The sequence below is a fragment of the Vombatus ursinus genome, unplaced genomic scaffold, assembly GCF_900497805.2.
Source record: "Vombatus ursinus unplaced genomic scaffold, bare-nosed wombat genome assembly UNPS02007284.1, whole genome shotgun sequence".
In the NCBI taxonomy this organism is placed as follows: Eukaryota; Metazoa; Chordata; class Mammalia; order Diprotodontia; family Vombatidae; genus Vombatus; species Vombatus ursinus.
The window spans coordinates 6716577-6788665 of NW_020947062.1; the positions used below are offsets into that span (position 1 = coordinate 6716577).

The 72089-nt window shown below is 42.0% G+C and overlaps 1 protein-coding gene and 1 pseudogene across 5 annotated transcripts; one reads left to right on the top strand and one right to left on the bottom strand.

The window, feature by feature from the left end:
* Positions 1–971: 971 nt before the first annotated feature.
* Positions 972–1597, top strand: LOC114033667 (annotated as a pseudogene).
* Positions 1598–12129: 10532 nt separating this feature from the next.
* On the bottom strand, positions 12130–34259 carry SLC25A29 (solute carrier family 25 member 29). 5 transcript variants are annotated; one of them, XM_027849155.1, is made up of 6 exons: positions 33447–33493; positions 20202–20245; positions 17309–17343; positions 15587–15732; positions 14811–14894; positions 12130–14387 (listed from the first exon to the last, which is right to left on the bottom strand). In XM_027849155.1, the coding sequence occupies exons 4-6, from the start codon at positions 15677–15679 to the stop codon at positions 13650–13652; spliced, it is 915 nt and encodes a 304-aa protein (XP_027704956.1). In that variant the 5' UTR covers positions 15680–15732; positions 17309–17343; positions 20202–20245; positions 33447–33493; the 3' UTR covers positions 12130–13649. The 5 variants fall into 5 exon arrangements, with proteins under 5 accessions (XP_027704956.1, XP_027704958.1, XP_027704955.1 ...); XM_027849157.1 differs by lacking the exons at positions 17309–17343; positions 33447–33493 and adding an exon at positions 34169–34259; XM_027849154.1 differs by lacking the exon at positions 33447–33493 and adding an exon at positions 34169–34259 and having other exon boundaries at positions 15587–17343.
* Between the last annotated feature and the right edge of the window lie 37830 nt (positions 34260–72089).

Genomic DNA, 72089 nt, shown 5'->3' on the forward strand with positions numbered 1-72089 from the left:
CTCCTTTGCTGATCATCATCCATGTCATATCCTCTAACTACAGCTGTACCCCAAGTCTCTATCCTATTCTCTCTTCTGCTCTCTCTCTCCTCATCAGTTTCTGTAGGTCTGATTTTGATCTCTATGGGAAACTCCCAAAATAAATAACCTCTTCCTCCAGAGTTCCAGTTTCATATCACCAACTGCCTATTGGGTATTTCAAATTGAATGTTTCATAGACATCTCAAACTCAACAAGTCCAAAACATTAACTTTCCACACAAATTCAATCCCCATCCAAACTTCTCTTTTTCTATCAAGGGCAGCAACATCCTTCCGGTAACACAAGTTCACAATCTCAATATTGTCTTTGATTTCTCTGACTTCCTCACCCCATATATCTCATCAGTTGACCAATCTTGTCATTTCTACCACCACAAGATCTCATACATCCCCTCTTCTACTTACATAGCCCCCATCCTGATTTAGCCCCTTATAACTTCTCACCTGAACTACCTAATTAGGATCACTGCCTCAAGTCTCTTCTGCCTCCAATCCATGCTCCACACTAACAGTAACCATGTCATCCCTCTATTCAATAAACTCCAGTGGCTCCCATTACAAACTCCAGCATCAGATATAAAATGCCTTCAAACAAGCTTGCTTAGTGGAGGACATTCTTGATTATATTCTTCTTTGCATATTGAAATTTTCATGTTGGTGTTTGTCAAGTTCAGAAAAACAAAAAAAATTATTAAAATTAAAGTTAGGCATATATTACATATAAACATATTTCTATTGTAACAAATGTGTACAAATATACCCATATGTATATGGGTATTTGGCATTTAAAACTCTTCAAGCCTATCCCCATGCTACCTTTCCAACATCACTCCCACTCTATGATCCAGCCAAAATGAACGTCTCCTCTGGTCTCTGTACTTTTAAAAAAATTATTATTAATTTATTTTGATTTATCAACAATCACTTCCATAAACTTTTGAGTTTTAAATTTTTCTACTGGTCGAGCAGTACTGGAACCGGGAGCATATAGAGCAGAATGCAGACCACGGGGGCTCTCCTCATTTTTCCAGCCCTGCTGTACCAGGGGTCTGGTCAGGCCTGTATCTGCATCTGTCCTAAATAGGTCAGAGATCCATTTTGAACAGCCCACTTCTAGCAGTACCCTGCTCCAGCTGGCCCATCGGGAGTTCCAGACCAGTGCTATTTCCCAGGATATCGACACAGCTGCCAAGTTCATTGGGGCTGGGGCCGCCATGGTTGGTGTGGCTGGCTCGGGGGCAGGTATCGGGACAGTGTTTGGCAGTTTAATCATCAGCTATGCCAGGAACCTGTCTCTCAAGCAGTCGCTCTTCTCCTATGCCATCCTGGGCTTTGCCCTGTCTGAAGCTATGGGGCTCTTCTGTTTGATGGTAGCCTTCCTCATCCTCTTTGCCATGTGAGGCCTCTGGAGGGTCTCCTGCCTCCATCCCGCTGCTTTGACTCCAGCCCCAAGCCCCTTGCTAGAGCGTGCCGAGCTTTAACATTAAACACCATGTTTCTCTTAAAAAAAAAAAAATTTTCTCCCCCTCCCTCCCCAAGACAGCATACAATCTGATGTAGGCTATACATATATATTCCTATTAAACATATTTTCACAGTGATGTTGTAAGGAAGAATTAGAACCAATAGGAGGAACCACCAAAAAGAGGAAATAAAACAAAACAGAAGAAAAAAATAGCAAATAGTATACTTCGATCTGCATTCATACTCCATAGTTCTTTCTTTGGATATGGATAGCATTTTCCATCAAGAGTCCTTCGGGGATGTCTTAGATCCTTGCATTGCTGAGAAGAGCTAAGTCTATCAATGTTAATCATCACACAACATGGCTGTTACTGTATACAATGTTCTCCTGGTTCTGCTCACTTCACTCTGCATCCGTCCATACAAGTCTTTCCAGGTTTTTCTGAAATCTGCCTGCTCATCATTTCTTATAGCACAATAGTATTCCATGACATTCATATACCACAACTTGTTCAGCCATTGCCCAATTGATAGGCATTCCCTCAATTTCCAATTCTTTGCTACCACAAAAAGAGCTTCTATAAATGTTTCTGTACACATGGGTCTTTTCCCATTTGTATGATCTCTTATAGAAACTGTAATGGTCTCTGCACTTTTAGAGTGTTTCCCCATACCTGTAATGCACTTTCCCCTCACTTTCAACTCTCGGTTTCTAAGACCCAGTTCAAATGCCTCCTTCTGTATAAGATTTTTCCAGGTCCTTCCTGGCTATTATTTTATATCTGTATCTGGTTTGTTTTTTTGTTGGTTTTTTGTTTTGTTTTGTTTTTTTTGGTGAGGCAATTGGGATTAAGTGACTTGCCCAGAGTCACACAGCTAGTGAATGTTATGTGTCTGAGGCCAGATTTGAACTCCGGTCCTCTTGACTCCAGGGCTCATCTCTATCCACTGTGCCACCTAGCTGCCTCTCTGTATCTTTTTTTTACATGCCTATATGTATGCAAGATGTCTCCCCTGTTAGAATGTAAGCTCCTTGAAGGCAGGAACTGTTTCACTTTTGTTTTTGTATGTACAATGCCTTGTACAGTGCCTGGCACCTAGTAGGCACTTAATAAATCCTTGTTAATTAAGAGTGTTGTTATGAATATGTTGTTATATTGTGGATCTTTGTGCCTTTCTTTAATTTCCTTGGAATATGTTTTCAGTAGTATGTGGTCCACTGTTGCAAAGGGCACTGTTCTGTCCATGATACCATACTTCTGTGAGAAATGTGGTAGGGTAGGAAAAAAAACCACTGGATGGAGTCAGGTGTCTAATTTTAGCTCAGAAACTATCTTGCTGTGTGACCTGGGGCAATTCAGTTCCACTTTCTTATTGTTGTTCAGTATTGTCAGATTCTTCATGCCTTCATTTTTCAGTTTTCTTGGCAAAGATACTAGAATGGGCAGCCATTTCCTTCTCTAGCTCATTTTACAGATGAGGAAACTAAGGCAAACAGGGTGAAGTGACTTGCCCAGGGTCACACAGCTAGTCTAAGACCAGATTTGAATTCAGAGTTTCCTTAATCTCAACAGTTCTCTATCCATTATACCACTTAGCTGCCACTTTCTAAGCCTCAATTAATTCTTTTATCAGAAGAGTTCTGGTCTATAACAGTGTTTTTCAATTAACTATGAATTTTCCAATCTGGAAAGCTCATTTTAAAAATGTTTTATTGATATCTTTTGCTTTTATACCATTATCATTTCCCCCTTATTTCCCTACCCCTATCACATTGTACTCTGTGTTGTAATAAAAGTATTGGACTAACAGACGTAGCAACTTGATTCTATGGTGTATACCACATTTCACATCCATAATCTACCACATCATTACTGAAAGGAGATCATGAATATCATCATGAACTGGTTTGGCCTTTTTTTCTGGTCTTTGTATCCCCTGGTGCCTAGCACAATGCTTGTTGATTGATCATCAGTTTTCCAGGGCTGAGATGGGTCATTCTATTTAATCAGAGTTCCACTGCCGTTTACTGTTGTTATTATTTGAATTGTTAGAGGCATTTTATCTATTGTTATGATTCTGCCTGCTTGATTCTGCATCAGTTCTTTCCATGTTTCTCTAAATTCCTCATATTTATCCCTTCTTACAATGCAATATTATTCCATTGGGTTCACTTAGCACAATTTGTGCAGCCCTTCCTCAGTTGATAAGCACCCATTTTGTTTCCAGGTTTTTGCTACCACAAAAGGTGCCACTATGAATCTATGAAGGAAGGAAGAGAAGGGAATAAACATTTCTATAGTACTGTACCTACTGTGTGTCAGCCACTAGGCTAAGGGCTTTACCAATGGTATCTCATTTGGTCCTCATAACAACCTTGAAAGGTAGGGACTTTTATAATTCCCATTTTACAGTTCAGAAAACTGAGGCAAATAGAAGTTAAGTGACTTGTCCAGGGTCTCATAGCTAGTAAGGGTCTATGGGCAGATTTGAACACAGGCCTTCCTGACTCCAGGCCTAGCTCCCTCTACCCATTATACCACCTAGGTTCCCCTAACTATGAATATTTTAGTGTTTATGGGATCTCTTTTTTTCTTTGACCCCCTTGGGATATATCCCCCTGTCAAAGTCCATTGCTAGGACAGAAGTGCCTTTACGTAAGAATTAAGTGACTCCTGCTAGTGGGTGCTAAAAGAAATAGGCCTGTTTATGTGGCTTGTTTAAAGGAAGGCCAAAAGGGAAGAAGATATATCTTAATTGGAGACACTCAAAGGAAGCAAGAGGGAGAGACAAAAACAAAGAAAGGGCACTGGGGCAGACTAATGATCTCTGCTAAGGCCAAACCAATAAATACCTTCAATCTAGGACTACCCTACAGCCTTCTCAAAATGGAAATAAATCCTACAAACTAGGAAAGCCCCCTAACCTTCCTGTCACTGAGACAAGGACCAGTGCCTCCAAAGCAGATCTGGGAAAGAAGGGATATAATCAGGGAGCCCTACAAATGATGGTCTTCAAGCCATGTTGGGCAGATCGAGTTCACAATAAGCCAGGTCTTCACTCCATACTTCAAGGCAACTCAGGTGTCATGGTAGCTCCATGGATCATGAAGGCTTGGAGTAAAGACAGAATCAGGATTGCTTTAAGTAGATACCTAGTGATTGGTATACTTTTAATAAACTGTAGTTAAATTAGAAAGCACATGTCCATGTCTCCCCCATTCTGAAAAAAACCTTCATTTGATCCTTCCATGCCCACTAACTATTGTCCTATATCTCTTCTGCCCTTTATAGGTAAACTCAAAAAATGGTTTCTGACATCCCAATGAAACTACTCTCTCCAAAGTTACCAATGATCTCTTAGTTGGCAAACCCAATGTCCTTTTCTCTATCCTCATTCTCCTTGACCTCTCTGCAGCCTTTGACACTGTTGATCACTCTCTCTTCCTTGCTACTCTTTTCACACTAGGTTTTCAGGACACCATTTTCTCCAGGTTCTCAGTCTACCTCTATGACCACTTCTTCTTTGTCTGATTTTCTGAAATCTCCTCCAGCTCTCACCCTCTAACCATAGGAGTCTTTCAGGGTTTTGTCCTAGTCCTCCTCTCCCTCTATACCACTTCACTTGGAGATCTCATCAGCTCCCAAGATTTTAATTGTCATCTCTATGCTGATGATCCCCATATCTACTTATCCTGGCCCAATCTCTCTGACCTCTAATCTCATATCTCCAACTGCCTTTCAGACATCTTGAGTTAGATATCCAGCAGACATCTTAAACTCAATATGTCCAAAACAGAACTCATTATCTTTCACCCTAAACCCAGAGGGCTAACTACACCATCATCCCAGTTCCCCAGACTTGAATCCTAGAAATCATCCTAGATTCCTTACTATCTCTCACACATCACGCCCCCGCCATATCTAAGCTGTTGCCAAGGCCTGTCAATTTCACCTTTGCAACATCTCTCAATTATGTCCCCTTCTCTCCACTTCTACTGCCACCACTCGTGCAGGCCCTCATCACTTCAGACTTGTTTTATTGCAATAGCCTGCTGGTGGATCTGCCTGCCTCAAGGCTCTCCCCATTCCAATCCATCCTCCATTCAGCCATTAAAGTCATTTTCCTAAAGCACAGATCTGAACATATCTCCCCCAAACCCTGCCCCCCCCACACACACTCAAAAAACTCCTGTTGCCTCCAGGATCAAATATAAAATGCTCTGTTTGGTATTCAAGGCCCTTCATAATCTGTGTTCCCCCCCTTAAACCCTGCCCCCAACTTTTTACACTTTACTCCCCCACACTCACCTCTTGGCTATTCCTTGAACCAGTCACTCCAGTTCTTGGCTCCAGGCATTTTCTCTGGCCTGGAATCTCTGTTCTATTTTGAAGGCTGACCTCTTTAGCTTCCTTTAAGTCCTAACTAAAATCCCATCTTATACTGGAAACCTTCTCCAACCTTTCTTTATCCCAGTACCTTCCCTCTGTTAGTTATTTCTTGCTTATCCTGTATAGAACTTGATTTGTATGTATTTCTTTGCATATTATCTACCTTATTAGATTGTAAGCTCCCTAGAACTGTCTTTTGTGTCCCTAGAGCTTAGCACTGTGTCTGGCACACCTTACTCAAGCTTAATAAATGTTTATTGATTGATTATCTCTCCAAAGCTTCTACCAATTGAACTCTCTGGGGCCAGTCTTAACAAATCTTCCTTAGAAGCAGCTGGGTGGTGCGGTGGTTAGAGTGTTGGGCCTGGAATCAAGAAAACCTGAGTTCAAATCCAGCCTCACACACTTACTAGCTGTATGTCCTTTGGTAAGTTAACCTCTGCCTGCCTCAGTTTCCTCAACTGTAAAATGGGGTTATTGATAGCACTTACCTCCCAGGGATGTTGTGAGGATCAAGCAAAATTTAGCACACAGTGTTTAGCCTAGCATACAGTAGGAGCTTAATACGTGCTTACTTCTTTCCTTCCTATCAGGAAATTTACAATCTGATTGGAGAATATTACATTCTCCATGTTTAAAGGAATGATATTAAAAAAAAATGACACAAGGTAGAAAGTGATAAAGGCGAAGAAAGTAAGGCTCAGAAAGAGAAAGTGATTTGTCGAAGTTCATTCAGGTGATAACCATGTACTTTCTACTATACCACATAGCTCTACCATGCAAAAAAAAACCGAGGCGGGGGTTGAGTTGGGGTGGGGTTAAAGACTTAAGCTGAACGTCTCTAGCTTTCCCCTTTATAAACCTGTTACAGAGACAATGTCCACAGAAGAAACGTGAGCTATTAATACTCAGCCCCTAGTTCCTGATTTCTCTGGCTCATTTTTTTTCTGGTTGAGATTCTGATCTACAAAAGGACAGGCAGAGATTTACTCACTTTATGCACTCAGAAATGTTTCTTATTAACTTCTGGGGGAATAGTGAAGAGGTAATCGCCCAGCAGGAGCAGAGAGTTTTGGTAGGAAGCAATAAGAGACAAATTTGACAGATAAGATTAGATGTGTTTTACTTGGTCCCAGAGGGCAAAACTAGAACCAAGGGGAAGGAGTTACAACGTGACATATTTTGACTCATTATATTGCACACCATCTTAACAATTACTTGTCAGTGGTCCCATGACCAGGAAGGGCAGAGCCATGATTAAAACCTAAGTTTCTGTACTTCTAGAGAAGATAGTGAGCTTCCTGGAGCCCTTTGAACATTTAAACAGAGGTTGGATGACTGTTTCTTTTTTTTTAATTTTATTTTATTTTTCAATTAACAGCCATTTGTTTTCTCTCCTTCAATCTAAAAAGAAGATAAAAACCTTGCAATAAATATGTATAGTCAGGCAATATTAATTCCCACATTTTCCATGTCTAAAAATATGTCATACTAAATCCATCGCATTAGGAGGTGGACAGCCTAGGTTATCATTAGTCCTCTGGTTTAATAGTTGATCATTATATTGATTTGATCAGAGAGCTGAAGTTCTTCAAAGGTGTTTACCTTTATAATGTTGTTACTCCTGGTTCTACTCACTTCATGCTGCATCAATAAGAGTTTTTACAGGTTTTTCCAAACCCATAGCTTTTATTTCTTGTAGCTAAATAGCATTCCATTCTATTTATGTATCATAACTTGTTCAATCATTCATTACTTAGTTGATGGACACCCCCTTAGCTTCTGGTTCTTTGCTACTAGAAAAGGAACTGCTATAAATATTTTAGTACATATGGGTCCTCTTCCTCTTTCTTTGAGATATAGCCTTAGAATCATTGCTGGGTCAAAACATGCACAGAACAGCAACAACTAATGGGTTTTAGGTAGAACCTTAGCATTGCTCTATTATGCATTTCTCAATCATTAGTGACTTGGAGCTTTTTTCATATGCTTTTTGATAGCTTGTATGGTCTACCTTTGAGAACTGTCTAGTTAAATCTTTGACCATTTATCAATTGGGAAATATCTTATTCCTATAAATTTGAGTCAATTCCTTATATCAGATGATCATTTCTCAGGGATATTGTATAGAATTCTGTTGTTATTCAGCCATTTCCAACTCTTTGTGACCTCATTTGGGGTTTTCTTGGCCGAGAAACTAGAATGGTTTGCTATTTTCTTCTCCAGCTCATTTTACAGATGAGAAAAGTGAGGTAAAGAGAGGAGTTAAGTGACTTGCCCAGGGTCACATGGCTAGTAAGGATCTGAGGCCAGATTTGAACTCAGGAGGATGAGTCTTTCTGACTTAAGTTCGGACAGTGGTCTATCCACTACACCACCTAGCTGCCCTTATTATACTTTAGAACTAGATAACCTGAGCAAATCTTCACAGATAAAATCCACCCGAAACCCTTCAGTTACTGTCCTTTGCTTTAAAACCAAAAGATACCTTAGAGGTCATCTAGCTCAAACCCTTCCTTAGCAGGGGAAAAGGAAATCCAGAGACACTTTCCTAAGGTCATGCAGGTAAGAAGTGCCATAGTCAGGGCTCCATCCCAGCTTGTCTGCACTAGCTATGCTCTGTATTTGGAATATTCTCTTTCCTTATGGCCACATCTTGGAATCTGATTTTCTGAAAGTCTCTGTTCAAGCACCACCCTATGCCAGTCTTTCCTCATCCCTTTAGCAGCTAATGCCTTCTTCCTGTAAGGTCCACATTAAATCTACTTTGTACCTCTGCATCGGTGTTTGTGCTACCTTCCCCATTCGACTATGAGCCCCTTGAGGGCAGGGGCTGTTTCATTTCTGTTTCCCCAGCACTTAGTTCATAGTAGGTATTTACTACTTATAGTCTGGCACATACTAAGCATTTAATAAATGCTTGTGATTGATTATTCAATGTGCCTGAAAATCCAGTGCTTTTTAACCCACCTAATTACTGATATAAGAGATTTGGCCAGGCTTCTTAGCATGGTTATAGATCTCTTTTAGGAAGCAGATCTGCAATGGAAAGCCATAAATCTGTCAGTCTTCTTCCTTGGCTGACCAGTATTTTCCAGTTCTTTTTGTAGCAGTAGCTAGGATTTATGTAGCACTTTTAAGATTTGTAAAGTAAGTTCCAAACATCTCATTTGATCAGGAGGGAGGTGCTATTATCTCCATTTTTTATTGTTGTTCAGTCATTTCAGTCACGCCCGACTCTTTCTGACCCCTTTTGGGGTTTTCTTGGCAAAGATACTGGAGTGGTATGCTATTTCCTTCTCCACTTCATTTTACAGAGAAGGAAACTGAGGCAAACAGAGTTAAGTGACTTGTCCAGGGTCACACCTCGAGTGTCTGAGGCCAGTTTTGAACTCAGGTCTTCTTGACTCTAGAGCTGGAGCTCTATCCACCATGCCGCTTAGCTGCCCATCTCCATTTTATAGATGAGGAAACCGAGGCTGAGGGAGATTAAGTGACTCACCCTGGGTCACACAGTGAAGAAAGAATCTGAGGCTAGATTCGAACTCTGGTCTTTCTGACTCCAAGTTCAGCACCTGAAGCCTAGCTGATTCCTGCCTTCACTGTTTTCATTCTTGCACCCCACCCAATCGGCTACTTCAACCCAGGTACCAAGGACAGCATACACCTTATCTTCTCTTGACCCAGAGTACTACTGCTTCCTGTTAGAAACCAACCACACAGTCAAGACCTGCTCTGGGGGCAGCTAGGTGGCGCAGTGGATAGAGCACTGGCCCTGAAGTCAGGAGGACCTGAGTTCAAATCTGGCCTCAGACCAAACACTTCACACTTACTAGCTGTGTGACCCTGGGCAAGTCACTTAACCCCAATTGCCTGAAAAAAAGAAAAGAAAAAAAAAAGACCTGCTCTGAAGCTGAGCGATAACACTCAGCAGCTGTGTGAACTTAGGCAGGGCTTAAATTTTACTGAAGTTTGTTTCATCTGTAAAAGGATAAATCTCAAAAAATCCATGGGGCTGTTATAAGGACAGATCTTAATAAACCTTTGTGTGATCTATACAATCTGAGCAATGATTGTTACTGTTTTTCAAGTGGCCTCGATGGAAGGGAAGCCCCACTTTCAAGGCAGAGCCTTAAGCCAGACATCTCAGAGCTAAGTGAACATCAGAAGCAAATGTGCGTGAGAGGGTCAGGACTCTGCTCAGTGCACCATCCCTGGCCCTCCAAGCAGTTTACCTTCTCTGAATACTAGATTTGGGAATACCAATTGTAACCAGTTTACTATTAGTTTTCTTTTATCACTGCTCCTAACATAGGAGCCTTAAATCACACAAATCTTTGTCTCAGGAACACGCTCAGGACCAAGCCTCTTCCTTCTTCACGTCAAAATGTCTCATGGAGGAAAGGTTTTTAGCCCACCTCCCTGCAGGCCTCACTCCTTTCGTGGGCTGACATCATCCTCCCTGTTAAATTTCCAGGACCACCTCACAGGGCTATTAAGGAAAACATCTTGTAGACCAGAATGCATCAAATAAATGTGAATCACTTAGTTTGGATTTATGTTCAAATTGAACAATCATTAAGCAGCAACTCCATGTAAGGCCATGTGTCCACTACAGGGGAAATATGGAATGTAAGATCAAATAACCCTGCTCCAAAGTGGTTTTAAATTTAATAAGGTAGAATAAGTTTCAGAAGTAAGCACAATACAGTGTGAGTATCCAGCAGGGGGCCCAAGCAAAAGACTCAGAAATTTGAAGGTACAGGCAGATTTCAGGGATGTGGAAGAGAGGAGGGTAAAGGAAATGGCCTAAGGTGGGCCTTGAAGGGAGGAATTGGAATAGTCAGAAATTGGAAGGGCATCAGAGAGGCTGCGCAGGCCAACTATAGGACAGGGCTTTCAGAAAGATTGATTCAACCAGATCTTGAAGGACAATTCAATTCAATGAGCCTCAAATGATAAACTTTACTTGGCAAAGGGAGCTACTGTAGGGTCTTGAGAAGGCATAATAATCCAGGTGAGGTTATCTAATAGACAAAGCCTTCTTCTCACAACCTTATTAAGTAGGTACAGAGGGACTAAAAGTAGAGGTGGTAAGACCAACCTGGAGCAATACAGTGGAATGTAAGAAATACTGAATTTCCACAAGACTTGTGGTAAAATCCCAGCTCTGCCACTGACTAGTTGCTGACATTGGAGAAGCCACTTCACTTCCATTCACACCAGGCTTTATCTTAATTCATGGGGTGGTAGGAAGGAAAGACTTTGTCAGATACAAAATGCTCTAAGAAATGTAAGGTTATTTATTTTTTTTGGCTAGGCATTGGGATTAAGTGACTTGCCCAAGGTCACACAGCTAATAAGTGTTATGTGTCTGAGGCTGCATTTGAACTCAGGTTCTCCTGAATACAGGGCTGGTGTTCTATCCACTGTGCCACCTAGCTGCTCCTAAATGTAGTTATTTAAAAACAAAATGTTCCTCCCCTCCTCATCCTTTTCTTGAGACCTATAAGGTAGAATATTCCATATTTCATGTAGTCAGATCCAGCTGATGTATCGGCTTTGCTGAATGGCTTCCTCTCTCCTTTTATTGAGGCTTTTTTTTTTTTTAAAAAGGCAATTGGGGTTAAGTGACTTGCCCCGGGTCACACAGCTAGTAAGTGTCAAGTGTTTTGGTCTGAGGCCAGATTTGAACTCAGGTCTTCCTGACTTTAGGGCTGGTGCTCTATCCACTGCCACCTAGCTGCCCCTTCCTCTCTCCCTTTAAAAAAAATTAATTCCTTGTTTTATATAAGAGACACTTCTCTGGGCATGAAATAAAGGTGATAGAGGAACCATATCTTTCTCATCTTTGAATGGTCCCCTGAATCCAGAGTAGCTCTCCACACAGGTCAATATGTAACTGTTTCCTGAATGTTATTAGACAGGTGTTATTAGATAACACCTCCTTTCTGTAGAATAAAAAGTAAAGGAAGACTGAGAAATTGAAAATTCAGTTGATCCCAAATAAATAACAAAACACAACTCTTTCCCTTAAGGAGAGATTCGGGGACTACATGGGGCAGGATGTTTTAATGCCTTGTCAGATACAGTCTTGGTATCACTGTTTTTGTTTAACTGTTTTGTTATAAAAGAGGGTTCAACAGAGAGGTGGTGGGGGTGAGAAAGTATAATGGTATGCATATCCAGAAGTGACTGATATAAAAAGGCATCAATAAATTTTTTTTCAAGTCTTGATTTAAAAAAAAAATTTATTGACTGTACAATAATTACAGAATATCTTACAAAGGTATCATTGACTTGTACATAAACTTTAGGTGACACATTTCACATTCAGTGGGAGCCTCCAAATGGCCACAATACCCTCCTCTGCCTTCTGCCAAATAATTGGATCCAGAAAATAAGTGTCTCCAGCATAATTTCTGACAGTGCAAATTGCTTTTAATTATATTTTCTTAAAATACAATGTAAAAAGGACCCATCCCCTAAACTCCCTAAACCTGTCCCAAGTCCCCTGCACTGTTCACCAATGGAGAGTCATTTCCTGCTTCGCAGGAAACAATATGGTGAATGGCCCCATTCTCTACCAAAGTATTTGCATTAACAAGGCTTATTAGATCCTCAAAAGTGAGAATGGCATTCTGATAGCAATAAACGCAAAGATTCCCAGAGTCTACATTTCATGCTGTGCACTTCTCAACATGCTGAAACCACATCTACCTATATCACTGTGGGCTATGGCCTAAAATGCCCATTCAAAATGAACAATGCAAGGGGTGGGAGCGGCTATGGCATTCTCATCTGACTCCATTAGTTCTCCCTGTTCTGAGTTTAACAAGATAAAAATGTTAGTTGACTTTATTAACTATAAAACATCACAAACAAACTTTCCGTTCCTGAGGAAGGGTGGAAGAGGTGCCATTTTGCTGGGCAGTGATGCCTAGGCCTCTCTGTGTGCCCCCCCTGAATGAAATGTGTGCTGATCCGGAACCATAGGGGAAGTGTTTCTTAGCCTAGACAGCCAAGACTTATCCTCTGGGATAGGAAGAACAGGAAGCCAGCAACATGCCTTGACTATGAATCCTAAAATTTAGATTGGGAAAGACCACAGAGATCACCAATTCCAACACCTTCGTTTTATGATAAAGAAAACTGGATCCCATGGAAGAAGCGATTTGCTCAAGGTCACACAGGAACAGAAGTGATATTCAAACCCAGGTCTGACTCCAAATCCTTTGCTCTGAATGCATGCTAGAGGTCTCTAAATTTAAGCCTCAGAAAAATCAAATTGGCCCAGTATAAGAAAATAAAATGTGACCAGGCCCAAGGACAAATGACCTCCAAACTTTTCAAAAGTGGTATAGATTTGACCCCCTGGAAGAAGGGTTGGGTTGATTAAAATCCAGGAAAGAATTTGTCAGAATGCTGGCATCAAGAGAAAAAGAATTAACTCCAGGGTGCCCGAGGATCAGAATGCTGGCTTCTGAGGTGCTTTTGAAGAGAGGTTGGCTACATTCCCAAGAAACAATAGAAGGAAGGTCTGTGTCACCAGGAGGAATGATACTCAGGCTCCCCAGAGGACAAGATAGAACCCAGGTCAAGTCAGGTGAAAGAAACTTAGTAGAGTTTGTTTACATAATTTTCTACAATGACAGGCATTTACAAAAATACAATAGGGCAAAGTCCAGCTCTGGGTGGGGGGAGAGGGACATGTCAAAAGTGAAGGAGACATCCTGGGGCTGGGGGCAAATCTTTACAAGCTGGAAGGCTGAGGGAGGGCTGTCTCACACTCTGTCATCACTTCCTCTGACCGCATGTACATAAGGAAGATGGTGACGGTGGCAAAGGTGGCTGCATTGACTGGGAAGGCCCGTAGCAGGGTAGATGTGAGACCCCGGGTGAACACCCTCCAGCCTTCCATCTGATAACTCTTGCGCACACAGTCGAGGATGCCATTGTACTGTTCAACACCCCGCACGCCATCTGCCTGTAGGCGGGACTTAATCACATCCACAGGGTAGGTCGAGAGCCAGGACACAATCCCAGACATGCCACCTGCCAACAGCAGCTTGGGCACCACAAAGTTGTCTTCAGGCTCACAGCCCAGGGAGCGGGTAAGGCAGTCATAGGTGAGGAAGTAGAAGCCAAAGCTGGGCGTCTCACGGATCAGAGTGGACACCATGCCTTTGTTAATGCCACGCAGGCCCTCCTGCTGGTAGATCTTCGCCAGGCAGTCCAGGGAGTTTTTGTAGGTCCTTGTCTTCAGTTTGTACTCGCCCGTGCCTTGAAGCTGCATCCGAGTTTTGGCCAGTTCCATGGGGCAGCAGATCACACACTGGATGGCACCTGCAGCAGACCCGGCCATGAACTGGTTCATGGGTGTGTCCTTTCCCAGGGCCCGAATTGTGTTGCCTTGGACCCCAAACACAAGGGCATTGATAAAGGTCAGACCCATCATGGGCGATCCAATACCTTTATACAGGCCAAATACCTAAAAGCAAAATAAGAGAGGAAAAAAAAAAAATAAATGATGGGGAATGATAGTGGTGGTGATAAAACCCAACTACCTTACTGATAAGAGTGGTATGTTAAAATGACTTATCCCACTAGATCAGGATTCAAATCTATTTTTTTTTTCAGTCATGTCTGACTCCCATTTGGGGTTTTCTTAGCAAAGATATTGGCGTGGTTTGCCATTTCCTTCTCCAGCTCATTTTATAGATGAGGAAACTGAGACCAACAGAGTTAAGTGACTTGCCCAGGGTCACACAGTCAGTAAATGGGACCATAGTCCAGTGATTTTGCCTCTAAATCAGAGATAACAATTCTTGGATTATCCGAATTCTGAAGGCTGTTATAAAAGATGCCCAGTGAACCACAAAGCACTGAAGAAATGTGAATTACTATTACTTACAGTTTCTTGCTTGATAATGGACTGAAAGCAGTGGAAAGTCCCTCGGTAGAGAGGTTTCTCTACACTCTGAACCTGGAGGCGTACCTAGAACAAAAGTTTACAGTGAAAAAAGGTTTGACAAGCCCAGGGAAACCCACAGAGTTTACTTGTCCTCTGCACTTAATATCTACAGCACTAGGGAGGCCCACTTGTGGCCATCAGAGAGCAGGAAGTGGTGAGATGCACTAGGCGGGTTATTTTATAATTGAGGTAAAGAGGGTTGGTGGGTGAATGTAAGTAAGGATGATGCACAAAACATTTCATGGGGCTTGAATGGGAAGGGAGTTAATAGGAAAGCACTCTTGGTGAAAGCACAGCCCTCCCTTTGTTTATGATGCCGGAGGACTGGACCCTGGAGTGGGACTGTGTGGTTACCCCTAGGAGTCCAAAATCAAGTCTTGAACTGTTCACAGAACCCCTCTTGCTCTATACTGAGCTGCTAAGTGCTAAATTAACCTGTTAATGGGTTCCCATTGTAAGGGTGAGCTGCTAATACCCATTGGCTACCATTATGTCACCAGAGAGGCCTAGGACAATACCTGCTCTCAGTTTATTTAACTGTCCTCATTACAAAGATCAAAACTGCTTCTTTTTGTGCTTCTTTTTCTTTTTTTAAAGGGAGGAGTAGAACTTAGGAAAAGTAAATACAGCACAATTTTTTCTTCTACGCTCAACAGTTTGGGTTTTGCAAGTAGTCCCTCATATCGATATCAGACTCCCACCCCAGGTAAAAAAACCTTATTTTTAAGGAGAGCAGTGTCAGGTCCAGACCAGACTCCACGGGGCTCAATCAGCAAGCAGCTCTCTCCAGTTAGGAGGGCAGGTTCCATGGGGCTGGCTTTAGACTTCAGATATCAGCAGCTGGGAGAAGGAGGACGTTCTCCTACAGAGGATACACCCCTAAACCCTGGGGTTTATCTCTGCTCTTGATATGCATTTTTTTTCAAGTTGCAGAGATATGAAGAAACATTTCCCCAAAGCTGTATTTGTATGTAACTGAGGTAGAGAGCATCCTGCCCCCACCCTTCTGGTAGTTTCAAAACCAAAGAGTACTAAATTTGGAGACTGAGAATTAAATCTTTGTGCTTTCCAGCCTGTGTCCTCCTTTGTAAAGTGAGCGAAGACTTCCAGCTCTACATTCTATCATCCTTACTGGGTTGTTTTTTTTTTAAATTATTCCTTTAATTTTCTTTGGCAAGGCCTTTCCCTGACTTCTTATTAGCACCTGGTTCTGAAAGCAGTAAGGGAAGGCCATCTATCCTATCTTCTGTGGAGGGAACCAGAAGAAGATCCACTGTGTCCATAGGGGAAGGAAGGGTCCCTTCACCTGACCTTTGGAGTTAATAGCCATCCTGGAAAAACCAGAACCTCAAAAGGGGGATTCTCATAACCTTACTTTTTTAGGAAGATATTACATAGTAGTGGTATTTGTACGGGAGTGTGTGGAGGGGCAGAGGAAATGAGGATGAATTTTTAAAAATGCTTCTTTACTTCAAACAACAGCAGAAAAAAAAAATAGCACAACTGTGTAGGTTTATAACTCCATGAAAAAAGTGTGATGGTGCATGTGGAACAGCATCCAGAGGAAATGCCCACCTGGCTCATACCAAGCAGTAACAAAGGTTAGGTTCTATGAAACTGAACTGTTCAAATGCATCTTAAGAAAGGGTCACCTGTCTGGCCAAAATTTAAAAAATAAAAAGGGCTGGGTTTTACTTATGTGTTGGTTTTGAAACATAATGGGATTTTCCGTGGGGTGTTTTTTTCCCTCTAACATTCAGAAAGTTATTTTAATTAAAACTCCTGTGAATGAGAACATGCTGTTCCTTCCTAGAGACAGGGCTTAGAAACACTGCAGGAAGGAGGCTCCCAATCCCTGATCACTCTCAAACCAGGACTTTATGACAGGCTGCCTGTCTACTAGTTCAAGTTTGCTTTAAAATCGGGTAGAAAACCTCAGATGTATGAAACAAACTACCCTTTATCCAAAAAGCAGTCTTGAGGTTCATTCATCCCCATCCCCACACTCCCTCCAATCCCAATGATCCCCTTCTCCTTCCAGGTCCTGATGTATCTAAGTATGGTCATCCCAACTCTGGGTTAGAGGGAGAAAGAGGCTTCAAGTCTCAAGCATTGGAGGAAATAATTTAAATGCTCTGAATAAAGGGTGCTCGGAAGTCGGGTCTAGTTATATGAGTAGTGATAATAGTGCTAATTCCCCCAGGAAATTTTTTTTTGTGGGGGAAGACATGGAAAACTGGGCTGGTCAGTGGAAGTTCTAGCCAGCTTGGGATACTGTCCCTACCCACAACCCTCCACCCCCAATTACTAGTCAGAGCTTGGGGTGCCTGGGAAGAAGGACTCCAGGGGGGTTTTTATGTCCCTTCTCGGCACTAATCATACATTCTGGGAGAAATTCAGACTGAGAGAAACAGAAGGTTCACCTGGTCTGTACTTACTAGGTAACTCTCCAGTGATGAGGCTTATCTCTCATCTACAACAAAGTAACACTTTTGCTGTTATAATGAAGACAGCCCTGGGCTCAGAAAGTAAAGGCAGTTAAAAAGCAACAGAACAAATTTTCAACATCACATCAAACACACAGGGGTGGGGAGGAAAGGGAGGGAGTGGGAAGCGGTGCTGGGGAGGACCCCTGATCCAATCTATTATTCTAGAATTGGAAAACCAGCGGCCCCACCCACCCTCTGGAAGCCAGACCCTGAACCCCTGGGGGGCACCATGGGAATGACAAAAGCCAAACTGTTCACATCACAAAAGGGATTTCAAGTATTTGTTTACTGGTTAGCAACTACGTGGACTGGGGAGCGACACAAAAATTTATTTAAGCCTACCTAGGCCCTATGCTAGAAGTTGAAAGAACACTGGATTTGGATTCTGGAACCTGGATTCAAATCCAGACTCTAATCCTAATGTTCAAAATATTTAATATTTTAATTCCCTTATATGTAAAACTAAGAGGTTGAATAAAGTGACCTTTAAATCCTCTTCTGGCTCTAACTGCCTATGATCTATGCTCCTATGAGCCAAAGATAAAGATAATGCCATCATAATTTATTATAGTTATTATTATTATTATATTGTCATAATTTAATGACCATCATAGGGAACCAACACTTAGCCTACAAATAAAAAAGGAGGGCTATATTGACTGGTCTTAAGAGTCAGGACACCAATCAATTCACCTGTCTAAGCCTCAGTTTCCTCACCTGTAAAATGGGTACAGCAATATGTACACTACCTACTCCACAGATCCTTGGGGAGCAAAATCACTTTGGAAGCCTTAAAAACTTATTTGAAATGTTGGTGGTAAAGTACACTGGAAGGAAACTATCCAGAAAAAAAAAAAGTGGGGCAACCTCACCAGCATCCTGAAGGTTTTCAAAGGAACCCCCCCTTTTTTTTTGGCTAGGCAATTGGGGTTAAGTGACTTGCCTAGAGTCATACAGCTAGTGAGTGTTATGTGTCTGAGGCCGGATTTGAACTCAGGTCCTCCTGACTTCAGGGCCTGTGCTCTATCCACTGAGCCACCTAGCTGCCCCCAACCCATTTTTTAAATAGCACTTTGTTTTGTAAGCATCTGTTTTCCAGGTGAGAAAAGTTAAATGATTTGTATAAGGTCACCTAGCTAGTAAGTATTAAGAGCTGGATACAGGTCCCCCTCCAAACCTTTCTATACTATACTTGCTAATACTACAGCTGTTTCCCAATTTACAGAAAGTTGAAAGAACAGGAAAATTCCCCGGATATGGGGGGAAATTCGTTTTGAAGTGACTTTTTAAAATGGAATTTGAAGAAATTGATTCTCTTCCATCCTGAAGTCTCTCTAATACCCCACTATGAGTAGCAAGTTGCCTGGTTTAGTCTGAATGGAGACTAAGCAATGAGAGAATGCTTAGGGAGAGGCAGAGTAAATACTGTGTCTTCTCTTTCAATAAGGGCCTCAGGTTATCAAAGTAATAGCTGTAATTTTCTTTAAAAACAAAAACCCTGAGACTATAAAATGCATGTGAACATAATATCACATTCAGGATACATGAAATACTATCGAGCTTGCAAATTCAAAATCTAGCTCTAATACTAAGCCTTAGTTTCCTCTTCTGTAAAATGAGGAGAAAAATGCTTGCACTATCTACCATACCAGGAAGGGAAGGATGTTGGGAATTGGGAAGAAATCATTCAGAAATTCTCCTTTCTCCTCCACAGGAGAGGGGCAAGGTTGGAGGGCCATCTCCTGCTTTCTAAAAGCAGCTATCAGCGAGTCAAAGCTAATGCTAATTCAGGATCAGAAATAAGCCATTTACTCTCCTTCCAGACTATGCAGGTATGCCTTTCTAAGAGAATCTGAATTGGAGCTGCCTCCTGGCTTTGTAAAAGGCTTCCCTGTGGGTTCCTTTGGAAGACACCTCACCTCCAAACTTTTAATACATGATTTAACTTGCAAACAAGCTTTAGAAATCGTGATTACCTAACACAAAGTAGGCCTTGGATCAATAGGAAATACAACACCTTTTTAAGCCAAACAAAAAAAACCAGCTTATGCTTCAGTTTCTTACTAGTTTGGCAGAAATGAAGTAAGTAATTCTTCCTTTTAGCTTGCAAGAGAACCTATTAGATACATTTTCTTCCTTCCTCTAAGGCACGAGGCTTCTCCCAAGTGGGTAGTGGCTGGGAAGGGGGGGGAGGGGGTGATACAGTCAAGCAATAAGAGATATGGATTTACCTTTTAAGGGTTTGAATTGTTTTCACTGAAGTTTTCCCCAAAGCTTCTCTTTGACCCCAGGCTGGTCAGATATTGGGGGGGTTCCGCCAGTTCAGAGGGTAACCCATTTAAGTGTTTACCCTCCCCTTCTCCCCAACAACAACAACAAAAAAACTCTATTTACAGGTTTTCATCTTCCTGAAAAGTGCGTCATAGAATGGCATTCTCGAGTGGCCTTGGAGAGGTGCCTGGGAAACAAAGTCTAGAAAGGGCTTAACTAAGTCAGTTTTTCCCAAAAGCACATATCAGAAATCTTCACAGCAACATGCACTCAAGTTTTCCAAGTGTCCAGGCCCTCAAGACTATTTCAAATGAGAATTTATAAATGATTGGCCCCTAAACAGTTTTAGATTTAAAAAACAAAGTCTCAATAAGATGGTTTCTCCAGGTATACACTTGACACCTCTCCAAAGATACCCAGAAAGCACTTTCACACACTTCAGGTAAAAATGAAAAAACCTGGAAAACTTCCCCTGAAATGTTATTCCCAATCTTCCCTGGTTCCCTTTTTCGGTGGGGCTGCCTTCTGTGCAAATTCATTTTATAATTAAACCTGTGGAAAAAAACCTCACCTTGACAGTGTCAAAGGGATGTCCCACCAGCACGCCTGCAGCACCTGAGGATTATAAGAAAAACAGAACTGTCAAGTGGACAGACGTGACTCCCCAAGCCACCCCGCATTTCTAATTCCCAAGGAGGCTGAGGTTGATAGATAAGACTTTTTTTTCTTTTTTAAGCAAATTGGGGTGATGGTAGGAAAGAATCTTTGGTTGAGTCCAGTTGTGTCAAACTCATGGAGGGTTCTTGGCAAAAATACTGGAGTGTTGCTTACTACCTACTTATATGACCTTGAACAAGTTACTTAACCTCTCTGGGCCTCCACTGCTCCATCTCTATCATGAGGGGGTTAGTTGGACTCAATGGCTTCTTAGGTCCCATTCAAGGCCTTTTACTTTAACCCTGACTTCTCTGCCCAGGAACACACTCCACACATCTATGTTGTTGAGCAAGTTTTTTCCCATGCCTAGGACGTGTTCCCTCCCTGACAGGTCCCCTATCTGTTCAATTCCTACTCATCCTTTAAAGTTGAACTCAATGTTTCCTCCCTCAAGAGTAAGCTTAGCATTCCTGAGGAAAAGACCAGAGCTGAATATAAAATTTGACTTTCAAATACAAGACTCAAGTGAAACATGGAAGAGGTGAACAGGAAAGAGAAATCATAAGAGACTTCTTAAGGTTGAACTGTTTACATTCCTGCAGGGAAAGATGATATTTGTAACTCATGAGTCCTTTGTCAGTATTGGGGTAGTGGGAGGGAAAAAAATTATAGGTATGCGTAGATAAATAGAGGGCACAGGGTGAGTTGAAGATGAAGGGGTCATATCTGGAAAATAAAATTAAGGGGTGAGAGAGGATTATATTGGGAGAAGGAGAAAGGGATAAGTAGAATGCGGTAAATTATCTCACATGAAACACACAAGAAAAGGCTTTTACAGTGGAGGGGAAATGGGGGAAGGTGAGAGGGAATGAGTGAATCTTATTCTCATAGGATTTGGCTTAAGGAGGGAATAACATACACAATGGGGTATGGAAATTGATCTTACCCTACAGGAAAATAAGGGGGGAAGGGAACAAGAGAGCAGGGGGTTGACAGAGGGGAGGGCAGACTGGGAGAGGGGATAATCAGAAGCAAACTCTTCTGAGGAGGGACAGGGTCAAAAGACAGAATAGAATAAATGGGGGGGTAGGATAGGATGAAGGGAAATATACTTAGTTTTTCACAACATGAGTACTATGGAAGTATTTTGCATGACTACACATCTATAACCTGTATGGAGATGCTTGCCTTCTCAATGAGGGTGGGTGGGGAGGGAGGAAGGGAGAAAATTTGGAACCCAAAGTTTTAAAAACACATGTTTAAAAAAAAAAAGTAAGCTTAGAGGCAGGTAGGTTGCTTCTGTGGATAGAGTGCTGGGTCTGGAGTCACAAAGTTCAAATCCAGACTCAGACACTTACTAGCTATGTGACCCTGAGCTAGTCCCTTAATTTCTGTCTGTCCAGTTTCCTCAAACGTAAAATGGGGGTAATAAAACGCACCCACCTCATAGGGCTGTTATGAGGATGAGAAACATAAGAAACTTGTAAAGCACTTAGCTGTGTCTAGCCCACAGCAGGTGCTATATAAATACTTGTTCCCTTCTCCTTCAAGAAGCTTCCTCTAAATGATCCATCCACACCTTCCCCACTTCTCTTCCAGCTGTGTTTATCAATCTCATTCCTAGAATGTAAGCTCCATGAGGGCAAGAACTTAAATAGGGCATCTCCTCCAACAATTCATTTCAATGTTAAGTACTCAATACACGTTTGCTGGAGGCAGCTAGGTGGTGCAGTGGATAGAGCAGTGGCCCTGGATTCAGAAGCATCTATGACCACAGACATCTTCGAATGGTCAGGCCAGTCAAGAAACCTTTGCCTGTGTACCAAACACTGTGTTAACCACCAGAAATAAAAAGAAGGGCTAAAACACTGCTCAAGACACTCATTCTAATGAGGGACACAATAAGGTACATACAAGACAAACAGGGAAAAAGCTGGAGACACTCATAGAGGGAAGGCTCTGGCTAGCATTAAGGGGGCTTTGGGATCTCTTTGAAAAGATTTTAGTTGGGACCTGAAGGTGGAGGTGAAAGCCTGGGGGACAGTCTGGAAAAGATGGATCATCATGTGGGAGGAACAGCTGGAAGGCCTGAGTCACTGGATTCTAGAGTACTTGGAATGGGGCAGAGAAAGGCTTAAGAAGTCAGGAAAGGAAGGGGGCAGGTCATGAAGGGCTATAAAAGCCTAACAGAGGATTCTGATCTGGATACAGGTAGAACAATTAGGAGGCTATTACAATAATCCAGGTATTATAATAATAGTAACAACAACTAGCAGTTATCTGTACTTTCAGTTTTGCAAAGCACTTTATACATTATTTCATTTAACATTAAATGACTTATCCAGGGTCACAGAAAAGCCATTACAATAGTTCAAGTATAATAATAATGATAATATCAACAACTATTATATGCACTTTAAGATTTGTAAAGCATATAAATGCTAGTTTTCTCCTTTAAAGTGACTTATCCACAGTCACACAGCTAGTAAGCATCTGAGGTTGGATTTGAACTCAGGCTTAGGTATGAAAAAATGTGGGCCTGTTCCAGTGTCAGTGGGTATATACAGTAGAGATTTTCTTATTGTTCAGTCATATATGACTCTTCATGACCCCATGGACCACAGCACACCAGTACTGGCCATGGGGTTTTCTTGGGAAAGACACTGGAGTGGTTTACCATTTCCTTCTCCAGTCAATTAAAGCAAATGGAGGTTAAGTGACTTGCTCAGGGTCACACAAGTTAGCAAGTGTCTGAAGCCAAATTTGAACTCAGGCCTTCCTGACTCCAAGCCCAGTGCTCTACCCCACTGTGCCACCTGGCTGCCTAGACTACAGATATTACAAAGGTAGAAATGACAAGATTTGTCAACTGACTGGATGCGGGGTGAGTGGGAGTGAGGAGCTGAAAATGATTAGGAGTGGGGCCTTCAATAGTCACAGGGAAGTCCAGAAGAAGGAAGGCTGGTTTGTGTGGGGAGGGGGTGACAGTGAGTTGTTTTGGACATGCTTTAGCTTTCTACCTAGATAGCTCCAGACATGAGATCTTTCACTTGGAAGGTGCTCATTATAGAATAACAAAACACAGAATGTCAGAACTGAAACAGACCTTGTATTCCACCAAGTCCCTCACTAGTCAGCAAGCTCCTGCCTGCCTGCCAGCTTGCCAAATCATCAGTCTGTTTTTTGTTATTGTATGAAGGTGTTGGGGGGGGGGGGGGGTTTGCTCTAATCCAAAACTCTTTCACTGGATGACTGTATTGGAAAAGGAAGGAAAAACAACAATCAGAAGTTAAGTAGTTTAATATGTGACTCCAAGGCCAGTAGGGCCTGGAGTCAGGAGTTTACTTTCAGCCTCAGACTTACTGTGTGATCCTGGACAAGTCATTTCATCTGTTTGCCTCAGTTTCTTCATCTGTAAAAATGGAGCTCAGGATAGCACCTACCTCAAAGAGCTATTCTGACGGCAAAATGAGATATTTGCACAGCACCTGGCACAGAGCAGGCACCATGTAAATGTCAGCTTCTACTATTACCATTGACTTGTCCAAGGTCACATAGTTACCCTTTGTTGTTTCAGTCCTAATTCTTCATGACCCCATTTGGGGTTCTCTTGGCAGAGATACTGCAGTGGTTTGCCATTTCCTTCTCTAGCTCATTTTACAGATGAGGAAACTGAGGCAAACAGGGTTAAGTGACTTACCAGGGTCACACAACTCTTCTGTGGCCAGATATGAGTTCAGGAAAATGAGTCTCACTGACCCCAGGCCCAGTGCTCTATCCACTGTGCAACCTAGCTGCCCACCACGTATCTGTTTTTACAGATATATCTATATACAGGATAGATTAAAAAAAAAAATCAGAGAAGGCACTAGAATTAAGAGGCTTCTCTTACAAGGTGAGATTTTAGCTGAGAGTTAAAGGAGGCCAGAGAAGCCCAGAGGCAGAGATCAGGAAAGCTAATATTGAGGCATTGGGGGGGGTGGAAGAGACGGACAGACAGAAGACACAAACCGATTACAACCAGTGAAAATGCTCAGAGTCTAGAGATGGAAGGTCACTGCACCTTTCTTTGTACCCATTTCCTAAACTGTAAATGATGGAGCCGGTCCTCTAAGGTCCCTTCCAGCTCTAAATCCTCTAATCATATAATCTACAGCCCATTATTCTCATTACCATGTCTTATTGCTTCAGCACTGGATTAGTAACAATTGTATTGCCTCTGACTTTCACTTTGCTTAGCCCTTTTCAGTCCAACTCTTCGTCACCCCATTGAGGGCTTTCCTGGCAAGATACTGGAGAAGTTTGACATTTGCTTTTCCATGCCTGTAACTACCATCAACATTTATTAAGTGCCTGCTATGTGTGTGTGCCAGGTATTGTGCTAAGGATAAAAAAAAAAAAAAATTAGAAGACTGCCCCTCTCTCATGGAACTTAGGATCTAATGGGGGGAGATAACATGCAAACAAATATATACATGGGAAATAACTAGCATAGAGAAAGCACAGAATTAAGAGGGTAAGACTGGAATGGGGAAGAATCTCCATGTACTTTGTTTTGCTAACTTTATTTAGTCCCATTTTACTGATGGGAAATCTGAGGCTTGAGCAGTTCGGTAACTTGCCCAGGGTCACATAGGAATAAATCTCTAAGAGCACGTTGGAACTCACTGGCCACTCCAAATCCAGCTCCACTCTACCACCTAGCTGCCAGATAGGAAAGTGCAGAGGGGCTATCATCCTACCAGGCTACTCAGTTCTTAACTGTTGAGTTGCATTGTTTCCTTGTTTTGAAGTCAATTATCTTAAGGACTATCATGGAGAGAATGAATGAGGCAATTTCTGATGGACGGAGCAGTGGTCAGAGTCACTAAGCCTGGACAGGTTGGTTTCTTACAAGGAACTGTTGGTATTTCAGGTAAAAGGAAGAGGAGGCATTTGCACCAGGTATCCCAGATGCCTAAACTGAAGAGTGGGGTACCAACGATGATAAAAACCGAGGCAGCTAGGGTTAGGGTGCTGAACCTGGAGCCAATAAGACCCAAGTCCAAATCCAGCCTCAGACACTACGTGTGTGTGACCACAATCAAAGTCATTTAACCTGTTGGCCTCAGTTTCTTCAACTGTAAAATGGGGATAATAATAGCACCTAACTCCCAAGGTTGTTGTGGGCATGAAAGGAGACAATGCCTGGCACATAGTAGGCAGTTATTATCTATAAAATTGGGATAATAGCACCAACCTCCCAGGATTGCTGTGAGGATAAGATAATACTGGAAATGCTCTTTGCAAATCTGACAGTGCTATATAAATTCTAGTTATTATTGGTGGTGATATTATAATTTTACTTGTTATATTACTTGGTTTATTTTTTTGAAGCAATCAGGGTTAAGTGACTTGCCCAAGGTCACACAGCTAGTGAGTGTTATGTGTCTGAGACCAAATTTGAACTCAGGTCCTCCTGACTCTATCTCTAGGAACAGTAATCAAATCAATATTACCTTTCTCAAAAAGGACGATAGTCACTATGATTCCACTAGAGAACTCCCTGAACAAACACCCCTCTCCTTGTATAACTCTCTCCTACATACATTATCTTCTTCATTAGAATGTAAATTCATTGGGGGCAAGAGTCTTAAATGCTTTTTCATTCATTCCTTCATCATTCATGTCACATAGCAACTAAGTGTTGGTGCTGGGATTCCAACTCAGATTTCCTGCCGCTAATACCACCCTCCTATCCATGAAGGCCTTCAGTAACAGTAATAATCACTGAATAGTAACCTGAGCACTGAAGGGCCCTGAGGTTATCTATTCCAACCTTATAATTTTGTAGATGAGGAAACTGAGGTCCAGAGATCAAATGACTGGCCCTAGGTTTGAACCCAGTTTCTTATTTCATGTCCAACACTCTAATACCACACTGAATCCTAATAAATCACTTTCTAGAGCTCTGTAGTACAAGTGTTTGCCCCGTTTTACAGAAAAGGAAATGGAAGCTCAGGAGTTAGCTCACAGTCACAGCACTGCTTTCAAAGTTGGGGCTAGAATTTCTATCTGTTAACTAGACCATACACATCTCCGAGAAGCCTTTATTTTTTGGAGGCAATTAACCCAAATTGTGACTTGCCCAGGGTCACACAACTAATAAGTGTCTGAGGCTGGATTTGAATTCAGGTCCTCCCAACTCCAGGGCCTGTGCGCCACCTAGCTGCCCTCAGAAGACTTAAAAAAAACTGGACAAAATAATTCACTTGGTCACAGGAATTCAGAGAGGCACCTACTCTACAATTTAATCTTAGACAGTTGTCCAGAGTCACATAGCTAATCTGTTGTCAGCACAACCTGAACCCAGATCTTACTGACTAGAAGGTAGCTTGTCTTTATGAAGATGCCCACAGCTTTCCGGGAATCAGTGCACCCAGCCTTGTATGAACAGATACATAGATGTATTGTACTCTCTGTGCAAGATTATAGTCTAGGCTCAGGAGTAAAAGAAACTTCTTGGCCTTAACTTAAACTCCATTCTGCTCCCTTGATGAGCTATCCATGAGCTAATTCTGGGCATAAGCAGGGATGGGGGGAGCAGGGGTAAGGACATTCTTGTGTAATTGGGTTGGGGGGGTAGGGAGAGGGGGATAGGACCGCTCAGAGTTTACATTGCATGGGGGGGGCAGTGCAGGAGACAAACTTCTTGGGCAAATCATTGTAATCTCCTAAACCTCAGTTTTCTCATCTGGAAAATAGGGATGATTCCTAATCTAGTTACTCAGGCTTATTAGAAGAATCATATGAGGTAATGCATGAGAAGGAACTTGCATTTATGAGAAGGAATCACTGTGATACCCAACCCAGCATGGGACACAAGGACATGTCCCCTAGTCCCTGTCATGGAGATGACAGAATAGCTGAAGAAACAAACAAAAAAAAATATCATACTCCCAAACCACAGTTTCATCATCCATCCAATGCGAATGTTAACAGGATTTTTCCTGAGCCAGTCTCTAACCTGAGAATGCTTGGAGTCTCACAAAGCAGGCCTAGAGATGAGAGTGCCAGTAATCAAGTAGTTTAATTAATCAATTTCAGAGTGAGGAATGTACTTTTTCAGCTGAAGTAAAAGCAGAGATTAAATCACTTAAATCACAACTGGGGAAGGAGGGGGAAGATGTATTACAAACAATCATTTAGTGGTTTCCCACCAGATAAGTCCCACGATTCAACAATTCTCAAGTCAAGTGTTTGGGGATTGTGACCACCTCCCCTAAAGTACAGAACCAGAATTCTGTGACGGGAACAGGTTCTGCAAACTTTGACTCGCTTCACTTCAGGTACACAGGCAGAAGGATGCCAGTGATGGTGAGCCTTGTCAAATTAATCAGTTTGATTAATTTATTCAAAAATTAAAAAAAATTAACTTATTTAAAAATTAGTTTGATTAATCAGTTTAAGCTGCATTGTGAGCTCTGACTTCCAAGCCAGAAAGGCAGCTCTTGAGAAAACTAAATTAGTATATCCATTAATATCGATTAATATGAAAATTATAAACTTCTTTCTCATTCCCTCCTTTTGGCCAAAAAGGTCGGAATGACCCTTGAAGGCCAATAAGCTATCACTGGAACAAGAACTATCATTTATAAGGTGCTTTATATATGCTACCTCATTTGCTCCTAACAAGAACCCTGCAAAATAGATACATAGTATAGATATTAGTTCTTTGTAAGAGATGAGGAAATATAATTGAGCAGATAAATGATCTGCCCATTTAAAAAGTATATATACACACATATATACATATGTGAGTGAGTGTGTGTGTGTGTGTGTGAGATTCTGCACTCTAAATATATCACATTTCTTCCAGGAGGTGTAAAGTATTAATCCCCTGACTATGGATTTTCACTGAATACAACTATGGCATTCAAAGTTGTTTATTTTTACATTGTTGTGGTCACTATATAAATGGTTCTTGTGGTTCTGTTCCATTTCATTCTTCATCAGTTTACAAAAGTCTTCAAAATTGTTTTCACAATATTGATGTTATACTATAAGTTGCTCTGATTCTTCTCACTTAATTCTGTATAAGTTCACATAAATCTTTCCACATCTCTTTGGAGCCATAACACTACTCCATTACATCTGTACCCCACAAATTATTCAGCTACATTTAGCTACTGATGGGCACCTCTTCAGTCTCCAGTTTTCTCTCACCACAAAAAGAGAAGCTGTAAGTAACTGCACACCTAAGACCTCTCCCCAACTTTGGGGAGGGCCAGGGAGTGGCTCACAGGCCAAATTGTTCTACAGCTGAGCCAAAGGACCAATTGTCTTGTCACTTTTTGTGACTAAATCCAAACTGCTTTCCCAAATGGTTGTATCTATGCACAGGCCTACCATCATTAAAGTGCCCATTTTCCTACCATCCCTCCAATATTTATCATTTTGGTTCTGCTGGACTATTTTAAGAACTAGAGAGAAATACTGTTCTACCTTCTCCCAAGGATTTTTTTGAATTCCAAAGACGGTAGAGTATGCATGAATATTGAGGAAAAAAGCTGATGTTAATCATAGTGACATCCCAGAATCCTAGATTTAGAGCTGGTGGGCATTTAATCCCAACTCCTTATAATTTAACAGATGAGAAGACTTGCTCAAACTCCCATACGTTAGTTAAGAAATAGAGGGACGTCTTTCTGGTGGTTCCTCCTATTGGTTCTATTTCTTACAACATCACTAATGTGAAAATGTTTAATGAGAATGTATACGTATAGCCTATATCAGATTGCACATCTTGGAGAGGTGGGGAGGGAGGGGGAGAAAAATTTAAAACTCAAAAATTTATGGATGTGATGGTTGATACATCAAAACAAATTTTTAAAAAAAGAAAAAAAAATAGAGGGACGATTCTGTCTGACTAATGTCCTCTATTTCCTCCCAGCAGCCTGACTCAGTCCACAAAATTCATTGGCTGGCTAGGACCCTTAGGGCTTAACAGTTTGGCTTGGATCGACTCCCTGTTCCTCCTTTCTCCTTTCGAACCATCTGTGCCAGCAGACACATCACTGCCCCAGATAATGTGTTTATGTAGGAGAAACTTTCTACTTCTTGCTGTTCAGCTGTGTCCTAGTCTTTGTGACCCCGTTCAGGGTTTTCTTGGCAAAGATACTGGAGTGGTTTGCCATTTCCTTCTCCAGCTCATTTTACAGATGAGGAACTGAAGCAAATTGGGTTAAGTGATTCGCCCAGGGTCACATGGCTATTAAGTGTATGAAGCTAGATTTGAATTCAGGAAGATAAATCTTTCTGACTCCAAGGCCAGCATTCTATCCACTGCAGTTTATTACTGAACTTCCTTGAAAACCCCAAAATGGCACCTGATACCTCTTGGTTGGGTTGTGAGCAATGGGGTTAAAGAAACAGCAGTTAGGACAGCATATCAAAGTTGGGACTGGACCTTAGAATTATAGGCCATAAACTATCACATCTGGGGGGCAGCTAGATGGCGCAGTGGATAGAGCACCAGGAGTTCAAATCCAGCCTCAGACATATGATACTCACTAGCTATGTGACCCTGGGCAAATCACAGCTGGGAGGGATCTTTTAGAAAACTGTAACATGTCAGAATTTCGATTCAGTTTAGTATACAGAAAAAGCCTGGGGAAGGAGACCTGGACAAGAGATCTGGGTTCCAGTGTGGCAAAGACTTTTACTATACCAACTACACAAAGTGTTGGGTTTTCAGGAAAAGCAATTTTAGACATTAAAGTACCAAATGTCAGCTACGATTATGTGACAGGTGGGGCATTTAAGGTCCAAAGAGGACATGTGCTTTGTCCAGTCAATGGCCCATTAAGAAGACAAATATCCTAATTTCTAGACCAGGGCTCTTCCTAATATATTGTACCACCTCACTAATCAATGAATAAGCAGATCTGTCTGTATCTCTAGTCTCCAAAAGGCAGTTGTTTGTTATTTTTAAACTTTTAAAATGTGCTTCACTATAATTTACTATAACATTACTATTTCCTATTGGGGTACAGCATGAAGTTCCCAGAGCACATTAGTTCTTCTGATCTTACCAGCAGCCCTTGCTTATATGTGGAAATAAAAATCCACCTTCTACCAAAAGGACAGATGAGAAAACTGAAGGCCAAAGAAAGGTGATTTGTCCAAGGATCACAAAGCAAAACTTAGTGGTACATCAGGAACTGGTCCCTGGTGTCCAAATCTTCTTCAATTTTCCAAGTTCTCCCCTGGGCTGTGCAGGGAATTATGGGATGTGGATTCTAGCCCTGCCTCAAGACATCAATTAGCTATGCAACTTAAAACAAGACAAAGTCATGTAAGAGCTGATGTGGATCTATAAAGGATGTATACTTACTGAAAACAGCAGTAAGACTTTGCGGGGACACCTTGTATAGTAAGGTAACATGAAAACCAGTTTATATCCACTGTCTCATTTGGTTTTTACAACCCTGAGTGGGCACTACAGGTAATATTCTCCCCCCTCCATAGTATTTTATTTTTTGTAATTACATGTAAAGATCCTTTTCAACATTCACTTTTGTTAAGATTTTGAGTTACAAACTTTTTTTCTCCCTCCCTCCCCAAGATGGCAAGCAATCTAAACATGTAATATTATTTTCATTTTAAAGATGAGGAAACTTGAAGCTCAGGGAAGAAACCTACCTATCATGATGATACAGCCAAATAAGTGTCAGAGGTGGCATTTGAATCCAAGTCTCTCAGACTCTTGAGTCTAATTTCTGTATTTGCTATGCCACTCTCTTCTTCCTTCAACAGTTCAAAAGGCCAAGCTATATATACTGGGTATTATAGAACAAACAAGATAAAAACAGTTTACCCTACTTTCCTACTGCCCTCATCTCCACTACTGGCTGTCTTCACTAGCCATGAGGACCACTCTTGGTTATCCCTACCACCTCATCTCCACCCCTGGTCGTCTTCTCTTGGCCAGTGAAACTGACAAGTGCCATGAGCTGTGAGGCCCCAGAGTCCCAAGAAACATTTTGACCATCTGATATATGGCACTCTGGGGATCCAGAGGCGGAGAGTGTTTCTGGTAAAGAACAAGCCATGTGGCTGAGCTGATGAAAAGGGGTGCTTGCTGTCACTGTAGAACAAGGGCCAAAAACCAGGCTGAACAAATGCCAGAAAGTGGAAGGAGACAACTCCCCACTCTCTCTCTTTGAAGGCAAAACTCACTGCTAAATCAATGCTTGGTCTGTGGTTCACCAAGGAGGCGGCTGGAAAAAGAAGAACAAATTCTGAAAGACATAATAAGGTCACTGTCCAAAGCTTGGAGCAAATACCAGCCTGGACTGAGAGGCTCCATGGCTCTCCTGCAAAGACTCTAAATCCTGGCTTCGTCTGTCAATCCTTCCCTGTTCCTGATGCAAATATAATTTGCTTTCTTTAAATAAGATATAATGCTAACTTCAAAATGTCAGGGTTGAAAAGAGGCTGATTAGGAGAGGATGGGTGTGACCTTACATAGCCCCCTTTCATGTCCCAGGTAAAAAAGTCACCTCTAAGATACTTTTCAATTCTAAATCCTATGATACTGGTCATTTTATTTAACTTCTTTTTCCTTGCCTCCCTTCCTTCTGCCTTCCTACTCACTCTGGCTGCAAATGTTTGAAGTCATAAATTCTTAAGAGAGGGAAAAATGGACATTTCTTGATTTTTAAGTTAAAGCCTGACAGAGTTGTTTCTTCAATTTATGTAGGGGAGGAGAAGGGGCTGGTTTTTTGGGGGCGGGCGGGACGGGGATGGAGGGGTCGGACACTAAAACAAAACTTGACTAAGTATGTATGTTGAAAGTTCTGGAGCCAGAGACCTCACTCAGTTACAGTTAAGAAACCTGAAGACAGGAAGTTATTTATTCATGTGATTTGCAGTCGGAAACTCCAGCCTCTTCCCCCTCCCCCCATCCCTAAGCTTGAAAACCCTTTTGAACCAGACACTCCTGAAGGCTTGATTTCACTGGGTCCTTTGACTAACACTGCCCCCCCTCCCCCAAACCTCAGTGGGATGAGAAGCTGCTATGATTATGGAAGCATACCATTTCAGAAAACTTAGGGAGAAAGCTATTGATGGTATAGGGACAAGGGTTCACTCCATTTTCCAAGAAGTCATTCGTTGGGCCTCAAGCAACTTCCTAAAGACTAGCTACAAAGTTAAGAGAGGGGAGGGAAAGTTCTCACAAAGGCATCCAGAAGTTAAATATTTGGTGGCCACCTAAAAGACTCTAATTGTGATGAAGGTTAAAATTCAACCTTGTGTGTGGTCTTCCCACATTCAAAAGCCTTAGAATTTTCTAGACCAGTCCCCTCATTCCACTGGAAGAAAAATGAGACAGGGAGAGAAGAATTTAAATTAAGCTACACTGTGTCTAAGAGGCCCTGAAAAGAGAGGGAGCCCCCGCCTCACTGACCTCATTTATCGCCCCTCCCAAGTAAAATTAAGAACAGGGACAAACTCGCAGTGGGGAAATGGGGTTTTAAGGAGATGGGGGTCGTGGTGAAGTGGGAGAGAGTGAGACTTGTTTACCCAACCCTAGGATCTAAGCCTGGGGGAAAGGAGAAGCTCCCATAGGTGTTACCCAAATGCTTCAGGCCAACAAAAGGAAGAAGGATCCGATGAGGGAGACAGGGGCCGGAGGACCGCCCTCCCCTTTCCCCAGCCCCCAGCAATGCAAAGGCCCACCAGTGAACCCGGTTCCACCCCAGGCAGGGATTGGATTCGAGACTGGGGTGAGAGGAGGGGCAGTCCCGGGCTCCAGGCTCGGGCTAGCCCGACCCCAAGCTGAGGATGCTCGGAATGCAGGGGGGAGGGGGCGAGGCGCTGCGGCTGCTGGTGCTAGCGCAGCCGCCTCCCCCAGCAGCCTATTGTTCGCCGCGAGCTCCCGGCTCCCGCCCGCGCCAAGACCCGAGTCCCGCCCCGGAGCCCCGGGCTGGGTGAAGCCCGTGCACGCTTGCAGCTCACCCCAACCCTAGCAAGCCCGGAGTGGGGTGCACGTGGAGGCCCCCTCGCATCCCGGGGAATGCACACACCCATTCCCCCAAACTCCCCCCCGCCCCCACCAGGTTGTACGCCGCTGCGTACGCTGGCCTCAGCTCCCCTACTCACCCCCCCTACTCACCCCCAACGCATCCAGCCAAGAAGTCGAGCGCCATCGCCGGCCTCTCCCGGTGCCAGGTGCAGCGCCTTCTCCTCCGGGCCAGCCCCCGGGCCGCCTCCCACCCGCGGCTCCCTGATCCGCCCGCCCCACCCGCCCGGCTCCGGGTGCTGCGCTTGCCAAAAGCTGGGGAGCAGGAGATGCACCGCCTAAGCCCCGAGCCGCCCTCCCCCCAGCCCCAGGGAGAGCCTCGGCTCGCTCCTTCCTTGCTGCGCGACGGGGCTGCGCGCTCCCTCGGCTGCTCCGGCGTTAGCAGCAGCGGCAGCAACAGCAGCGAGCACCGCCCGCCTTCCCGGCCCGGCCCTGCCCCGCGCGCCCTGCCCAGCCCCCGGTGCGCCCTGCTCAGCTCGCGCCGGTTTCTGATTCTCAACGGGGAGAAGACGACCCGGGGCGCAGAGCTTTCTCCAGTCCTGCTCTCCGGGCCCGGCGGGGAGGGGAAGTCACAGCCAATCAGCCCGCAAGGTGCGGACAACACCCCAGGCCGGGCCCGGAGCGCGGAGGTCCGATTGGCTGGGAGGACTCACGGCTGGAGGAGGCGAGGGGTGGACGTGGCGGGCGCGGCTGGAGGGGGGGGGGGGGGGCAATCCCCCGGGCTTGCAGACAAAGGAGCCGCTTTGTGCTGGTGGGCGGCTGCCGGGCCGGTGGGGGGCACGGAGGAGGAGATGCTGAGCTGGAACGGAGCGTACCTGAGCCCACTTGCTGTAGGGGAGGTCACTCAAAGGTCCAGAAATGGAAAGTGCTCAGAGATCCATCTAGTCTGCTCAGAGAACAGGTTTATCGAGGGCTTTAAGGTTTGCTTTTAAAATGTTGGACTCATTCCAACCCTGAGTTGTAGGCGGAGTAAGCAACCTCATTCCCATTGTATGGAAGAGGAAACTGAAACTCAAAAAGCTTAAGAGATTTGGCCAACTTGACATAACTAGTAAAGTGTTGGGAGCAGGGGTGGAGGTTGGGGGGGGAGAGGGTTGAGACAGAGAGGTACATGATGGGGGAAACTGAGCCAGGAGAATCCCTTCTCAGACCGAGGCTAAAATTGACCTCTCAGCTTTTCCCAATGCTGACTTCCCACCAATATCACATTCTGTCTTGAGTAGCTTGTGGCAATTCTCAGATGGTGGATTATTGATTTATCAGTGGATTATTATGATCCACTAGACAATTCAAAATAAAATCATGAGCTTTTTTTTTACCTCAAACAGCAAGTTTCACTAATCACAGTTTAGGAAGAATTTTTCCATGATTTACCTCTCAAACTTAATTTGTCATGGTGTAAAAAGTCAATCATTAGAGATTTCTATACACTTGCAAATTCTCAGCAAGCCATAACCCAAACAAGCTTTTTGGCTAGTTTACCCATTAAAATAACCAACAATAGCCAAATTATCCTAGCGGTAACCAAATTATGAAAAGTTGCTTGACATAACTGATACAAAAACTTAACCAATTTGAAACTTGAAACAAACCCATTACCAGTCAGGTGACTTCCAATTGGTAAATTCATTTCCAAAATTACTTTACACAGAGAATCAACATCTCATCATTAACAGTTAAAACTACAAATTTAAAAGAGCGTGCTTACGTAAATTCGGAGGCTAGCTTCATTACCCTGATCAGGAAGTGCTGACCCTGGGTGATGCTTCCAGGCAAAGGTTGCCCTAGGGCCCAAGGCCATTGCCAGGGGGGCCCATGATGTAGCTGCTGCCCCTCCTCCCTCCTTCCTTTCCCAGGTGGGGGAGGGTAAAATCAAAGGTGAGGGATAAAGGGATGAAACTCTTCTCCTATGAGAGGGGTTAGCAGATACCCTCTTGACTCAAGTGAAGGGAGTGGGAGAAAAGAGTGACCAGGGTTTTAAGGAAGAGTTTCAAAACTCCTTAATGATCAATCACAAAACCTCCAGAATCTGCCAAGATATTTTTAGCTGTTGTAACTTTTCCTTGTAACTTCCATGAAGGAGGATTCAGAGGTGTAGAGGGGAGTAAGTGAGCCTCAGGGAACCAAAAAGCAACTGTAGTTTTCCCCAATTCCCTAGCGCTGAGAGAATTTACAGAATTGGGCGTACACCTCCGGATAAGGCATCTGCCCATGTCCTCTGTGCTGCGGAAGGTGTACCCAGGTTCATGGCCTCAAACCGACCCAGTGGACCGAGAGCCTGAGAGCGTCAGGCTGAGTGCTAGACAGCCTTGTAACTGTCTGCCAGAAAAGCACCTCCAAGCCTTAGCGCTTGGAGAGCGACCCCAACTGCAGAGCAAGAAAGGAGGGTGGGGAAGCTTACATACCTTCCAGTCTTGGCTGGAGAACTTGGGGTTAGGCAGTTTCCCCGCACGAGCCACCAAAATGACGAGGTTTAGGGGTGCTGGGACCCCAAAATCACAACATGCGGGTCCTACCTGAAAGAATTCGACCAACCCTTCTTTGAGCCAAAGACAAGGTTTATTAAAACATCTGTCATATTGGGCAGACTCTTAAGGAATCTGAACATTACTAAACTATTGGCTAGATTATAAGAATCTGAGCAGTGGCTAGGTGTTAGGAACCTGAGCACCTTAATGGAGACAAGATGGACCTTATATACAGAAAGACTGTGGGAGGGATCTAGGAGTGGCCAAGAAGTTGGGATGACTGGAGGAGTGGCCAGTAAACTGGGGTGAATAGAACACCTGGGACCTGGACCACATGGCCAGGGGAGAATGGAGCCTAGCTAGGATTAAGAGTGGGAAATAATGGGGGGGAGGGAAGGGGGGTTCCATTGGGAGGTAAGACAATGGAGGCCTAGGCTAGGTTAAGCCTAACAGAAATGGGAGATTGGGTGTAGCCACAATGAAAGGCCAGTTGATGGGATTATAGCCTCAGGCAAACACCAGAGATTTGGCCATGTGAGAAAGTCCAGCGTTTTTCCTTTTTGGGATTTGGCTCCCATCCTCATCAAGGGGAGAGAAAGGAACATATACTAGAGATGTTTACAAGTGACTTGGTCCTGGTCTCACACAGCTGGTTAAGGGTAGAACTGAGACAATAGCAGAGGTCTGTTGACTCCCAGTCAAGTGCTCTGTCCCTGGAGCCCAGGCAAATAATTTAACTTTCACCCAAGAGGAAGTTAAATCACAAAATAACAATTAAAAAAGGAGAATGGACTGACAGGAGTGGTGGGAGGGGAGGAGAGATTCAGTGGGCTGGAAGAAGGCCTCTGAGAGGCAGTGGGAGCTGAGTTAGATTCCCCTCTAAGAATGCAGATAGCCTATCCTATTTTTCTTGTATTCATTTCTCAAAATCTATAAAGAGAAAACTGGGCCTGCCAGTTTTCCCCAGGATCAGGATGTTAACTGATTCTCAATGGCTGAGAATGTAATCTGGGGCAAAGTTCCAGCTTTACCTGGTTGTGCCCAAACAAGAACCAGATTTATTTCTTAAGGAAAACTTAATGAGCATAGAGGAAAGCTTTCCAAGGGCTGGGAAGGACCATCTTAGAGAAGAGGAGACAAAGCCTGGAAAGGGGAAGTGACTTGTTCTTGGTCACACCCATCATAACTACTTACATTTGTACACAGTTTTAAACCTCTTTTTGAAGCTTCCTGCCCTCTCCCCACTCCCCAACAACCCTGTGAGATAAATTGAGAGGTGAAATGATTTGTTCATGATCACGCAGCTAGGGAGTGGCATTGGAAACCATGTTGACCTCCTGACTCCAAGTCTGTCACTTTAGCCTCTGTAGCATCCAGCTGTCATTCCACCATACTCCCTGAAAGATCCATTGAATCTGAATAACCACTGTAGGAGGCAGCCATCTGACTGCCATTTTGTGGCTGAGGAAACGCCTGAGGGTATTTCTTGGGCGTTAGGAAAACTAGAATTTATTTAAAAAAAAAAAAGGTGAGCAGAGGGGTTTTCCTCTTAGAATCATGGCTTCATGGAGCTAAAATATCTGGGACAAGTCAATCAGAGAAAAGCCAGGGAAGAATTCAGGACTGTTTGCTGTGCCTGGGGCCTTAGGACCAGAGAAAAAAGCTACTCCTGGAATCCCAGAGCACAGCCCTTTTCTAAGCTGCGCAGGCGTGACTGACTGCTTAAACTCGCCAAGATGGTTTTCTTTATGCTGAAAGTGAAAGTTAATCCTGGATTGCAAAATTATTCTTGCTCCAGGGAGGAAGACTTGGGTCCAGCCCTAAGAATCGCCCTAGGATATAGTGAATCTGGGTGATTGGCACTGGCCCAACTCTTAACTCCCATCTCCCACCCTCAAGTCCTCTTCCCTACAATTTAGAGCTAGGCTAACTAGAGATGCCTCACAGCTCAATAAAAGCTTGTTGATATGGTAGTTTCAGAATCTGGGCCCTGAAGCAACTGCCACTCCCTACTTTCCTTTTTTCTAGACAAGAATATCCTGTTCTGGGGAGTGGCTGAGAAAATCAGTTCATAGGATAATAAATTTCCAGCTGGAAAGGACCAATTCAGTTAAACAAATATTTATCAAAACTTATAGATAGAGGAACAATTTATGAAAAAACAATAGAGAGCAATATGAGATATAAAAGGGATAATCTAGATTACATTAAATTAGAAAGGGTTTGTACAAATAAGACAAATGTGGCCAAGATCAGAAGGAAAGCAGAAAATGGGGGGGCGGAATTTATAGACAGTTTGTCAGATAAAGGTCTCGTATCTCAAATATATAAAGAACTTTGTCAAATCTGTAAGAATACAAGTCATTCTTTAAAGGAGAACAGTCAGTTTATCAATGAAAAAATGAAAACAATTTATAGTCATATGAAAAAATGCTCTAAATCATTATCGATTAGGGAAATGCAAGTTAAAACAACCTTGAAATATCATTTTATACCTATCAGATTGGCTAAAATGATTGAAAGAGAAAACAATAAATGTTGGAGGGGATGTGGAAAAATTGGGACACTAATTCGCTGTTGGTAGAATTGTAAACTGATCCAACCATTTTGGAGAGCAATCTGGTTTTAGACCCAAAGAGTTACTAAATTGCCTATACTCTCTGACCTAGCAATAACACCACTAGGTCTGTTTCCCAAGATGATTAGGGTAAAGGGAAAAGAACCTCTGTGTTCTAAAATATTTATAGCAGTTCTCTTTGTGGTGTCAAAGAACTGGAAATTTCAGGGATGCCCATCAATTGGGGAATGGCTGATCATGATGGAATACTACTGACAAATATATAATATTTAATATATTATTTACATAATACATAGGAAATGATGAACTCAATGATTTTATAAAAACGTGGATAGACTTACATGAAATAATGGAAAGTAAAATGAGCAGAACCAAGAGAATGTTGTATACAGTAACAGCAATGTTGTTTTAAGAAAAACTTTGTCATTTTGTCATTAGAAAAACTAAGTCATTTTGACTATTATAAATACCCAAATTAACTACAAACAACCTTTGAAGAAAGATACTATCTGAATCCAGAGAAAGAACTGATAAGTAGAAGTATATACAGAATGATTTTACATATATATAAATACACATAACACACATTTGTGTGTATATATATATGTATAATATGTGTCTAATAGTAGTTATCTCTAGGGTCAGGGGTAGGGGGAGTGGGAAGAAGAAAAAAAAAGAAAGTTACATGATAAATTTATTATGTATTTAAAAGAAATAGCAAGTTGTACATAATAAATTTGCAGTTTCATGTGCAATCATCTTTTTCTATTCTCCTATGTTATGGAAATGCTTGTTTTATTTCTTAGGTTCAGAATAGAATAAATTAAAATGAAAATGAAAACATTTATCAAGCACCTACTGTGTGCAGAGCTGGTTGGTGGTGGAGTTAAATAAAGTCTAGATGAGACAAAGTCTTTGTGTTCTTGGAACTCATGGTTGTCGGAAAATAGACACATACTGTAATAGCTACAGTGCACAAGAATACAATATAAGTGCCTAAAAGAGGTACAACTATAGGACTATTGGAGATCAGAATTCTGCAAAGGAAGAGTGACTTCTGAATTAGTCTTTAAAAGTTAGGAAGGAATGCAATGCACAGAAGACTCAGAGAATATTCCAGGCCTTTGGAATAGAATTATTTAGGGGATGGAGAGTAGTTCAATTTGATGGGAGCTTAGGAATGTATGAAGAAGACCAATATGTGATGAGGAGGGTAGCACAGCTCTAGTTGCTGGAGGAAATTCAGTGTTTAGATAAGATACCATCCTTTTTTACCTCCTGGAGTTTCCAATCCAAGTAAAGGCATTTGAGCTTTGAGCAAAAGTGAAAGATGATTTGGTTTATGCATTAGGAAAATGACTTTTGAAACTATATGAAAGCTAGATTGGAAAGAGGAGAGAGCAGAGGCAGGAGGACCAGTTGGCATCTACTCCAATAAATTTCAACAGGTGATTTTTAGGAGCCATATTAGGTCTGGTGGAAAAAAGAACAGAGTGGAATATGCAGAATTGGGTGACTGGGGTAGTTTGTGAGGAGCAAGGAACAGGGGCTAGCTAGGGTAGTTTTTAGTCCAGGAGTTCTTAACCAGAGGCCTATGAACTTTTTTTTTTTAATGTTTTGATGATTTGCTTTTAACTTTTTTTTTTTTTTTAAATAGCATGCCTTGGTCTATATTCAGACACCATCAGTTATTTCTCTAGAGGCAGATAGCATTTTTCATCATGAGTCCTTTGTAATTGTCTTGGGTCATTTGATAACCTTATTTCAGCATAACTGGTTTCCTTTGTAATGCTCAGTATTTTGAGGCAGCTAGGTGGTACAATGGACATGGAGGTGGAAATACCCAAGTTCAGCAGTGCCTACCAGAGTCACTTACTACTGTCTGACCCAAGTCACTCAACACTCAACCTCAGTTTCCTAATATCTACAATGAGAATCACCTACCTCCCAGAGTCACTGTGAGGAACAAATGATCAAGGATGTGAAAGCACTTTGCAAGCCTTTAAAAGTACTCTCTAGGGGTAGCTAAGTGGTGCAGCGGATAGAGCACTGGCGCTAAAGTCAGGAGGACCTGAGTTCAAATCCGGCAGCAGACCAAACACTTGACACTTATTAGCTGTGTGACTCTGAGCAAGTCACTTAACCCTAATTGCCTTTAAAAAAAAAAGTGTTCTCTAAATACTAGCTAATAGAATTTTAATTTCGATTATTCAGCATTTATTAAATGCTTTTAGCCCTTCTGCCAAGACAGTTTTACTGGGGTGTGGCCACTGCACCTCACTACAGCTTTTTGGAGGTGAACATAAAGATAGATAGGACACAGATCTTGTTCTCAAAGAACTTACAATCTAATGGGGATAAAAATACATTAATAAATAACTGGAGAAAGTGAGAGAAGTGCAAAGGGGGGAAAGAAATAGGCATTTATGTAGTACCAGCTGTGTTCCAGGCTTTGTACTAAGAACTTTACAAATATTTCTTCATTTGATCCTCATAACAACCCTGCAAGATAGATGCTGTTATTATCCCCATTTTATAATTGAGGAAACTAAGGCAGACAGAGGTTAAGTGATTTGCTCAGGGTCACACAGCTAGTGAGTATCTGTAGCTGGCTTTGAATTTAAGTCTTCCTAAATTCCTGACTCCAGACCCAGTGCTCTATCCACTGAGCCACCTACCTGCCCCAAAAGGCTTTGAGAAATTTGAGTAGAGAGGTTTCCATTTCTGCTAGGCTAAAGTGTTACCTGAGTTGGACTGTGAAGAAAGAAGATTGAAGACCCTTGGAGTTATTAGTGTGGGACAGTAGAATCAGAACATCTACCTTTGTGAGCTGAGGCCAGTGGCTTTATTTCTTCCTCTCTCAATTTTATTACTTGTAAGATCAATCAATTGATGAACATTTATTAAGCACCTACTATGTACCAGGGACAGCTTGGTGGTACAGTGGATAGAGTGCTGGGTCTGGAGTCAGGAAATCTCACCTTCCTGACCAGCTGTGTGACCCTGGACCCTGGGTCACTTAACCCTGTTGGCCTCAGTTTCCTCATCTGTAAAATGAACTGGAGAAGGAAATGGCAAACCACTGCAGTATCTTTGCCAAGAAAACCCCAAATGGGATCAGGAAGAGTTGAACATGACTGAAAGAACTCAGCAGCAACAACAAATTCTGTACCAGGCACTGTGCCGAGCTCTGGAGATAGAAAAGATAGTCCCTGCCCTGGAGAAGCTTATGTTCTAATGGGGAAGTTGAACTAGGTGGGCATTTGAGGTCCTTTCCAGCTCTATATCTGTAGTGTAGATGGGGGTAGGAGGGAGGAGTAGTCCATTCCAGACGTGGCAGTCCAGCATAGACAAGATGGAAGCCAAGATAGGGCAGGGCAAGAATAGAGTGAAGAGTAATCCAGTTTGACAGGATTGTAGAGTTGACAGAATAGCATGGGAAAGAATGGCACCATGGAAGTTTCTCTTTGCATCATACCTGTTGAGGCAGGATGATTCAGGGGAAAGAGCACTTGAGAGTTCAAATTTGGGCTGCCCTGTTTGCTAACAATGGGGCCTTTGGGCAAGTCATTTCCTGGGTACCAACCTTAAATTTCCTAATCTGTAAAGATGAGGGTGGGACTCGATGATCTGTAAGAACTCTCTGGATCTAAATTCTGTGATCTAGTGACATAATCCCTCCCTCTCCTACTTATTTCATCCCTCCAAGATCCCACTTCTCTGAGCCCCTGGCCATCTTCCTGAGGCTCTTTTCCCCAGGGCTCAGAATGACCTCCTCTCTTCATCACTTTCTCAGAGCTCTCCTAGGCCCAGAGCCCAGTTCCCATGTATGTGAGAGTAAATGACATGTTCAATCTGATAAACTCTTTTACATAAAGTGTGACTAATAACAGAATAACTTTTACTACTGGTTGGGGCTTGGAGAAGGGGAAGAGAAATAAATTAGCGTTTTAAAAAGCAAAAACACTTGAGACAAAAGAAGAATAAATCACTAATTGTAGAATTTCAGCCACAGCTCCAGACTCAGGAGGTAGATACTGTTGGTTTGGAGGTTTCCTTGGTGTCACTAACAACTTTTTTTCCTTTTTTACTGTATTTCTCTTCTGTTCTTCTTTTGTCATTTTCTTTGTTTCTGCCTCTTTATCTGTCTTTCTGTGTACCTGTCTCTTTATCTCTCTACATGTTTCTGTCTGTTTCTGATATAAGAATAGAAATTTAGTAGGATAAGTATAAACTTCAATACTAAGGTCTGAAAAATAAACTCTGAGTAGGGGATAACGGGGGCCGTGGTACCAAGAAGTTCATGTTAATCAATCAGTCCCTCTATACACATTTATTAAATGCCTGCTGTGTGCCAGGAACTGTGCTAGATGCTTACAAACACAGTAAATGGAAAAAATACCTGCTCTCAAGGAGCTTACATTCCACCAGAGGAAACAAGGACATAATGAAAGATAAAGTAGTTAAGAAATGAGAAAGGCAACAGTTTCAGAGAAACGTGGGAAGACTTGTATGAACTGAGGCAGAGTGAAGTGAGCAGAACCAGGAGAACCATGTGTACAATAGCTAAACATTGTGAAGACAGACAGGTTTCACTTTTGATCATTGCAATGACCAACCTTGATTCCAGTTAATCAGTGATGAAGAATGTTACCCAGCTCCTGAGAGATGGACTTGACTCAAGATGTAGAAATGGCCAGTGGGCAGCTGGGTGGCTCAGTGGATAGAGTACTGGGCCTGGAGTCAGGAAGACCTGAATTCAAATTAGGCCTCAATCACTTACTAGCTATGGAACCCTGTGTAAGTCACTTAACCTCTGTTTGCCTTAATGCACTGGAGAAGGAAATGGCATACCTCTCCAGTATCTTTGCCAATAAAACCCATGGGCAATATGGTCCACTAGGTCCAGAAGAGTGGGAAATGATTAAACAACAAAGGGGGAATTTGTTTTTCTTGGCTATGCATATTTATCTGACTATTTCACTTACTTGTTCACTGGCCTAGAGCAAGGCTAGCTACATCTCCTTCTTGGGGTTCTAAGGGTACCCTAAAGGATTTGAAGTTACTTTTCTCTTCTGCCATTGACTCAAGCCCATACCAGTTGTGTTCCCCTTATTGTTGGGTGCTGGTATTTAGCACACCAGCTCCATTTAACTACTTAACATTGATGAGCTTTTATAGAGGGATATTTACTTCAAAGATATAGGGAGAACAAAAGTACAAATATTTTCTCCCAGCTACCACTGGAATGGGTCCTGAAGGTCACTCCCAAGGTTAACTCCTTGCTCCTTAGGCCATTGAAGCTGAGCTGGCTAAAACCTAAACTCTGGGATACTAGAATACCTCTACACTCGCTCTCCTGAACTTTTGAAACTCATAAGGTTGTCATCTCTCATTGTTTTACCTACAATGGAAAAAAGCAAATATTGAGGCAGGCTTGTGAAATCTAGCTTTGGGAGCTCAGATGTGAGCTCTAGTTTTGGGAGCTCAGATGTGAACTCTAGTTTTGGGAGCTCAGTGCCTTGAACATGGGGGTAGTCCTCCCGTGAATGATCTAACCTGAGAATACTCTTGGGGTACATATGGAAAGGGAAAGGGAATAAGCATTTTTCATAGTACCTACTATGTGCAGGCACTGTGCTGAGCACTTTACAAATGTTATCTCACTTAATGCTCACAATAATTCTGAGAGGTATGTGCTGTTATTATCCTCATTTTACAGTTGAAGAAACTGAGACAGATGGCAGTTAAGTGACTTGGCCAAGATCACACAGCTAGTATGGATCAGATGATGGATTTGAACTCAGGTCTTCCTGACTCCAGACCCAGGGCTCTATCCACTAAGCCACACAGCTACCTCATATGTGTACCTATGTGCATGTTGATTCTTTTGATAGAATGTAAGTTCCTTGAGAGCAGGGACTATTTCATTCTTATCTATGTGTTTCTGGCTCCTGGGCACAGTGCTTGGCACACAGCAGTTATTTAATGCATGCTAATTGATTGGGAAATTTATCCTTTCATTGAAATGTAATCTGCCTTTCTACAATTTTCACCCCTGGGCTCCTAATCCTCCCCTCTAGTGACCAGCCTCTTTTGCACTACCTAGTCCTTCAAAGTCTTGAAGCCTTGGGAGTGACCTTCAGGACCCATTCCAGTGGTAGCTGGGAGAAAATATTTGTACTTTTGTTCTCACTACATCTTTGAAGTAAATGTCCCTCTGTAAAAGCTCATCAATGTTAAGTAGTTAAATGGAGCTGGTGTGCTAAACACCAGCACCCAACAATAAGGGGAACACAACTGGTGTGGGCTTGAGCCAATGGCAGCAGAGAAAAGTAACTTCAAATCCTTTAGGGTACCCTTAGAACCCCAAGGAGGAGATGTAGATAGCCTTGCTCTAGGCCAGTGAACAATCCTGTCTCTCTTAAGTCTTCTTTTGCCTCGGCTAAGCAAACATCTCAAGAGCCTTCAACAGATCCTTTTAGAGTGAGTTTTTACATACCCTGGTAAAGCCTCCATGTCCTCAGGACAGGACACAACCCAAACTGAAAGTATCATGCCATTCCTAAAATTTCCAGGGCTCATAAAAGTAGTCCAGATGCAGCTTGACCAGGTCAAGGTACAGCAGAATGGTCACCTCTCTCATTCATATCATTACACGTCTGTTAATTCAGCCTGAGTTTCAGGTGAATTTCTGTGTCCCACCATTAAGAGGGGCATTGGCCCCGTGGAGGTAACAGGATGGCTGGGAAGTAAGACTTGGACAAAAAACCCATCCCACTGCAAGACAAGACAGTGTGTTGTTTTCTGTATAAGGGACTAAGGGGAGGCTTAAGCAGGGAAACTGACCTGTGAAACATGAGAGATGCTGACAGTTTCTACTCCTTAAGTAATAGATGAGAGCCAAGAGAAGCAGGACCTTTAATCCAGTGTTAGGCTGGCTTAATATTAAGACGTGAGAGCTATGAGGCAAAGAACCAAGAGACTCGGGTGTCTCTTTGTGGCAGAGTATCTGAGGGTGGGGCCTGGTTTACTTGGCACACAGTCAACAATAAATGTTTGTTAAATAAATAAGCGGGTGACTTTTCCGATGTTTGCAGTCTTCCGAGTTATGTGTCTCCCTTGGAAAGCCTGGCCCGCTATCATGCTGGATCACAAGGCTGTGATGATGGCTGTGTCCCTGACAACATCTACTAAACCCTTCTCTGTTCTCTTGGGCGCACATAGTGGAATTCCTATTATTTGATGTTATGGAGACCAAAAGAATTATTTAGGCTGAATTTAATTTTTAAATTATGGGAGTGCTACAGAATAAAGTAAAACCCCAAATTTAGCAGCAACATTAAAAAAAAAATCTTGATTTCTTCTCTTTGGGGCCCTATCAAAAAACATAGTTCTCCGTGTTCCCCTCAATGTGCACATTAAGAGTATAATTGTTAATAAGAGACTTTTCAGACATCACTAGCAACCAGAAGTCTGTAGCCTTGAGACCTGAAGACATGAAAAACTGCACCATGTGGATTATACAACTGGGACAAGAATCACAAGAAGGAGAAAAGTTTATAAATAGACACATGTCAAATGTCCCAGTAAAAATAGAGCTGAGCGGGAGAGTCACTATGAGGCACTGAGGTGTAGGAAATCTAAGGAGAGTGTGCCTTCACCGAGTTTGTAGCTACATGTGCCAGTTGGGTTAGAAATGACAAGATGAATTCATTCAAGCAATTAGGCATTTGTTTTTTAATTAGGTCAATTCAGTGCAGCAACTGGTTATTTTGAAAATAACCTAGTGAATCAGTCTAATAATCTATTATTTTAAAAATAAATGGGTGAATTCAGTCAAGTAACTGTTACTTAAATAGTTGAGTAAATCAAATCTAGTTATTCAGCCAAAGAGAAGCACCTTTTGGCAAAGTGGGTCGAGAGATGGCTTCAAAGCCCTGAAAGAACTGAGTTCAAGTTTTCCTGCTGTGTGACCTAAGGCAATTCACTTAACCTCTCACTGCTTTAGGCATTTCTCTAAGACTATATGTTGCAGAGAAGGGTGACTGGCTTGCATTAGTAGAGGTAAAACCTTCACCATGGAGCTCTAAGCTAATGATCTTAGATCCAATCCCTATCTAATTCAAACAAATTCCCTTTATTAGTGAAGTAATCAGTTTCTAGTCAATTCAATAAATATTTATTAAGTACCGGTACCAAGAGCAGCTAGGTGGTGCAGTGGATAGAATGCCAGACTTGGAGTCAGGAGGACCTGAGTTCAAATTGGACCTCAGACACTTACTAACTGTGTGACCCTGGGCAAGTAACTTTAACTCTATTGCCTCAAAAAAAAAAAGTACCTATAGCAGCAAGGCCTTTGCTGGGAATGCAGTAAGTCAACATGCTTTATTTAGCATAGAGTAGGTGCTAAATAAATACACCTAAATAAATTCTTCCAGTGGAATGGGGTAGATGAGAACAATTTGTTCCAACAGCCATGAAGGCAGCTGAAGTAGGTGCTTTGGAGCGCTTAGAGCGTGGTCAGAGAGCAAAGATGCCAAGGTCATCCACTGCATCCCATCAGTTGTTCTGACTTTTGGCTTGCCACTTGACTTCAATGACTGGAAGAGAGAGTGAGGCTGATGACTTTGTGCAACTGTGCCTCACTGAAGTTCAATTCACATGCAAGTCAAGCCACCATCCTGTTATGTCATTGGTCGAGGATACACCTCCTTGCTGTGCATTGTGCTAAGCACTTGAGATACAAAGAGGCAAAAACAGTGCCTGCCCTCAAAAAGCCCATATTCTATTTTTCCCCATTTAATAGTATTTTATTTTTTCAATTACATGTAAAGATAGTTTTCAGCATTCATTTTTATAAAGATTTTGAGTTGCAGATTTTTATCCCTCCCTCTCCCCCTCCCCAATACAGCAAGCAATTTGATATAGGTTGTACATGTACAATCACTTCAAACATATTTCCACATTAGTCATGTTCGGAAAAAAGAATCCGAACAAAAGGGAAAAACCATGAGAAAGAAAAAAAGAAGTGAAAATAGTGTGCTTTGATTTGCATTCAGATTCCATAGTTCTTTCTCTGGATGTGGATAGCATTTTCCATCATGAGTCTCTTGGAATTGCCTTTGATCCTTGTGTTGCTGAGAAGAGTCAAGTCTATCATAGCAGATCAGCATGCAATAACGCTCTTACTGTGTACAATGTTCTCCTGGTTCTGCTTACTTCACTCAGCATCAGTTCATGTAAGTCTTCCCAGGTTTTTCTGAAATCTGCCTGCTCATCATTTCTTACAGCACAATAGTATTCCATTATATTCATATACCACCACTTGTTCAGACATTCCCCAATTGATGGGCATCCCTTCAATTTCCAATTCTTTGACACCACAAAAAGAGCTGCTGTAAATATTTTTGTCCATGCTGGTCCTTTTCCTTTTTTATGTTCTCTTTGGGATATAGATCTAATAGTGGTATTGTTGGATCAAAGAGTATGCACAGTTTGATTGCCCTTCGGGCATATTTCCAACCAGAATGGTTGGATCAATTCACAGCTTCACCAATGATGCATTAGTGTCCCAATTTTCCCACATCTTTTCCAACATTTATCGTTTTCCTTTTCTGTCATATTAACCAATATGATATATATGAGGTGGTACCTCATAGTTGTTTTAATTTGCGTATCTCTAATCAATAGTGATTTAAAGCACTTTTTCATATGACTATAGATAGCTTTAATTTCTTCATCTGAAAACTGCCTATTCATATCCTTTGACCATTTATCAATTGGGGAATGACTTCTATTATAAATTTGACTCACTTCTCTATATATTTTAGAAATGAGGCCTTTATCAAAGACACTGGCTGTAAAAATTGTTTCCCAGCTTTCTGATTTCCTTCTAATCTTGGTTGCATTGATTTTGTTTGTGCAAAAATGTTTTAATTAAATGTAATCAAAATTATCCATTTTGCATTTTATAATGTTCTCTGTCTTTTGTTTGGTCATAAATTCTTCCCTTCTTCATAGATCTGACAGGTAAACTATTCCTTGTTCTCCTAATTTGCTTGTCGTATCACTCTTTATATCTAAATCATGTATCTGTTTTGACCTTATCTTGATATACAGTGTGAGATGCTGGTCTGTGCCTAGTTTCTACCATACTATTTTCCAGTTTTCCTAACAGTTTTTGTCAAATAGTAAGTTGTTATCCTGGAAGCTGGAATCTTTGGGTTTGTCAAACAGTAGATTACTGTAGTCATTTACTACTGGGTCTTATGTACCTAACCTATTCCACTGATCCACCACTTTGTTTCTCAGCCAGCACCAAATAGTTTTGATGGTTGCCACTTTATAATACAATCTTAGATCTGGTACACCTTCTTTTGCATTTTTAAATTAATTCTCTTGATATTCTTGACCTTTTGTTCTTCCAGATGAATTTTATTATTTTTTCTAGCTCTATAAAATAATTTTTGGTAGTTTGATTGGTATGGCATTGAATAGGTAAATTAATTTAGGTAGAATTGTCATTTTTAGGGAGCGTGAGCGTCCATGCTTCATTCGCATATTTATTGGAAAAAGTTCTAAAGTATGTATCCCCATTGGATATGATCCGGACCTTTGGTTTTAGATAGATGCTTTTTTTATGACATCCAAAAAAAAGTCCCTCTATGTCTTTACCTTGCACAGTTTTTAGCACAAACATTTTGTTCTTTACCAAAGGTTTTTTTCTTTATGTATTGAGATGGTCATGTGGTTTTGGATGTTTGAATTTTTAATGACTAATTATGTTGTTTGCTTTCCTAATGTTGAACCATCCTTGTCTCCCTAATATAAATCCCATTTGATCACAATGAATGATTTATTGGACAAATCATTGTAATCTGTTTGATACTATTTAATTTAAAATAAAATCAAAGTTCGTCAATAATTTAAAAAAGAATTATCATTTTTATTATATTAGCTAAACCTACCCATGAGCAATTGATATTTGTTCAATTGTTTAGATCTGACTTTATTTGTGTAAAAAGTGTTTTATAATTGTATTCCTGGGTTTGTCTTGGCAGGTAGACTTCCAGATATTTTATATTGTCCACCGTTATTTTAAATGGAATTTCTCCTTCTATCTATTGCAGCTGGGCTTTGTTGGTAATATATAGAAATGCTGATGATTTATGTGGGTTTATTTTATATCCTGCAACTTTGTTAAAGTTGTTAATTATTTCAAGTAGTTTTTTAGTTGATTCTCTAGGATTCTTTACGTATACCATTGTATCATCTGCGAAGAGTGATAATTTTGTTTCTTTATTGCCTATTTTGCTTCCTTCAATTTCTTTTTCTTCTCTTACTGCTAAAGTTAACATTTCTAGTACAATATTGAATAATAGTGGTGATAATGGGCATCCTTGCTTCACCCCTGATCTTATTGGGAAAACTTCTAGCTTATCCCCATTACATATAAAGCTTGCTGATGGTTTTAGAGAGTTACTACCTCTCTTTTAAGGAAAACTCCGTTTATTCCTATAAGAAACCCATATTCTAATGGTGAAGACAACGTGCAAATAACTACGTACAAACAACATATACAAAAGGTAAATTGGAGGTAATCTCAGAAGGAAGGTGCTAGCATTGAGGGGGATCAGGAAATGCTTCTTGCAAAAGGTAGGATTTTGATTGAGATGTGAAGGAATCTAGAAAAATCAGAAGTTTGAGAACAGGAGGCCGATCACTCCAGTGAAAATGCACCATGTTGGGAGGTGGGGTGTCATATGGGAGGAACAGCAAGGAAACCAGTGTCACCAGATATGGAGTATGTGGAGAGGAGTAAATTGTTTGGAAAGATGGGAAGGGACCGGGTCATGAAAAGCTTTAAAAGCCAGAGGATTTATATGAGATTCTGGAGGTAACAAGAAGGCACTGGGATTTATTTAGTAGGAGGAATGACTTGGTCAGAACTGAGCTTTAGGGAGTCCAGTTCTGTGACTCAGTGGAGAATGAATGGATTGGAGTAGGGAGAGACTTGAGGCAGGGAGACCAAGGCTGTGAGATCTTCCACTGGAAATCTTCCCCAGTTCCTCTTAATTCTAGTGCCTTCCCTCTGTTAATTATTTCCTATTTGTCCTGTAGTAGCTTGCTTTTTATGTATTGTTTGCATGTTATCTCCCCTGTTGGATAGTAAGCTCCTTGAGGACAGGGACTATCTTTTGCCCCTTTTTGTATCCCCATTGCTTAGCACATAGTAGGTATTTAATAAATGTTTATTGATGAGAAACATTATACTTGCATAAATATATTTAAAAGAATTTTTTTTCCTGCCAATACCCGGCCAAGGCTTTTTTATATGTGAGTTAAAGTTTGAGAGGGACACACACACACACACACACACACACACACACACACACAGACACACAGACACACACACACACCCTATACAAGGTGCAAATGGGCTACTTCAAGATGGGGGAGTGGGGCAGCTAGGTGGCACAGTGGATAGAGCACTTGCCCTGCAGTCAGGAGGACCTGAGTTCAAATCTGGCCTCAGACACTTACTATCTGTGTGACCCTGGATAAGTCACTTAACCCCCATTGTCTCCAAAACAAAAACAAATAAAAAGATAAGGAAAGGTTCACCCACTCCTGTATTACTAGATGCAGACAGGAGCTATTCATGAATATTTTCTGAGATTTTCCAGAGTAAACTCTGGATAGGAGATAATAGATCATAGATTTTGAACTGGGAGGGACCCTGGAGGCCAAATAATCTAAACTCATTTTATATATGAGCAAACTAAAGCATAGGGAGGTTGAATGATTTGTCCAAGGAAGAGACATATGTGGGATTAAGACTCATGTCATCTGACCCCAATTCCATCATTCTTCCCATTGGGCCGTGTTGCCTCTTAAAGAAAATGATGAAATAATGAGAGAGAGAGAATGATCTGTTTTGGGGTTAGCCTCTAAGATTGGACCTTATTTTTGTGAGCCTAGAGTGTGGCTCTGGGTCACAGCTATAATAAATAGAAATGACAGAAGTTGACATACAACAAATACAACCCAGCCATCATTGGATCACTCCCTGCCAACTTGTACTTATTAGTTAAGTATTGCAAAGGATGATTACTCCAGGTTCAAGGTATTCTGTGGGACCCTAAAACTAGAGCTCTTGAACTCTCACCAAAGGGTTTACCCTCAGTAGGCGTCCACTTGACACAGCTAGCTAAAGCAAAGGTATTTACTAAAATGGCATAATAAGGAAACAGAACAACTCTCCCTATAAACTTGGGCTACACTCTCCCACAAATGTACTCATTGTCATCAGAGGTATGGAGATGACAGGAGAATCATACATGTGGGAAATGTGTTTCCATAGAACACTTGTTGTGGGGTCATATTGGGGACGTAAAACACAGTAAGAAGTGAAAGCCATAACTTAAACACTGTAACTGATGGGAAACCAGGCATGGTGACCGTAACTTAGATACTGTGATCGGTGAAAGTCATAACACGGACACAGTGACCAGCACGTGACCAGTACACAACTCTGTGTTTGGACATTTACCCAACAGCCCTGACTTAATGCCCAAGCTTGGAAATGAACTCGTTAATAAGCAGAAACCCCAGATATCTACCAATCAGTAGCGATGTGCTCTATAGCTCTTCCTCTCTTTGTTTGATTTCTATAATAACCACTAGGCTTTCCTGGGGTCTTCGAGGGGATCGATCCATTATTGAGACTGTTTCATCTGGCAGCCACTCCAGACTAGCTCCTAATGTAAGTAACCCAATTGATTAAACTATTATCTATAATCTGGATCTCCTGACCTCTTTCTTAGGTATAAAATTAATTCCTCTGTTTGGGGAAGCCAAGAATATCCCAGTGCATAGGGATATTGGCCACTGAGAAGGTACAGAGTTCCCCAGACAGGGAAATTCTGGACCTTACATTTGTGCAGGGAGGCGCTGCTTATATCTCCAATGTGGCAGGGCCCTGACATCGTTGCATTATTCCTTGTGGGACTGAGGCATCCCAGCTGGAAGAGTTGCTGCCCTGGGTCTCTTGGGTCTGCTCCTAGGATGAGTGACTGGCTGTGAAGCTTAGCTATGGTCTCTATGATGTCCCAAGTCAGGTTCATCCAAAATCCTGGCCTACAGTACTGCTAAGCACTTTTGGAATAGACCAGAACCCATACCTTAGGACCAGCAGTAGTGTAGCCTCCCAGGCCTGCCATCTCCTGAGCAGGATCCCAGCTTCAGGTGCCAGTCCATATTCTTTCCTTGGCTCAACTCAACTCTGAAGCTAGACTCTGCCATGTCTTCTATTTCCCGTTGCTGTTACCACTGTGGAGGGAGAGAGGACAGAGACATCTCCTTTCTGTTCACATTTGCTGCACTGTCCAAGAAAAGAAAGGGGAAGGGAAAGGGAAAGGGAAAGAATAATCATCTTAACAGCTGAAACTTTCCTCCATGGCTGGCCCTCTTCTCAAATGACTAAGAAACTCAATTGCTAGATTGTTGGCAGGATCTGCGCCAACCCTTTTTAATCCTCACCAAGGCTAGCTCTGCCCACAAGCAAATCTGTTGTCTCTGCCAATCCTCAGCCAAGTTTCCTGGCACTTCTATTCACAAATGAGCCAAAGTTTGAAAAGGACACACATACCCTTTACAAGGTGCAGATGGGCTACTTCAAAGTCTGAAAGGGTCACCTTTATATCTCCATCATCCTTTAATTTCATCAAGTGAATTGGGAGGATTCAGTGATCAAGGATACCCTTGATCTGTCTTCTGCCACATTCTTGCTAAAAATACAAAATTTCCAAGCATAAGATTCCACCCTATAGTCTCTATCTTTTAATATTAATTCCTTTTTTCTCCAGAGATTTCATTAGAATTTTTTTTCAGCATGATACACAGAAAATTCTTTTAAATATTTATATTTGTACAAGTATCATGTTTCCCATAAAACTGATCCAAGGATGGGTCCCACCTAGGCTGGGGTGCTTCCATAGCACCAGGTAGGACTTTCCAAGTTGATTAACAGGAAGAAAAGTTGTGGCTGGTCAGTCCTCACTCAAGGAGTGCCAGAAGCATCATCAGTCATGTAGAATATAGGTACTAGTTAGCAGGGATGTAGGTTTCTGAGCCAATGGGCCAGAAGTAGGAGGGAGTATTCAGATCAGAAGCATAAACAGGCTCCATAGCTCAGTATGAAAGGGGAAAGCTATGGCCTTAGGTCAGGGAGAAGAATCCAATATTAGAAGGACAAAGACAGTCTAAGCTCAGCATAGAGACCCAGAAAATTTGCAGTGCTCAGCTTCTTATTGGCCAATGCATGTTTTATGACTCAGTGTATGAGGTCAACCTTGATTTATAACTTCCCTTGAATGATCTTCAGCTGAATAGCTCTTACTATGAATAGCAATTCCCTGGACTCCATGAAAACAAAGACCCATGATTTAATACTAATATTCTTAAAATTTTTTGTTATTTTGAATATGAAAAACACCAGTGGCATCTGGATATGCATTTATATCTCCTGCATTGTGAGCCTCGAGCCTAGAATTCTCAGTGCATGTGTATTGTCAATATATTTCCAAAAGCTGACTTGTGTGGTTTGTTTAAAGTCAGGTGAAGATATTTCTTTTCTTGGTGTTGTTTGGCTGGGAATCATGGAACTCCATAGTCTCCAAAGATCTGAAATTGAGAATTCTTAAGGGAATAATTCCTAAGGAGTATTGTGGCTGGGCCAACAAAACTTTGATTTCTGCAAATCTTTCCATAAAAATACTTTTTTACTCAGTTTTCATCCTTCTTGACCTCTCTGCAGCATTTGGTATAGTCAACCCCTCCTCCTAGATATTCTCTCTTCCCTTATTCTTTTTTTTCTTGCCATTGTTTTCTCCTCCCCTCTGACCCTCCCCCCATCTATCTAACCACTTCTTTCCTTAACTGACTTATCATCAGTGCTCCATCCCCTTTGTGTGGTTGTACTTCTTGCTCTATTCTGTTCTCCTCTCTCTTTTTATTCTTTCTTGGTGATCTCATCAGGTCCCATGCATTAAAAAAATCAATTCTGTACAGATGATTTCCAGATCTTTATATTCAGCCCTCATTTCTCAAAACAGAATTATTATTCCTTCTTCTACCCCAAAGAAAAAGTCAACAACTCTACTCCACGCTCTTCCTAACTTGTCTCCTTCTTCTGGAGAAACCACCATCTTTCCAATCACTTGTATTCAACCTCAACAATATCTTTGACTCTTCCTTCTCTCTCATCCCTTATATGTAATCAGCTGCCAAAACTTATTGATTGTGCCTCCTCAAAGTTCTCCTGTCTGTCCCTTTCTCAACACTCACACATCTACTACCACCCTGGTTCATGCCCTTATTTCCTCTCAGCTAGACTATTGGAGTACCTAGCCTCCTAATTCCCTAAAGAATTTCTGATAGCTGCTTGTGTCTCTCCTTTCAAATTTGTGCTACAAAGAGATGCCCCCAAAATGTTCCTCAAACATGCATGAGAACATGTCACTCCTCTGCTCCAGAAATAGCACCTCTCTCTTACCCACAGGAAAAAATACAAATTTCTCTGTTTGACTTTTTGAGCCATTCTCAGTTTAACTCTAAGATGCATTTCCTGGATTATTGCACGTTATTCTTCAAGCGCTCTGTGTTCTAGCCAAAGTGACCACCTCATTGTTCCCTGTATAAGACATTCCATTCTCCTGGGTAGGCACGGATGAGTTGTAATCTGCATTGTTGAAAGGAGTGTTGTGGCTGGGCCAACAAAACTTTGATTTCTGCAAATCTTTCAATAATGTCTGGTCTTTCTGGTTCTCTACCCATTTTTTTGTTATGTGTATAAGACTTGGGCTTTGTTTCTTAAAATTTTTGTAACTTTAAGGGCTATCCTTCCTCCTTCTAAGGAATGAAATGAACTAATACCTCTTTCTTGGGAACATATACATGTAGAAGGGAGGGACGTCAATCTCAGCTGATAAAATAACAGAATATAGTGATGATATTCTAATGTGTAAACAAGTTGTAGTTATACCATATGATCCCCTGTATGAGATGTGCACTTCTGGTCAAGGAGACAGCAATCAATTGGTAGAACAAATAAACTAGTCATGCCTCTTGAAGTCTTAACTAGCTGGAAGAAGTTCAAAAGTTCAGAAGTTCAGTTAAAAATTTGGAGGCAGTTGTGAAAGGCTAATTCTGTATTGGAAAAGAAGGAAGCAAGGTGAAGGGGGATTTTCTCCTCTCTCTCATGGTCAGCAATGTCATTAGGGCAGGGGTGGGGAACCTGCAGCTTTAAGGTCACATGTGGCCTTCTAAATCCGGTCAGAGATTGAAGATGCCAAGGTCATCCACTGCTTCCTAGGCTATTGCCAGTCATCTTGACTTTTGTCCTGCCACTGGACTTTGATGCCTTAGGAAGATAGAATAAGGCTGATGACTGATGACTTTGTGCAACTCTGCCTCGCTTAAATCCAATTCACTCGTGAGTGAAGATATCAGCCTATGATATCATTCATTGGTTTTCTTCCAAAACTAAGAACAAACAACAACAAAACAACCCCTTAAGTTAGACTTTGCTATTTCCATGGGAGCTTATGTGCATTTCTTCCACTTGAAAAGGCTACAAGCCAAGACCAAAGCGAAGGGAGTGATGGTGCATGATTTTCTATTTGTAGATGACTGTGCACTCAATGCAACCTCTGAAGCTGAGATGCAACAAAGTTTGGATTGATTCTCTGCTGCTTGTGCTAATTTTGGCCTAATAATTAACACCAAGAAAACACAGGTGCTCCATCAGCCACCACCATACCATATCATCCATACGTGGAACCATTGGTTACAACAAATAGAGAAGTTTTGAATGCTGTGTATAAGTTCACTTAGGTTGGTAGTGTACTTCCAGGGATGTACACATTGATAATGAGGTTGATGCAACACATTGCCAGAGCTAGCTCAGTGTTTGGGAGGCTCCAAGGAAAGTGTGGGAGAGAAGAGGTATTAGACTGATTACCAAACTGAAGGTCTACAGAGCTGTTGTGCTGACCTCATTGTCGTATGTCTGTGAAACCTGGACAGTACACTAGCACCATGCACTGAATCACTTCCATTTAAATTTTCTTAGGAAGATTCTGAAGATCACCTGGCGCGATAAGATACCAGACACTGAGGTCCTTTCTCAAACCAAACTCTCAAGCATTCAAACTCTGCTTCAGAGAGCGCAACCCCAATGGGCTGGCCACATTGCTCAAATGCAAAACATACTCTTGCCAAAAAGACTATTTTATGGAGAATTCACACAGGGCAAGCATTCGCATGGTGGTCAGAAGAAGCGATACAAAGACACTCTCAAGGTCTCTCTTAACAACTTTGGAATTGATTGTGTGACATGGGAGACACTGGCACAGGACCACTCAGCATGGCGTGCCCACATCAGAGAAGGTGCTGTGCTCTGTGAGCAAAGCAGAATTGAAATCCACATAATCATTGCAGATTTAATGCCAAATTTTTGCAAAAAAGTGGGGAGCAACCATTATGTGAAGCTTTAATTTAAAAAAAAAAATGTGCTGGTGTCACTTGTCTTTTACTTTCCACCACTCTCACACCAACTTTTCACTCACTGAAAACTGTTTTGCCCCAGCTCTGTTGCCATGCTATTCAGCGAACACAATCAACTTTGAGCTTGAAGTCCACTGAACAGTTTTTATATTTACCCATAATCAGAAAGAAATGCATTGCGTGTTAATGTATCACTGGCAGACAAACTGTACAGTTTAGCTTACATGGGAAGATGCAAGAAGTCTTACCATACCATGTGACTTACTCATAGAGCTTCACCTGACTTTAAACAAACCACACAAGTCAGCTTTTGGAAATATATTGACAATACACATGCACTGAGAATTCTAGGCTCGAGGCTCACAATGCAGGAGATATAAATGCATATCCAGATGCCACTGGTAAATACATTGATGCTCCGTTTAAGCGGCGTGATGAACAGATTTATATCATTTGACAATTACATGATGATAGGTTATAAGCCAATTTTTGGACTGAAAAAACAGGATGTGATGATTATGTGGTGGCAACAATTATGTGGTAAAATATAGTAGCTCAAGATAAACATAAGATGCAAATTTTTTTTACATTTTTTTTTAAGATGCACAAATTTAGAGAATCCACTCCAAATGTTCACACGGACTATTCGTGCCCAATCTGTGGTAGAGCATTCTGAGCTCGTATTGGTCTGATCAGCCATGGTTGAACACACTGAAACTTGACTCTAACACAGGGATGTCATTTTGGTCTTCTTCGAGAATGAAGGATACCAACCAACCAACTAGCCATGTATATTTGTGATAGAATGCACTTCAGGGGAAATTTTGAGAGAAACACTTTGTACCAATTATTCTTACTATAATACCTTAGTAAATACCTTGTTTTTGTTCAGTCTTTTTTTTCCATTGTGTCTGATTCTTTGTGATCCCATTTGAGGTTTTTCTTGGCAAAGATATTGGAGTTGTTTGCCGTTTCCTTTTCCAGCTCATTTTTACAGATAAGAAAACTGAGGCAAGTGGATTAAGTGACTTACACAGGGTCACACAGCTAGTAAGTGTCCGAGGCCAGATTTGAACTAATGAAGATGAGTTTTCTTGACTGCAGGACTGTGCCACCTAGCTGCTAAGAACTAATTGTGACTATTGTTTGATTGTTAATAAAAAATGTACCAGTGGAGACTTGTGATCTCCAATTGTAGAAGTAGCCATCAGAAGGTTATTTCTATAACTCAAATGTAGGGGGCAGCTAGGTGGCGCAGTGAATAAAGCACTGGCCCTGAAGTGTCAGGAGGACCTGAGTTCAAAAATTCGGCCTCAGACCAAACTTTGACACTTACTAGCTGTGTGACCCTGGGCAAGTCACTTAACCCCAATTGCCTAAAGAAAAAAAAAAAAAAATATAGAACTCAAATGTAGCACCCACTTCCTTAGGAACTCAACCTGTGAATATGAGTAAAAGTTGGGTGAGTAGCCCACAGGTGGTATGCTACTATATATGCATGCATTCACATTTATATGTAACTATATTGATAAATAAGGCCTTATTAATATCTTTATATAGAGCTTTTTATATAGGAAATTTATCTCCTTCCCCTCCCTCCCACCCATATCTGAGTTAATCGTGCAAAATATAGTCTTAGTGACCCTCATATTTTAACCTTACTCAACCTTTGGGTCCCCTTGAAGACTTATGTCCAACACCCAAAGATTAATTCTGTCTTCTGAGGACTAATCTCATCTCCCAGTGATGCTGTAATGGGGAGAAGCTGAGATGACTCATACCCTACTTCCTCATGAAATAATCTGCCAATCAGGATTATTTTACCTTTATATGTGAATTGTCCTATTATTATCTATAAAAGCAGGCTGGAGCTTGGATTGGGGGGCTGGACCCCAGTCCAACTGGTTGGTGGCTTGGGGTGCCAATGAATTTCTTTTGTCTTATTTCCTGAGTTTGTCTTTAATTGATCCAGGTGAGGCCCAAACCAGGATTTGTCTTTTACCATAATATTTCACATATATCCTAAGAGGGGGGAAACATAAACAATGTCTATGAGGTTTTGGAAAAATAATCCAGTGTACAAAAACTTATGGAAGTGATGGTTGATAAATCAAAATAAATTAATTTTAAAAAATGGAAAAAATAAATCCAGTGTTGCCCAATAATGACCCCTTAGATAAAGTCTTCATCTGGTCCCAGATAGCCCCAGCACTTGGCCTCATAGATAAGACCCTTCAAGTGCTAGGCTAACTTGTCTTAAGCAGTGAGGGAATATTTCACTGTCATACTCTCATCCTCAGCAATCAGTTACTTTCCTCAAAGATCCCAAAGCACAGATCTGGAAACAGAAGTAACAGATATCACCATCCTAGAACCCTTGGAAAGGGAGCTACCACACTATGATGTCAATCTGGGTGCTGATTTGGAGGCTTCCCATACTGCCCAGGCCTATCTCCAGCTGTTTTAAAAATAACCTTTAGTAAATCTCCATTGGATATGGATATTTTGTGTGTAGGTTTCCTTTGTGTGGGCACTTGGGTTACCACATAATCACTGGAGAGGGAGAAGTTTTTGCCTCCAAATAAAAGACTTGGATTGAGTAGGAGAAAGTGATCATCTCATTTTCAAATTCCTTGAATTCACAGAGAACCTCATTCTAACTGCTACAATGAGGGGTCCTAGTCAGGGGTGGGGAACCTGCATCTTCAAGGCCACATGTGTTTTGAAGCTGCAGGTTTCCTACCCCCTGAGTCCTAGATCAATGAGATCAGGGATCTATTCTGGTCTATGAGTAGCAACATGCATGTGATTTTATTCTTAATTTTGTTTATTTTTGTTGAGATTAAGGTTATTTTAAAATTTAACTTTTATTATTTTTCAAGTAATAAGCATTTATTTCTCTCCTTTCTCCCCTCCAGTTCAACAACAACCAAAAAAAAGGAAAAAGAAAAAGAAAGCCTTTGTAACAAATGCACATGGTCAAAGCAAATTTTTTCACTGGCAAGAATGTGAAGTTCATAATCAAAAGCATTATTATTTTAGAAAGTAAGACATTATCATGAACTCTCTAGGTTTCAGTTCTTAGGTCCTTATACTTAGCTCTAATGATGGGGTGCTCCGGCTCCAGCCCTAAGCTCTTATCACTAGTATGACTTTAGGCAGTCATAGCAAAGACTTTCTGAAAACATGGTATAATCAGAAGAGCCCTGGCTTTGGAGTCAAAAGACCTGGATTCAACTTTTACTTCTGCTTTACAAGTTGTGTGAGCTGGAGCTTGGGGGAAGCTTAAATCTTCTTTCTGGGCCCAAATTTTCTGGTTCATATATTTTTTTCAGAAGAAAATTTTGAGAAGGTAGGATTCACATGGGAAAGTCCAGGGTTTTCCCATGTTCAGTCATTTCAGTTCTATCTGAGTCTTTGTGACCCTGATGGGGTTGGAATCTGGGCCCCAGAAAGGAAAAACCCTGGACTTTCCCACATGGCCAAATCTCTGGTTTCCCCTGAGGCCATAACCCCATCAACTGGCCTTTCATTGTGGCTACACCCAAGCTCCCCTCCATTGTTTTACCTCCCTATGGTCCCCAGCCATTTCCCACCCTTAATCATAGCTAGGCTCCATTCTCCCTTAGCCATGAGGTCCAGGTCCCAGGAGTTCTGTTCACCCCAGCTTACTAGCCACTCCCATCTAGATCTCCTTAGGCCCTTCCTCCCATCTCCCCAAACTACTTGGCTACTCCTAGATCCCTCCCACAGTCTTTCTGTACATAAGTTCCATTTTGTCTCCATTAAGATGCTCTGATTCTTAGAATCTAGCCAATAGCCCACAGATGCTCAGATTCCTTGAGAGTCTAGCTAATGTGGTGAATCTTCAATAAACTTTGTTTTTGACTGCAAGAAGGCTTGGGTCGAATTCTTTCAGGCAGGACCCAGGTGTCGTGATTTTGGGATTCCAGGGCCCCTAACCTCTAGACCACATCAACCCCATTTAAGGTTTTCTTGGCAAAGAAAATGGAGTGCTTCGACATTTCCTTGTCCAGCTTATTTTATGGATGAGGAAACTGAGGCATACAGGGTTAAGTGAGTTGCCCAAGGTCACAAAGCTAGCAAGTATTTAAGGCCACATTTGAATTCAAGTCTTCCTGACTCCAGGCCCAGTACTCTATCCACTGTGCCACCTACACATTGAGAGCATCTTTTTTTAAACACGTGAGAAAGGAATAGGCTGGCTTGTCAGGGGTTGGGGTTTGGTTCAGCATTAGATTTTTTTTTTAAGATCTTTTTGTTTTACATAACTTTCATTTCCAAATATCTTTGGAAATAACTGCCATAGGGTGGAATTAGAAGATCTCTAAATTTTTAAGGTCCCTTCCAACTTTAAATCCTCCGATCCTCCCAAAGATAGAGTTTCCTTATCTATGTTAAAGGAAAATGGTAATTCTTAAATTACCTGACAGGGCAGGGCTATTGTGAAGAGAGCCCTTTGTAAATTAGGAGAAACCTGGAGATATGAGCTGATATTGGCGTCTGTTATTTTTCTTTCTTTACTCCAGTAGAGGCTTTGCTGGGTACCCATTTTCTCGGTGCTCAGTCATGATCTTCTTTCTTGTCCCTTTTTGCCAGTCTATTTTTTGACGCCCCATGCTTCTCCTTCCTTGTCCTGGTTTACTTTGTACTAGCTGCTTTAGCCACTGATCCTCCTCCTCCTCCCCCACCTTCTCTTCTTCCTCCTCTTCAGAGGCACCTCTGACTTCTCAGGAACTCAGACTTTACTGTTGTGAAACTTCCTTCTTTGGCCAGACCTTCTCGGTGGCACCGTATCTCCTCAAAACCTCAGCCAATACCATGGATGTGCTGTAACATTTGGCCGTTACCAACTCAACTCATTCTCACGCTGTGGAGCCAGGGGTGGGGTGGTGTCCAACTAGCAATGATGAGAATGGGATCTAGACCCCAAAAAGGAAAAAGTACTTTCCCAAGTAGTCAAATCTTTGGTGTTTGCCTGAGGCCATAATCCCATCAATTGGTTTTTCCTTGTGGTTAAACCCAACCTCCCAATTCACGGTTATCCCTAACATAGCCTAGCCCTCCATCATCTTACCTCCCTATGGCCCCATTTCCCACACAATCCTAGCTAGGCTCCATTCTCCCTTGGCCACGTGGTCCAGGTCCCAGGAGTTCTGTTCACCCCAGCTTATTGGCCACTCCCATTCAGATCTTCCTTAGACCTCTCCTCCAGTCTCCACAAACTGCTTGGCCACTCCTAGATCCCTCTCACAGTCTTTCTGTATATAAGGTCCATTGTCTCTATTAAGGTGCTCAGATTCCTTAACAATCTGCCCAATATGACAGATCTTCTAATAAACATTGTCTTTGGCTGAAAGAAGGCTTGGGTCGAATTCTTTTGGCAGTATCTGTGTGTTGTGATTTTGGGGTCCCAGCACTTAAACCCCTAAGCCCCAACAGCACCATAGTCTTCTGCCTTCTCTAGGGGCTTTTCCCTACCTAGTTAGGTATAGCCTAATGGCTAGAGTGCTGAGTTTAGTTAGGAAGACCTGGGTTTAAATCCTACCTAGGCTACTTGTTCTTAAAATCTGTCCGATAGTGCAGATTCTTAAAATCTTGCCCACTTCAACATATGTCGTGGTCTAAGGGTGCTGGGAATCCCAAAATTCAAGGGCAAAAGGTGAGAGTCTCCCTCGAAAGAATTAAACTCGAGCCTTCTTTCAGAGTCAAGGTTGGGGTAAGCGAGATTCCTAGTGAGTCTGCTATTGGCCAGATTTTAAGAATCTGAGCAATTTGGGGTGACAAGACTGACCTTTTTATAATGTGTCCAGTAGCTTGGGGTGACTGGGAGGTAACAGAAGGGCTCTAGATGCAATTAAGGTGTGGCAGTAGTCTGGTTTATCAAACAGTAGATTACTATAGTCATTGACTACTGTGTCTTGTGTACCTAATCTATTCCACCGATCCACCACTCTACTTCTTTGCCAGTAGCAAGTAGTTTTGATGATTGCTGCTTTAAAATACAATTGAAGATCTGGTATGGCTAGGCCACCTTCCCCTGCATTTCTTTTTGTGAGAGATGGCATAAAGTGCAGTTCCCTCAGGCCTAAGTTTCACTTTTCTAGAAAGCCCTGAGTTGAGTTTCACCTTTCTCAAAAATCCGTGTTAGCAGTGGCAGTTCTTGGTGGCTCTGGCTTACATCTAGTTCCTAAATAGGGGTATGTTTGCTTCTATTGGGTATTAGTTGCCCTGTTTAGATTGTACACCTTGAGTACCTAGCTAGTGGGGGAAAGAGGTAAGAGAGTGGGAGGGGGCACGCATTAGGGCTATAAAACTTTGCTTCTCACAGCCAGCTGGCACACTCCCTGGCTGCCCGCTGCTTGAGCGACAAGGGCTGTGCCCTTTCTCACGAGAAAGAATAAAGACCTTTTCTGATCTCAGATTCAGACTCCAAACTCTTGATTTCAGTGGTCACCATCCCATGCAGTTTCATCAGTTCCCTTGATATTCTGGACCTTTTGTTTTTCCAGATGAATCTTGTTATCTCATTTGATTTTATTAGATTGATTATCTCCTTAGAATGCCCTCATCCTCATTCAACAGGGCAAGAACGTTTTTGCCTTTTTTGTATCCCAAGCACTTAGCACAGTGACTGGCACAGAATTAGTCCTTAATAAATGCTCATTTACCTTATTTATTTGGGCAGTACAGAGAATGAACAAGTGTGTATTAAGTGATAATTGTTCTGAGGTGATAGACAAGGAAGGGCTGGGCTGGGTTGAAAGTAACAGAGCATTGAAGGTCAGAGCCACAATGAAAGGATAGTTGAAAGAATTATTCGCTGATGCCTCAGGTGAACACCTGGGGATCTGAATTCTGGGGCTGTGTTCTTGGAATTCATGGGAAAGTTCAAATGGGGAGGGGTCCAGAGCCTGTCACTCTCACCTTCTATGGTTGCCTGCTTACAAAAGCAGAGCTAGCCCAGGCTCGGGGGCTGGGGTTTTCTAAACTGACCCTTATATGTCTAAAATGATTGTGTTGTCATGAGGAAATTCAAGAGAACCAAATGAGAGAGAGACTTATGTATAGGCTTTCCCTAGGATTCTCATTTGTGTTCCCTGGTGCCCATTGCCTGCAGTGAGGAGGTGTACTGCAGTCTTCTGGAGCTCTTAAGGCACAGAAGACTCCCAGAGTCCCAGTGTTCAGATGATCAAATCATCACAAAGTCAGTGACATTCCTGTTCTTTTTTTAAAATTAATTTATATTTAGTTTTCAACATCCACTACTATAAGATTTTGAGTTTTAAATTTTCTCCCCCTTTCTCCCCTCCCCTCCCAAGAAGGTGTGCAATCTGATATCGGCTTTATATATACATTCATTTTAAACATATTTTCACATTAGTCATGTTATAAAGTAGAATTATAACCAATGCGGGGAACCACTAGAAATAAGAAACAAAACAAAAAAAAGAGAGAGAGAGCCAATAGTATGCTTTGATCTGCATTCAGACTTTATAGTTCTTTTTCTGGATGTGGATAGAATTTTCTATCATGAGTCTTTTGGAGTTGTCTTAGATCATTGCATTGCTGAGAAGGTCTAAGTCTATCAAAGTTAGTCATCACACAATGTGGCTGTTACTGTGCACAATGTTCTCCTGGTTCTGCTCACTTCACTCAGTATTAGTTCATGCAAGTGTTTCCAGGTTTTTCTGAAATCTGCCTGCTCATCATTTCCTATAGAAAAATAGTATTCCATTACATTCATGTGCCACAGCTTGTTCAGCCATTCCCCAGATGATGGGCATCCCCTCAATTCCAATTCTTTGCCACTGCAGAAAGAGCTGCTATAAATATTTTTGTACATGTGGGTCCTTTTCCCATTTTTATGATCTCTTTGGGATACAGACCTAGAAGTGGTATTGCTGGGTCAAAAGGTATGCACATTTTTATAGCCCTTTGAGCATAGTTCCAAATTGTTCTCCAGAATGGTTGGATCAGTTCACAACTCCACCAACAATGCTTTAGTGTTCCAATTTTCCCACATCTCCAGCATTTATCATTTTCCTGTTTTGTCATGTTGGCCAATCTGATAGGTGTGATGTGGTACCTCAGACTTGTTTTGATTTGCATTGACATCCCTGTTCTTAGCCAAGCCTTCCCTATGTTCTCCTCAAAATCTGCATCAGGGTTTACTAGACCTGACAAATTAATCTGCTCCTCTCACTCCACCCTACTGGGTAAACATATCTCTTTGTTAATTCTTAATCAGTATTGTTCTTCCTTCTTCCTCTATAAGACATAGCATTATGACCTCTGAAATTATATATCAATATGAGTGCACCATACTGAGAGACAGCTGGTGGAGCAGTGGATAGAGGGCTGGCCCTGGAGTCAGGAAGATCTGAGTTCAAATTTGGATTCGGACAGTAGCTGTATAATCCTGGACAAATCACTTAACCTGTTTGCCTTAATTTCCTTAACTGTAAAATAGCACCAACCTTGCAGGAGGATCAAATGAGATAATGTTTGTAGAAAGCACTCAGCACAGTTCCTGGCACTTAGTTAACGGCTATATAAATGCTTATTCCCTTTTCCCCTCCCTCCACTCCCTTCCCTCCCACCCTCCAACGCAGGAAGGAAGTGGTTTGGTGTTTGACCAGGTTTATTGAGATAATGGCCCTTTTAACTTGGCTGTAGAAGTGATGAGAAAGACACATGTGATGAAAGTCAGTGTGAATGTTTGCCAAGGAGCCACTTGGTAAGTCAGGAAAGTTATGCAAACATTCTATCTGTTTCACACAGTAGGGTTTGTAGAATTGAATACTTAATTCAACAAACACTTATTAAGTACCATCCTGTTCCAAAGCTACTATACAAGGTTCTGGGAAGAATACAAAGACAAAAATGAAACAACCCTTGAGACTTGAAGGTGCTTACATTCTTCTGGTGATGTGGTTGGGATCTGGACCCCAGAAAGGAAAAACCCTGGACTTTCCCACAAGGCCAGATCTCTGGCATTTGCCTGAGATAATCCCATCAAGTGGCCTTTTGTTACCTCCCTATGGCCCCTGGCCACTTTCCACACTTAATCCTAGTAAGGTCCATTCTCCCTTGGCCACACAGTCCAGGTCCCTGGTATTCTATTACCTCACAGTCCCCACAGACTACTTGACCATTCCTAGATTTCTCCCACAGTCTTTCTGTATATAAGGTCCATCTTGTCTCCATTAAGGTACTCAGATTCTTAAAATCTAGCCAATAGTTCACAGATGCTCAGATTCCTTAAGAGTCTGGCCAGTATGGTGAATCTTTAATAAATCTTGTCTCTGACTGAAAGAAGGCATGGGTCAAATTCTTTGGGGCAGCACTCGCGTGTTGTGATTTTGGGATCCCAGCACCCCTAAATCTAAACACTGGGAAGAGGGAGAACAACAGAGGCAGTAAACACAAAGTATATAGAAAATATACAAAATATCATTTAAGGCAGAGAGAGTGCTAATAGTTGAGAGGCATCAAGAAAGACCTTTTGTAGAAGGGGGTACTTGAGCTATGCTTTGAAGGAAGCTGGAGATTCTGAAGGGCAGAGATGAATCAGAGTGCATTCCTGATATAAGGAAAAAACATGCAAAGACATGAAGGCAGGAAGTGGAATGTTGGGTATTTGGAACAACTTGAACCAGTTTAACTGGAACCTGCAGGAAGAATATGCCCGCACTTGAGAGATGTGAGTGGAGATGAAGTTGTGGACAGATGAAGCTTAGAGTTCAGAGATATAGATATATCTCTCTATAGATCTCTGGATCTGTATAGATAGTTACAGCTGTATCGATAAAGATATCTGTATCTATATCCATCCACCCATCTATCTAATCTGTTCTAGATGGTACCAGCTTGATCTTGGGTCCTAGAGTGGTGCCAGCTAACCTCTCTCCCGCATACAGACCATGGAATGTGGGTCCAAGATTAGCTGGCAAGAGTTTGTGCAGCATTTATTGTTGTTGTTGTCATTGTTGTTTAGTTGTGTCTGACTCTTCGTGACCCCTTTTGGGGTTTTCTCAGCAATGATATAGGAGTGGTTTGCTATTTCCTTTTCCAACTCTTTACAGATGGGGAAACTGAGGCAAACAGGGTTAAGTGACTTTTCCAGGGTCACACAGCTGGTAAATGTCTTGAGGCCAGATTTGACTCTAGGAAGATGAGTCTTCCTGAGTCTAGGTCCAGTTCTCTATCCACTGTGCCACCTAGCTGCCTACGCTTTGGCACAATTCCAATGTGTACTTGAAAACATGCACAGGTATTGTTTCCTGGCTGCTTCCCTCATGAAGACAAGTCTTTTGATCAGCTGCTGAGATGGAATTTTGAGGGTTATTCAAAAAGCACTAATCAGCCAAGGCTCCTTCTCTTCTCCTACTTGGAGGTGTTCCAGTGAGGAGGGCTGTGTGCTTCTGGGTGGAGAGAAGTCTTTATCTCTTCACCCAGGCTGCTACCATGTAGAGCACATGGCTCTGCTCTTGCTTTTATCTCTGTTGTGTCTGCTCTGAGGCTCTAGCCTTCAGTTTAGCCTATCTGGCCTTACCGCTAGAAAATGGCCATCTGCAACCTTAGGGCTCTGGCTCTCTCTTTACTCATGGCAGTTGAGCAAAGGGTCTACTTAAGCCTTTCTGGTGTAGGCATCCATCTGGTTTCTTCTGAAATTCTTTGGTCGCGGGACACATTTGCAGCTTCACTCCATCACCTCCCTTGTGCTTGTTCTTGAATGCTAGCTTAAGGCTTTTCAAACTTCTACCTTTGAGGAAACTCTTAATACCAATTAAAATGCTTGGCCTCACTGATCTGTGCCTCAGAGTTCGTTTGTACAGGATTCTTCTTCCTCATTGGATTATTCAGTGCTCCATGTCTACATAAGAGCAGAGTGAGATGGGGATTGGTTACACTTAGATATAATTCCTTGGAAATGGAGACCTGATAATTCTCCCAGTGACTGATATTCTCTGGTCCTGAGGATCTTGGGAAATGTAGTTCTGGGTATGGCTCCTTTTGTCTATACTAGCAAATCATCTTGTTCCATTTGCCAACTCTTCCAAACCTTTACCACCTCACTTAATCTGCACAGAGAGATGAAAAGTGTCTAGAGTGAATGGAAATCTCCGAGAGTTTTGTAATGTACCATGTAAAGAGTAACGGTATCTCTTATGAATTTTGGAGGTGACTTGTTTGTTTCTGAATTATTCTTATTTGGAAGTGATGGAATTTATTCTTCTTTATGTTTGTATTACTGATGGGGTTGGGATCTGGACCCCAGAAAAGAAAACCCTGGATTTTCCCACATGGCAAAATCCAGAGATTTGGGTATAATTTCATCATGAGGCTATAATCCCATCAACTGGCCTTTTGTTATCTCCCCAACCCAATCTCTCAATTCTGTTACCCTTAACCTAGCCTAGCCCTCCATTGTTTTACCTCCCTATGGCCCCAGGCCACTTCCCACCCATCTAGGCTCCATTCTCCTTTGGCCATATGGTCCAGGTCCCTGGCATTTTATTACCTCACAGTCTCAGCAGACCACTTGGCCGCTCCTAGATCCCTCTCACAGTCTTTCTGTATATAAGGTCCGTCTTGTCTCCAGCAAGATGCTCAGATTCATACCATCTAGTCAATAGCTCACAGATGCTCAGATTCCTTAAGAGTCTGGCTGGTATGACGAGTCTTTTAATAAACCTTGTTTCTGGCTAAAAGAAGGCTTGGGTGGAATTCTTAGAGGCAGGAACCACGTATTGTGATTTAGGAGTCCTAGCACCCCTAAACCTCTAGATGTCATCATTACTTTGCTTCTCCTGTAGGTAGGGTGAAGTCTAAAGAGATATCTAGTTGCTACTCAGCTAGGATGTTTCTCCATTACCTAAGAACCTGTGAGTTTAATCCATGGAGCTGAAGTGGGTAAATCTGTGGAGGCTGAATTAGGGTCACTCACTGAAGCAATTTGTTTTTGTTGTTGTTGTTTTTTTTTTTGGTAAGGCAATTGGGGTTAAGTGACTTGCCCAAGTCACACAGCTAGTACATGTCAAGTGTTTCACTGAAGCAATTTGAAGAAGGCCTCTCTGTGGTCTAGGAATTTTAAACTTAATCAGTTTCTCCTTATTTTAAAACTCCTAGTTAAGAAGAGAAACAGAATAGCCCGTAAAAATTGCCCAGAGTCGTAAGATGGAGTAACTTCTTTGAGGAAAATCAAGGAAGCCAATGTCACCACATGAGGAGGAGTAAGGTATTTGGGAAGGTAGGAGGGAACCAGGTTATGAAAGGCTTCTAAGGCCAGAAAGGATTTTATGTTTGGTCCTAGCGGCGATAGGGAACTGACTAGAATTGGTTGAATAAAGGAGTATCATGATCACTTTAGGAAGATCAATTTGACAGTTGAGTGAAATATTGTCTGGAGTGGGGAGAGATTTGAGACAAAGAGAGCAACCAGAAGGCTTTAGCTATAGTCTAGGTGTGAGGGAGGAGAGGGAGGGGGAGAAAATTTATAACTCAAAATATTTTTTTTTCTTTTTGGTGAGGCAATTAAGTGACTTGCCCAGGGTCACATAACTACTAAGTGTCAGGTGTCTGAGGCTTAGGTCCTCCTGACTCCAAGGCCAGAGCTGTATTCACTGTGAGACCTTGCTGCCCCTATAACTCAAAATCTTATGGAAGTGAATGTTGAATGTGACAAATAAGTAAATAAATTTTTAAAAAATAGTCTAGGTGTGAGGTGATGAAGGCCTGCATCAAGGTGGCGGTAGTATCAGAGGAGAAAATGAGGTATATTGGATAGGGGGTGTGTGTGTGTGTGTGTGTGTGTGTGTGTGTGTGTATGAGAAAGTTGAGGATAACACCTAGGTTGTGAGCCAAGGTGACGTCATATTTTAGGTATATATGCATATATACATATATGTAACTCCTTTATATAAGTATATGCATATGTGTGCGCAGACATACACATAAAATAAACTCCTTACATATATATGTGTGTAGCTCTCTTTGTCTCTGTGTCTCTGTCTGTGTCTCTGTCTCTATCTGTCTCCCTGGCGCCCATTGCCTGAAGGCCAGGCGTATTAGATTTTTACCCCTTCCCCAGGGTTCTCTGGTACTAAGGGTACCAGGGGACAGAGGGGTGTCTAGGCTCTCTACAAGGGGCTCCAGCCATTACGGATAGTATTCCCTCCATTACAGGGAATGGTTCCCTGCACCACAGTTCCATTTAGCCATTAACAGTCAGATTAGCTTTTACGAAGACATGTTTACTTCCAAAGGAATAATCACAAATATACAAACTCACTCCCCCAGTGTGTGGGAAGAATAATCCTCCTCCCTGCTTTGTACCGCTTAAGCCTCTGGGAAGGGGATTAGGTTCACAGTTTAGCTTAGTTCCCATACAGCACTGTCCCAGTTGCCAGTCTAATCCTTGGGCTCCAGTTCCTGGACCCCTGGCTCCTCAGGGCTTCCACGTTGGGCTGACTGGCTGGCTGCACCTTCCCCCTGCTTCTGGCTCCAAAGTCACCAGGGCTTGAACTCCTGGTCCTGTGGGGATCACCTCCAGCACCTTAAACAGAGGAGGATAAACAAAGCAAACACCCGTAAACTCCGTTCTCAGAACTAGGGTAAAAGAGAGGGAGCAGGAGAAGGAAAGCCCTTCTCATCAGTTCATTTAATGGCATCCTTGAGCTGGGATCTTCACCCTTTGGACATAACCACTGAGAGCCACTGAAAAGAGAGCAAATGGCTCCTCCTCCTCACTAGGTTCTTTTTTTTTTTAAAGTCAATTGGGGTTAAGTGCCCAGGGTCACACAGCTAGTAAGTATCAAGTGTTTGGTCTGAAGCTAGATTTGAACTCAGGTCCTCCTGACTTCAGGGCCGGTACTCTATCCACTGTGCCACCTAGCTGCCCCATGCCTTCTCACTAGTTTTAAAGATGCAGGCAGCCAATCAAAGAAGGTTACCACTACCCTTATTGTAGAGGACCAAGAGTTCCCCATGTTAGGAGTCTGGACATGCTCCAAAGGCCCCGCAAGGGTGACTCCTTGTTAGTTGAACTGGGCCTGCCCAGATATGCCCTGGTTTTACACACACATACACACACACATATATGTTTATATGTATTTATATGTGTATATACAGACACACATATACATGTATATGTTATGTGTTTATATGTGTATATACAATCACACACAGTTATATACTTCCCCATTAGAATGTAAGCTTCTTACAAATGGAGATTATTTCATTCTTTGTACTTGTATCTCTAGTGGTTCTCACAGTATCTGGTACATGTCAAGTGCTTAGTAAAATGTCAGTTGATTGATAAAACCTTGCTCCCCAACAATTACGATTCTGGAACATCCAAAAGGAGAGAAGTGTCCTATACAAAAAGGAAAATCTGTGAATTCAGTCAGTCAACAAACATTTGTTAAACGCATACTATGTGCCAAGTACTGTGTTACAACACTGGGGATACAAAGAGAGTAAAAAGAAACCCACAGTACCTCCCCTCAAGGAGCTTACATTCTAACAGGTGAGACAACATATAAACAACTAGGCAGACACAGGAAATAAATAAATAAAGGAATGAATGTATGAATGAATAAACAAATAAATATGTGGAGAGAGAAAGAGAGAGAGAGAGAGAGAATAGATATAAGGAAATTTAATGGTCTTTTCTCAATTCTCATCTTTCTTGACCTCCCTGCAGCCTTTAACAGTGTTGATCACCCTCTTTTCCTTGTTACTTTCTTCTCTCGGTTTTTGTGACATTATTCTACCCTATGCCTCCTCTTACCCATCTGACCATTCTGTCTCCTTTGCTGGATCTTCATCCAGGTCATGTCCGCTAACTGTGGGTGTCCCCCAAGTTTCTGTCCTGGGCTATCTTCTTTTTTCCCTACTTCTCTTCTACTACTTCACCTGGTAATATCACCAGCTCCCAAGGATCTGATTATCGTCTCTATGCTGATGATTTTCAAGTCTACTTATGTCTGTCCGTAACCTCTCATCTTATCTCCAGTCTCACTTCTCCAACTGCCTCCTGTATTGCACATCTTGAACTAGATGTCCTGAAGACATCATAAATTCAACATGTCT

Bases quoted from the DNA above. Each gene is read 5' to 3' on its own strand.
- SLC25A29 (XM_027849157.1), bottom strand. From the start codon at position 15,679: ATGGAACCTGCCCTCCTAACTGGAGAGAGCTGCTTGCTGATTGAGCCC. The intron at 14,895-15,586 runs GTTTTTTTACCT...CTTTTGTTCTAG, and splicing joins CTGCTCTCCTTAAAAATAAG to GTACGCCTCCAGGTTCAGAG. The intron at 14,388-14,810 runs GTAAGTAATAGT...TTTTGCTTTTAG, and splicing joins CCATTATCAAGCAAGAAACT to GTATTTGGCCTGTATAAAGG.